The following is a 71,238-nucleotide window of genomic DNA, read 5'->3' on the forward strand; positions in this document are numbered from 1 at the left end:
CACATCTGGCATATTTTAGTCTTGATATGAAATTCTGTAATAACCTCAAAAATGCGTGATAACATCCAAGGGTCTTTGAACAATCAAGTCAAATCAAGTCAAGTGGGTTTTTATCATCATTCCTCTACTGTATATAGCTTGTATACATTGGATGAAATGTCATTTCTCCAGGACCATGGTGCAACACATAACAGTATGCAAGACTACAGTACATAAAGTGCAAATACACAATAGTGTGAGACGATTGCAGGACAAAAAATACACAGAACAATATGCACAGTCCTTCTTCCCAATACAGGTCAAATTTTCATGGTGCTTCTTGTATGTAAATGTAACTATTACTCAAGTAAGGACTAATGACCAAATAAAGATCCATGTTTGCACATTCTAATTCACATTTACAAATCACGTGTTGACACTAAGCTCCATTAGCCATGCTTAAGTACAAGCTTCCCATGTCTTCAATTGCAGCTATAAACATTATGTGATTTTATTGTTATTACCTATATTAGCTACTCTAATTACTATAACAGATATAATTTTTGACAATATTGATTCTGATTTAAATGTTATGCTCAAATTTCCTGTAAATGTACTCTAACCAGACCAGAGTTTGATCATACAGGACTGGGCAATATGATGATATAATATCGATATTGTGATAAATTATGTCACATTTCTGAGATACTGTAGGTATTGCAGTATTATACCCACAGTATCTGAGAAATGTGACATTTTTAAAAAAAAATAACAACAACAAACTCTGAGTGGAAGCAGCTGATTTAATGTTAAATGTTTAAAATGTTAAAATTTAATATTAAGGTCATCAAGCTTATTTTTTCATATGTATTTTTAAAAATATTACACTACTTTGATGATAAGCAAACTGTCAGTGGAATTTGTATATGCTTGTTTTACAATCAGATTTGACTGTATACAACTTTGTTTAATACAATGAACCTAAAAAGATTTTACAGCAAGAGACAGTTATATAGTTTGAATCACATAAACCAAGGACCAAGAAAACTAGTCTTATTACAAAACCTAAACTCCAAAATCATGACCAACATTGCCAAATATATAACATTCAGAAAGTGTCTTGTAAAACATTGATATGATTAATGAAATGTATGTAAAACTTGCAACCCCAACTGACACAGAGGCGCCAATATATTTGGTTGTAGCATCTTTTAGCAGTAGCATTTACAATTTCTGACCTCTTGACATGGCAACATGAGAGCTGCCCAACATGAATAAAACTCACCCAATGACACTGAAGAGTAAAAGATATGCAAAAGACTACTTCTAGCAGTGGTTACTTTTGCTTTGCACCAATTTCATCTGGAACTTTGACCTCTGGATTCACAAGCCTCTGTCTTGTGAGCTGATAGAAAACATGTGGGTGGCCATCTTGACTGCCTGTAATTGCCTGAGTCTGAATATCTCTGGCAAGATAAATTGGGTGATTTCATTAGTGAATGTGTTTATATCCCAGCCTTGCCAAGCCTGTGTTAGGCCCTTGATCAAGGCCTTTAACTCTCAACTGCTGAAGGGGTATCATGGCTGAACCTTGGTGTTAAATCATTTTGCCAATGAATCAACCTACAGTTCACTACATAGGGTGCATTCCTTCGTATATAGTGCAGTGGTATAGAAGTATGTTATAAAGGAATTACGGTAAACGACTGTAAAATAAAATTACAGTAAAGTATTGTAATATCTTACATAGTATAAAACACATTATCCAGTACATTTGCTCATTTGGCTGATGGGTGGCTTAAAAAAAAAACCTATAACTGAGCTAAAAGTTAAAGGGCTTAGCAGTGCTGGGATTTGAACACACCACCTTCTGAGCTGCAACTCAAAGCCTGGACCACTGAGCCACCACAACCACTGTGCATTGAGTCAGCCACTTCTTCCACTGAATTAGCTCACACTAAAAGACTGCCTTGAAGCTAGTCTAGTTTTGGGTTTTGAGCTGCAGATCAGAAGGTTGTGGGTTCAGATCCCAACACTGACAAACTGCCATGGTTGGATCCTCAAGCAAAAACCTTTAACCTTCGGCTCAGTTGTATCCTGCATCACTTGTAAATTGCTTTCTTCTTTAAAAAGCATCAGTCCAATGAGCAAATGTGCTTATGTGTAATGATTATGTGTAATTTTATATTGTGTGAGATTTTACTGTAAATATGTTTTACAGTTGTTTACTGCACATTTTGCAGCACTTTACTGCCAACCCTGCTGCCAGTAAATTACTGTACAATTTACAATTAAGTCTTTTTTTTTCAGGTGTCCAGCATTGTATACAAATGAAACTCACAGCTTTAAGTACAATATTAAAAATATTATTTCTATTTGGTTTAAGAAGGCTTATTTTTAGTGGACATATAGGCTGTATATGAAACTACTGAAGTGCACCAGTGCAGATTGGGCCTAAGCTGCACTCTATTGGTACTAAACAGAATGGGAATTAAATTATAATATATTAAAAATATAAAATTATTAAAACTGTATCGCTTGAATAAGACTTTAGTCACACGACGTGGTCACTATACTGCTGTCAATGGTGAAGTGAAACAGTCAAAGAACCGTGGCTTGACCATCTCATCTGAAAAAAAAAAAGGTTAACACATTCTTTGCACAATAGACCAACTTTACTGATGTACATTATCGCCTGTTCATGTGAGCAAGGCTGATGACCCAGTCCAAATTCTCACAAAATCACACAGCTTCTGGTTGACTAATGGAAACTCTGCTGTATGAATGATAGGGGATGCACTTTATTTTCATCATCTTGAACCGAGCAAAGGACCAAGTCTTTGCATTTTGCTGTTGCAATCCAATGGAGTGATACAGAGTTTAGAAATCCTAAAATTTTACAGACTAAATGTATATCATGCACAAAAACAAACAGTATTGTGTTCAGTAGCATGCTCAGAATTTTTTGTCAGAGTTTTGTAAACTCATAAAACAAAGCATAATATTTGGTCATGTTTTTCACAATCACACACAGATGAACACAATGTTAGTCGTTCTAATGACAATCTTTTTTCCATCACCCTGCCTGTGAGAACTCCAAGGAGAAGGGAGAGTTTTAAAAAGTTGACACTCACCTCACCTCACCCAGAACCTGATCAGAAATCCTTCAGGATATCCGGGAATAATTAGAAGATACAGTCTATCAAGCGTACATTCCGACAAAAAGTGGAGCTGGAAAAGGGCAGGAACTCTTAGCAGAAGAGAAGAGGACTCACTGTATGTGTGTGTGTGTGTGTGTGTGTTCGTGCGCGCCTCCTCCCTGAAACTCCCTCCTCCTTTCTGTGCACTGGTGGAGAACCTTGTGCACACATGGGGGAGCTGTGTGTCCACACAGCCGAACCCTTAGCCCTCTCCCATTTTACATTCCCTACTCTTTCATTGTGTGAAGAGTAGAGCTTGAGATGGCGGGACCCAGGCGGATTTGGAAATCATTTCATTAATAGTCCCCCCCTCACCCCCCACCCCCAGAGTATCACACCTCAGAGTATCACACCCTCACACCTTGAAAGGTCTGCCATACCCATGAGATATGTGTCTGTGCCACCTAACTCTGCTGCTGACACACCTCAGTTATGTTTTATTTTCAATATTGTCCGATTTGTGGAAGCAACAAAAATTTTGAACCACCAAAACCAACACATGCTTCATGCCACAGAGCTTCTGACTGTTTAGTTCATGTGAATGGTTGGTGTAGATGAAATACATGCATACACCACATACACTATATGGCCAAAAGATTGTAGACAACTGACCGTCACACCCATATATGGTTCTTCCCTGAATTGTTGCCACAATTTTATAAGCACACAATTGTATAGAATGTCTTTGTATGCTGTAGCCTTACAATTTCCCTTCACTGGAACTAAGAGGCTGAAACCTGTTCCAGCATGACAATGCCCCTGTGCACAAAGCGAGCTCCATGAAGACATGGTGTGTGAAGGTTGGAGTGGAAGAACTCGAGTGTCCTGCACAGAGCCCTGACCTCAACCCCACTGAACACCTTTGGGATGAACTGGAACACCGACTGAACCCCAGACCTCCTCACCAACATCAGCGCCTGATCTCACTAATGCTCTTGTAGCTGAATGATCACAAATCCCCACAGCCACGCTCCAACATCTAGTGGAAAGCCTTTCCAGAAGAGTGGAGGGTGTTATAGCAGCAAAGGAGGTACCAACACTACTATATTAATGCCCATAGTTTTGGAATGAATGAAAACAAGCACATGGAGTGTGATGGTCAGGTGTCTACATACTGTTGGCCATGTAGTGTATCTTATGGTGGTTCCAAAATTGCTTCATTTTTAAAGATGTTTAAGATTTGTGCTTACACTGTGTAAAACCATAGTATCCCTGATCATGTGTTTTCATCAGGAATGTGGAAGAGGAGGATGATCAAACTTATAGCATTATGTACAATTTTAAAAATATATCTGCTATTTCATTTAAGTAGGCTTAGTTTTAGTGGACTTATAGGCTGTACATTAAATGGCTAAAGTGCAAGAGTGCAGCCTTAGCTGCATTTCATTGATACTGAATGGGAATTAAATTGAAATATATTTTAAATACAAAACGCAAGTCACACTACTGGTGTCATGGGTGAAGTTAAATGATCAAAGGGCTGTGGCTTAACCATGTGCTAGACACATTGTACTGTTTAAACCAAGCAATCATAAAAGGGACAGAGGAGTGTAGGCACAGGTTTTGGATTGCTTCCTGTTACACAATCATGTTTGTCAGCTTTCATGCTTATAAAAAGAGATATGAAAAAAATATGGGCACAAATTCAAATTAGAAATTTAACGGAGTTAGAGAATTCCATTTATTAAAATACATTTTAAAACAAACACAATGTAAAGTATAATGTTTTCTGTCGGTCAGAAAGTGAACTAAAATTTCACCGAACAATTTAAAGGCCAAGATCAACATCTTGGTTTTGGAAGGGACAAAGCTGGAGAGCAGCCATTTAGGAGATGAAAGAGTTGGATATTAGTCAAGTCAAGTCAAGTGGGTTTTATTTGGATTGAGCACACAGACCTGGGGAGCGATTGGTGTTCAGTGTGGTGGTGCTGGAGGTGCTGCTAATCCTGACAGACTGATATCTTCCAGTCAGAAAGTCCAGGAAGGACAGGATTCATTACTGATGAGCTGAACTGACTGGTTCACAAAAATGAGCTGGAATTCCCCTTTAACTTCATGTGTGGCATACCATTATCTTCTGTAGGTACACCTAATTTTGTATTTCTGGTTACATTTTTGCTTTGACAGAGCATTAACCTGCATTTTCTCCCTATTTACATTTTACATTTTTTCACATCATATTTTAGCCTGGGAAGGTGGATTGTGTAAAGTTTATTAAAATTGACTGACTGATGGATACAGTTGAATTGAAAAAGAAGAATTTACCCATTAGAGCTTACTAATCATCTGGCAACAGCTACAGGTAACAGTTACTAACATTAGGAATATCAGTGGTCAGTTTTGAACAGAATGTTCTCTGGCTACGGCTGGTGCATGTTCAAAAAACTTCAAGCTTAATTAAATTATTTTATGAGAAGCACTGCTATGCCTTTAGTCTATGTATTGCAGTGCCCTTTTGCACACAGGCCCTTAAAAGTTATGTTCATGTGTAGATGTGAGATGTGACTATAAAATAAATCATATTTTACAGAGCTGTGTAAACACAAACATTTGATCTTTTTCAGTCAGATCCAGATTCCCAAAAGCATCATAAAGATCAGTTTAACTGGTAGAAAAAAATTTAATGTGATGCTCAAGCTAACATTTAACAGTGATCTTTGTGCTTCAATACTTTTAAGAAATTCATACCTAATCAGAATTTTTAATTCTGGAAATGTTGTTCTTTTTTACTTTAGGGCTTTATTTTAATTACATTTTTGTCCTTATTTCTTGCCATGAAGTTGCCAGTAATAGCTTGAAAAAACAGCAAAGGCTATACATCTGGATTCTTTTAGCCATTTCTCCCTAATCCTGAACAGATGAGTTGACAGCAAACATTCAGCTCAAATGATCTTTGGAATTAAGTCCTGTGCTCCTAGTTTGATCATTTTATGACTGCTACAATTATTTAAATATACAATTATTTAAAATTATTATTTTGGAAACCATGTACATGTAGGTTCTTTTAAAGAGCATGTCAAATCAGAGCAACAATATGGAGTTCAGTAAAAGGCATGTGATATAAATGTAGCCAAAGATAACCATTAATAAAGCTGCATTTCATTCTTGTGGTTTTGGAACAGAGAATTAAGTTCACACTGAAATATGCACAATCCTGCTGTTGGACAGCTTTGCTTTCCTTCAAGAGGCAACATGATTTCAGGAGAGCAAAGAGAAACTGGCATGAATGCACTAAGTAAAGACCCATTAATACCATACAGCAAAACCCCCAGTGTTGAATTAACCCTACAGTACCGCATTAACTCAGTGATCATTTACAGTATTAAATGAATTCCTAAGCAACTACAGTGTTCATATTTGTGACCAGCTGCAGTTATGGGAGCACTGTAAATGTCATATACATGCTGTATACAGTATATGAAAGATGTTAGGAAAAATTACTGGAAAAAAATGGTGTTTTGATATTATTTATTTATCTGTTTAGTTATTTATTTAGTTTGGCTGGCTATAAAACATGCACAATCAAACCAAAAACATTCTGCTGACCCATTATAGTGAGATAATGAGAAAACACAAAGTTACATGTGCAACCGTGGTTCTACAACTGAGTGTAGGTCCAGGGGAACGGGAAGCTCCACTCGTTTCAGAGGAAACTGCACTGGCCCTCCACTCAGTCATAGAGCCACAGTTACATTCATAATCTTCCTTTTTACTTCTTTTTTTTAATTGAACACCAGGGTGATTTTCTTCAGAACTTATGGAGGCCATGTATGAAATTCATCACAAGAGCTCGTAATACATCCTGATGGCGCACCTCACCAGAAAATAACAGACAGCATACATTAACGGTGCAAATCCCATACTTTACTGAGATTCAGAATCACTCAAATTGTTAATATAACTTCCTAATGAGGAAGAGAATCACTCAAGATGTTGACACTGTTCCTTCGACTATCGAGTATTAAATCTTTTTTGAGGATAAGAGTGCTAATTCTATTCTACTGATGGGGAGGATTACTCAAATTCACCACAAAGCACATGGGTTGTGATGAAGCAACATTCAGTCTGTAATATCTGGTGAAGGTAGATGGTGAACTTGGTGAACTCTTAGAACTTTTAGTACAACCTAGGAGGTATCCATAAAATGCATCAAATAGCATTTAATGGAAGGAGGCGTCTCTTGAACTGTGTTTAAGTATGTTTGTGCAGTCACTTCCTTCATCAGCAGAGCTGCCAATAAAGTACTTTTTGTAAATTTACAGTAAATAATTGTAGAACATATCTACAGTAAAGTACTGTAATATCTTTACAGAAAATTCCTGTTATTTTTTGTAATATTTGCAAGTAAAATACTTGTAAATACAATTACAGTATAAAATAAAACATAATCCAGTACTTTTGGCTGATTCAGGATACAGTTGAGCAGAAGGTTAAGGGTGTTGCACAAGGACCCAACCATGGCAGTGCTGGGATTTAAACACATGACCATCTGGACTGTAACTCAAAGCTTTAATCTATGAGACACCACAACTACCTCAGACTGCCTAAGAGACAACCGCCGCTACCACTGAATTAATAAATTACCAAAGTTTTACTAGTGTGAGAATTTTTACTATTTTACCAAAATGTTAGATATCCCACAATGCATGCAATGTTCTGGCATTTTATTTTTAACCAGTGCACTTCTCCAGTTGCCTGATTGTTTACAGTGCAATCCTGTAAAATAATAAAACAATATTTTGCTGTAAAATAAATGCTTTAGATTTTCAGCATTTTTTTTTACTATTTATATAGCAATACCTATATGTTCATCAGGGTTTCCATTAGCCTGCAAATACCAGTATTTGACCAGTAAAAATAGATTCAGATTCACAAACAGATTCACATAGTGTGCAGAAAAAATATTTACTTAAAGGACATACAAATTTCAAAAGTAAGCACAATTCTATTCTATAACCCCTTTTATTCAATAATGCATGTCTCTTTAAACGAATATACTGTAGATGATATGCTGGAGAACAAAACATTGCTGTTTAAAGTTTAAGCATGCTGCCACTGGGGGTTTAGTCTCTAGTTCATATAGTCACTGCTGTGGAATCACTGTTTTCTAGCAAATCACAGCTACAGTGGTCGTGTTCAAAAAATGAGAGAGGAATTAAAATGAGATTCGTGGGATTGTTCCCAATTCTTTCATATCAATTTTTATCTGGCAAATTCAGACGATAAATTAGATTATGTGCTTAGCTAGCAAAGTACATATCTTAGCTAAAAAATAACATTGCTCATCACAGGGGTTTGTTTGAGGGCTGGACGGTCTGGGTGGTCTTTCTGGGCAAAACGTTCTGCTGACATGTGCAGAAAATCCAGATACATTCAATTACAGAATTAAAAATTCCAAAGTTTCAATGTCCTCTTCCTTGCGGAAGACAAGGCAACTGACAGAGAGACCTACCAGCAAATGGTCAGTGTACAATCGTGTGGTTGAACAGACAATAGCCGAACTTTGCTAAAAGCAGACAACCAAGACAATCAAGACAGTGAGGAACATGTTGAGATCACAGACACATATGATCCTGGTCCAGCTGCAAAGAAGCAGAAGTGTTGCACATTTGAGAGTATGTGTTGCAAGGTAATTTTTGAGCTCTTCTTTAAATATTTTCATTTCAATCTAGTTAAAACAAAGATAAATAAAATGTTATTAGCAGCCATGTCATAAAGTGATATTATATAAGTAAGTCTCTCATAGAAAACAAGGATTACTAAGGATATTAAGTATTAATGACAGGCCAGTGTCAATCTTTGGCTTTTTTTTTTTTACATAACAAAATTGGCCATTTTCTGCTTTATTAGAATGTGGACCCATCTGATAGCTCAAATGGTATGGCAACAGAATTCCATTAATTTAGATAATAATGCATGCAAATGAATTGAGAAAAAAATAAAACTTCAACAAATCAATCACTATAACACAAGGGTCACAAAAAGGGTCTTTTAATCTTCTTTTTAGAAAATAAAACATATATTCACAGTGTGCTAATATATAAACCTTGAATTAAGTGAGTTAAAACATATAATTAGCAATAAAAGCTGTGCTGGAGTATTTTAGTCTATAATAACAACCTGATATAGACAGATATTTGTTTACATGGGTCAACAAACAGTAATCGGCAGCCTATTACAAAGCCTACTGAGTCTATAAATGCAGAACATTCATCTTGAGTGTATATCTCTTTGGTTATCCTGTCCATTAGTGCTTATTTGTTAGTTTTTTTCCATTGCATTTATTTATGGTCACTTATGAGAGTTATGTTTTATATATAGACAAGTTTGTTGTTCTGATTAGACAAGTTTGTTATTAACATGGGCATTTTTGAAAAAGCAGTTATTATAGATCACTCGTATAAATTATGAAAACATGAAGTCTAATTAGGCAGCACTGTTTAATGGAAAAATAGCAAATGTGCCTGCTTTCAGTGGGAGTCTTCTCCTAGAGTTGCAGTACTGCTGATACTGAGCTTCTCTCATCTGGGCAGCTGTTTTCACAGAACATCACAACTATGCCTTGTTTCAATTACAGTGACTCACGGAAACACTTCATTTTAAGAGCAGGCCCCTAGAGACACTGTTAAGTATTTGCCAAACATACAAAACTCTCCGAAGGAGCTGGGATTTTGTTGTGCTACAGGAAAAGCTGTACTGATGGCTTATCTGTTTCCATTGCTTTTGCAGTGGGAAAAAAAATCAAAGATGTGCCCCTTTGGCAAATAATGGCCAAAAAACTCCCCACAAACTACAAATGTAATAAGAAGTAGACATCATGGTAGTCACAGTAAAAAAAAAAATGCAGATAGGTGGCTTGATTACACTAAATTGCCCCTATGTGAATGAGTGTGCACATGAGGCCCTGCAAGAGACTGGCATCTCTTCCATGGTGAATTCTCCTGTATTACTCCTAGTGTTTCCAAGAAAGTCTCAGCGACCCTGACAAGGATAAAGCAGTAACTGAAGAAGAGTGAATGAAAAATAAAAAGTAATATAAAAAAGTAAAAGTTGGTGTTGAGTCTAACATTTTATTTGTACAATTTTAATTGTACAATTTTAGTCTAAGACATTTATATAATTCCTTTTGTCTAGGAGTGTATTTATTCAGTTTTGCTGTGCTCCGTATGTAGCTCAGGAGCTACTAAAAGTGCTAGACCCTGACATGTTAACTTTAAGTTTTAAAGACTCTGAGAATGAAGAAAGAATACCTCCTTTGCACTCCAGGACTCGGCTGGACCCCCTCTAATCTCATTTTACCTAAGAGCATGGAGGAGTCTGGCACTCACTACAATCTCATCCATGGGACTGGGGAGGCTACATGACATATTGTGCAGAACTAAGCTGGGGAATATGTGTATATAAACACATATGCACTGGTTTTTGTAGCTCTCCCGTATAGCATGTTTATTATACTGTGTAAATAACATTGCCTTATATGGTATACCACCAAGTCATGAGCTCTGCTGTTACGAATAAGGCATAAAGACCTAAATGGAGCTGCTGTACCTGCTTTGCTTGGTGGAACATACTGTGGTAATTAAGTGCACTCAGCTGAAGTTGTTTTAGTAGGCTTTAAATAAAATAGAGGTATGGATACCAAAATGGTGATAGGGTCAGTGGACAGTGCCTATAACTATGACATTTGTGAACAAATCAGAGCATAATCAGTACATAACATATACAACCATCATATCAAACACACAAAGCATGCCCCCCCATACCGACTTTCATACATTCACTCAGTTCCTCCTACTCGTCTATTCTCTCAAACAATTCTAATTACAAAGCAAAAAGTTAGAAACAACTTTCATGTGTGTTTAACCCTCCCTTTTCTTTCCTTACACCTTCAAACAGACTGTGTGTGGTAAAATACATGCAATGTGCAGAACAGAGTTATTGTTTACATGCAATCCTGTGTTTTCAAGGACAGCCCTCAGCAGTAGACTTTGTCTCAACAGTTGTGTGGCTGTGTTTGTCAAGACCATTGCGATGTGTGGTCAGATAATGGTTATAGTTAGCTTTTTGGTTCTCTGCGATGCTGCTATTTGACTGTGACTTTGAGTGCTATTTGACTTTAACTATGTCTTTTTCTTAATGCCTTTTAATATTATCCATCAAAACAGCAGCCTGAACTCTTTTTCCTCGGCACCGCAATACAAAAACCACTGTGCTAGTGTTCAAACCTCAGCCTTCCATTCATCTTCCAATTCAGTCTTCACTCTTTCACCAAAGAGACAGTTTTGCCAAGCATATTCAGATAATGGAATATCTTACAATATCTTACATATAGTAGATGATACCTTCTACTGTTCAGGTTCCTTAATAGTTAATGGAGAGGAAAAAGCATTTAAGATCAGTCTGTAGATGGAGCACTGCCAGGATTAGTAGGTTACAGTGTATTTATGCTTTTTCCTCTGTCTTGGCAAAGGGGATGAATTTTCTTAAAAAGGAGAGAGAGAGAGAGAAGGGGAAATGGAGAGAGTGAGAGATGGGGGGACTGTGTCTGTTCTGTCCCTAAGCCCTGGATGACTCATACCCAAGGTATGACTACACTTTCCCCATCCTTGCTAAAGACTAAAATCCCACGCAGAATGATGACCAACCTTGTATTTCCATACACGCATGGAGTATTACCATCGGTGAAAAATATTTGCTGAATACTGTGCAGTCTTTCCAGTGTTTAACAGAATAAATATAAACTAAAACCACTCAGAAGAATAATATACTTATAGTCCAGTGATTACTAAATTCATCTCCATACTGAATGCTAATTGACTATTGTATCACAAAGGACTGGATATCATATACAATGGCTTGCAATAGTATTCCACTCCTTGGGAATTGATCAGAGTTGTATAACAATAACAAATGATAAATGCTCACATCCTTCCTGTCGGTAGTTTTACAGCAAACTCATGTTCTCTTACAGTGAATATTCAAAGTCAAAATTGGTCAGCAAGTATTTCAAAGAAAATCAAAAAATGAAAAAAAAAAAAAAATGCTGCTTGCATAAGTATTTTTCGATTCTAATGTATCTGGACCCCCATTAAATAACTTAGGAACGGGGTGTAAAATTATATCTTAGAGATTGAACATCCCAGTAAGCATTGTTGGATCAGTAGTGAGGAAGTAGAAGCTGCATCACACCACTTAAGCACCCCCAAAGCAAGGCCCTCTCTCAAAACTCTGCAAAAACAAGATAGTGAGGAAAGACACAATGAGGCCAACAGTCACTCTGAAGGAGTTACAGAGTACAGTGGCTGAGAGTGGAGTGACGGTGCACCAGACAACCATTTCAAGAGCTCCTGAGGACTGTATGGGAGGTTGGCTAGAAGGAAATCATTTGACGAGCCATATGAAAGCATAAAAGTGAGCCAGTGAAGATGTTGTTTTTTTTTTTTTGGTGTGATGAGACCAAGAGTGAGAAACTGTATTTGGGCAAGTTTCAAAGCGCTGTGTGTGGTGCAAATCGAATGCAGGCCATACCTCAATTAACACCATCACTTCAGTGAAATATGGTGGTGGCAGCAACATGCTCTCGGGACACATTTCATCCTCAAAACCTGGGGTTCTTGTCAAAATTGAAGGGAGAATGGATAGAGCAAAATACGGGAGACATTTCATGAGACAACCTGCTTCAGTCTGCTAAAAAAGCAGTAAAGTTTGGGAGAAATGTCACCTTTCAGCAGGACAACATACAAGGTCCCACATACTAGGCCAAAGAAATGGAGGAGCAGTTAAAAATAAAAAGGTGAATGTTCTACAGTGGCCAAGTCAAAGTCCAGGTCTGAATCCCACTGAGAATCTGTAGCATTGTTTGAAAATTGCAGTCAACAAACAACATCCAACCAACCTGAAGAACCTGGAGCAAATCTGCCATGAAGAATGGATGAAGATCTCTTCCAAATGGTGTGCAGAGCTGTTAGGAACTTACCCCAACACCCTTAAAGGTATAGAGTGTACCATAGCGATTATCACACAAAAGTTACTTCTCATTTCCTGTTCTTCAGATATTTTATAATCAGTTATGTGGAGAATGAGCGGTAATACAGTAATATATTTTCCCAAAGGAAAATAATGTGACCATGTATTAACATCTATGTTCTGTATACACCACACAGGAGCCTTGTACACCAGCAAATAAATAGTGAAGACAGTGTAGACATGTCCAAGCTGCTTGTAAAAAAGTGTACCCATGTTTTCATGGTTTCATAGTTTAAATGTTAAAATAAAAGTTTAAATTAAAAAAAATCTATTTTTGTTAAAATATGTTACACAGCAACACATTTGTTTGCTCAGTAGTCTGTTTTCTTGAAACATACAGTATTTATATGTGACACATTATATTTTTACACGTCTTCACAACTTTATGTAATTAGTGATTAAAATTGGAATTAGTCAACCATACAGTATGTGGTATTTTTAGTCATTTTGAAGTCATTTTTCAGATCCAGATGAGTCAGTGGGTATGCCGAAAATGTTCAGCTTATGCAACTGTAAGGAATGTTTCCAGATGAAGTAATCAATTTCAGTTGAAAATATGTGCAGCATAATAATTTTGGATTTGAAAGTCTACATTTTCTTCATGAATCAAATATAGGTCACACATCTAGGTAACATAGATATTATTAGTCAACTAAAGCAATATGTTCCTTGTAAAGTTATGCTCCAATGCATTTGAACATGATTGTGGACAGGTAGTTGGCTGGTTATCTACAGTGGATATAAAAAGTTTACACACCCATGTTAAAATGGCAGGTTTTTGTGATGTAAAAAAAAAATGAAACCAAGATAAATCATGTCAGAACTTTTTCCACCCTCAATGTGAAATTACAATGTACAAAAATTAAGTGAAAAACAATCAGAAACATTTTAGGGAAAAAGAGAAAAAAGTAAAACTTACAATAACCTTGTTGAATAAATGTGCACAACCTTTTATAATTGGGGATGTGGCTGTGTTCAGAATTAATCAGTCACATTCAATCTCATGTTCAAAAGTAATTACCATACTTACTCACTGTCGTCAGTGAAATTATTCTGATTAACCCCAATAAAGACCAGCTGTTTCTGTAGGGTTTTCTTCACATCTTCTTGGCTTCATCTGACCTCTGAAGCCATGGTCTACAAAGAGCTGACAATGCCTCTACAGGGTCTCACTGTTGAAAAGTATTGATCAGGAGAGAGGTACAAAAGAATTTCCAAAAGATTAGATGTACCGTGGAACACCGTGAAGTCCATCATCAACAAGTGGAGAAAATGGAGCACCACAGTGACATCACCAAGAACAGGACGTCCCTCTAAAATTTATAAAAGGATGAGACAAAATCTAAGGAGCCGCAGGAATATATGACAAGTACTGATCACTCTCTACATGTGACGACAATCTCTTATATTCTTCACATATCTGGGCTATGGGGTAGGCGGCTATACGGAAGCTCTTTCTCACAAAAAAACATACAAGCTCAAATAAATCACCCCAAACCATGTGGAAAAATGTGTTGCAAAAAGGTCTGATGAGACCAATTCCAACAGGTATAATAATTTTATAATTCCAAAAGATATGTTTGTTGCCAAAAACAAGCACATCAGCAAAGCTTTTATCATGGATAGCTACGAATTCCAGTCGATTTAGCTGCCTGCTAGTAAGCTGAAGATGAAAAGGAATTTCACCTTTCAATATGACAATGACCCAGTGCATACATCCAAATCAACAAAGGAATGGCTTAACCAAAAGAAGATCAATGTTTTGAGTGACCGAGCCAGAGCCCAGACCTGAATCCAACTAAAAATCTGTGGTGTGACCTGAAACGAGCTGTGCACAGGAGACGCCCTTACAATTTGATGGATCTAGAACGTTTTTGCAAGAAACAGTTACCAAGTCAAGATGTGCCATGCTGATAGACTCTTACCCAAAAAGAGTGAGTGGCGTAATACAATCAAAAGGTGCTTCAACAGTGAATTAGTTTAGGGATGTGTAAACTTATGCAACCAGGTTATTTGTTTTCAAAAAAGTTTTTTATTTTTTCTATTTTTCCCTAAAATGTTTCTGATTGTTTTTCCACTTAATTTTTATATGTTGTGGTTTCACAACAAGGGTGGAAGAAGTTCTGACATGATTTATCTTGGTTTCATTTTTTTTTTACATCACAGAAACCTGCCATTTTAACAGGGATGTCTAGACTTTTTTCCACAGTGGATACTCTAGGTAGAAATACAATGTGTGTGTGTGTGTGTGTGTGTGTGTGTAAAATATGAATTAAAAATTTTTCTATTTCAAATCCCACATTTTATGTATTTTATTCATTTGTGCCCATTGTCATTAACACTAGTAATTTACATTTCTATATGCCACTAACTTTGTTTGTATTTTTTTTTTTATATTATTTTATTATTATATTATTGTATTTTTATATTATTTGTATTAACTATATTTTTATCTGTGTCTGTTTAGTTCTCAAAATATTTGTATCTATTTTTCTATTCGATTAAACCAGAAGTGGGTGTGGGCTATACTGGATTATTTGTTTGTTTGTTTGTCTGTTTAAAATAATGTGAACCCTACGACGGTGCTCTGGAGACACTGGAAAACAACGAAAAATAACAGAGCTGTGGGAAAAAGAAGTTTTATTTATTTATAAATATTTTAAATTATGTAACTTTATATTGAACCAGATGTCCTGTGGAACTTTCTGCCAAGCTTTCTCTCTTCTGTCTAATGTGACTGAGTAAACCAGCTAACTGTGTTTCAAAACAAACTTTCCCAAATAACCTGTTATTTACAATTGACAAAAATAGCCATCTAACATATTTTATATGATTTACCTTTTGGGCTTGTTCCACTGCAGAAATATCAGAAAAGTTTGCTGGACACGCTCTCAGAATCTTCTATAAAGCTGGATGCACTTGGAGTTCTTCTGGGGTCCATCAAACAGCATTTCATTATAATGCCTGTATGATTTTCCAGGAAGATTTTCATTTAATAATGATGGTGAATGATCATTCAAGAACAACTAACACCACACGCAATAAACATACAAGTTAATATTTTAAAATTAATTTTAAAAACAGTATACTGCCCTGTGCACAGCATGCTCTCATGGGATATTTGGAGCAGGGACTCTATAAATATAGTGAAAAGTGGATCTCTGAATCATATAATGTTTAGAAACTTGATCTTTGTTCCATGAGCAGGGTTACCAGTTTCTGTGTATAATGTCTGTGTATTTAATAGATAGACACTGCGAATCAGAAATGCACACCACTGTCAACTTGTTTCCCTTGCAAAGACTGAGAAAAGAAGAAACATGTGTCTACCTTTTCCTGTGGCTGAACAGTTTGGGGTAGTAACCCTGAAAACCTGGCAACTCTTTGCACAAGCTTCTTCGACAGCTGTTCTTTAAAACTGCACATTTAAGTAAAAACCTTGTGCTCCCTCAACCTTTTTTTAATTTTCATCCCGTACGATCCTGTTGCATACACCTAGAACGAAGGCTGGCAAGCTTTCTAAAAAAAAAACAAAACAAAAAAAACAAAATACTCCATCTAAAGTTCGGATCTGTATCCATAGTCGTTCAGGATGCATTATCTGCTCAATCTGAATAATGTATTCATATCCGGTTACACCCCTAAATGCCACATTATAAAGGACGGGCGCACTGACATAGCTAGTACCACACACTCCCAATGGCTCATCACTATAACAGTGTAACATTGCGGAAAAAAAGAATTCTGTCGTATCACATGAGAGTCGTATCCAGAAGATGTGTGCAGTGAAAAGGTGGCATTAGTTTGCATGTAACGGTACTACATTCAACATACAATGTAATTTACTATAATGGCATTCACGGTTACATAACCGTTTCCCTCTCTGCTTTCTGCTTTCTAATTTGAGACAACTACTTCTCTGAAGACTTATAAACAGTAGGTTTATTAAAAAAAATTGAGTCTTGTAGTCAGTGGGAAAGAATGTCTCAACTGAGTACAGTATTAATGGGTGACTGGGTACTTCCACTGAGTCACCCCTTGATGCAAACAATCTGTGGTTTCATGGTTTTTTTTAGTTGGTTGGTTGGGCGTCACTTGTTGTACTGGCCAGAGGAAATACAAGAGTTTCCTTAGTGTGACTTTGCTGACTGAGTGAAATAATATGCTATGTGACATGATGCAAAATCTGAAATTCGTAATCTTTTACTGGTTTTATTGGTTACATTCTTTGTCTGAAGTAAGTTAAGGACTTTTTTTTGCAGTCTTGATGTACACCAGTCATCTGACACACTTTTCAGAATGAATCAGAAAAACAGAATAAGAAGAATCATCTCATATATACAACTACAAAAAATACCAGCCATGTGAAGTTCTTCATCTTGCTTCTGTTTGCTGGTGGACAGCCAACTTTCAGTGGTTAGTACATGACTCACAGTTTCCACAGTACTGTTTATTGGGGATTTCATTTACCCTGATTTGTCTGTGGAACCCTGACCATCACTAGCTCTCCTAAGTTATAACTGATTAAGCAGATTTGGAGCACATTGTGGGGTTGTCTTCTATAAAAGTTCATCCCTCCTCTCTCCACCTCACTTCACCTTTTTTTGTGCTCCTGCATAGTACTCACTCCCACTTCAGGACATTAAAAAAATTAAACAAACAATAATTATATTATTATTATTATTATTTTTTTTTTTTGTAGAAATCTCTTTTGCAGCTTTCTGTTCTTCTGTGTCTGTTGTCCTTTTTTGCAGCGCAGCTCTTTTTTCTAGGCTACTTTCATCCATCATCCTTAAAGCCCTTCTGGAGGCGATTTCTTGCAGATGTTGAATCTTGTTGCTTGGAGACATGGCAGCTGGGAGTTGTTAGCCTAGTGTGTTCTGCCAAACATCCGCCCCTTCCTAAACCAGTCCCATATCAACAAAGCCCAATTTCCACAGAATAACCAGAGCCTACCTTCTATGGAATTGTGTGTGGGGGGGAGGGGTGTACAGTTATTTGGAAGTAGAATTGCATAATTTTTGCTCAGTCCATGTACAGAAAGGCACATCACAATTAAGTTACCAGTTTATATTCAACAAAATAGACAAATAATGAGACTTGCAAAATGAAGACAGAAGTACTCTGCGTTAGCATATTAATAAACAAAAAAAACATGTCTCTGGTCTGAGCTTTCCTTCTCCTTCCCCTTCAACTATTAAAGGCCCTTGATATCTTAACCTGGCCTGTTGCTTATGGAACCATAAGTACTGACTTTCTGCTGTAAAGCAGAAAATTTATAGTGAATTGGTTGGTCAGATTTAGACGTAAATATATTTAAATTAAAAGAAAACAGACATATATAACTGATAGATGGAATGAAACAAGCATACATGGTTCATACATAACATACAAAACCAAAATCTCTTCATACCCACCATATAGTAAAATGCATGCCCTTATACACTGTATGACCAAAAGTATGTGGACACTTCATGGCTCGTTTTGTGGACGGGGCATTGTGATTTTCCAGTGAAAGGAAACCAGTGCTAGAACATACAAAAACCTTGTAGACAGTTTTGTGCTTTAACTTTGTGGCAACAGTTTGGGAAAGAACCACATATGGGTTTAATGGTCAGGTGTCCACATACTTTTGGCCATATAATGTACATAGTTCACTCACTTCAGGGAACCACAAGTCATTGAATAAATTAATTACCTTCATAAAATTTTAGATTTAGGGCGACTGCAAATAATGATGCATGTATTTTTGAGTCATTTTGTTGGATCGAATTAGAATGCTGGATCCTACCGCTGCTGTGAGGAGTCACTTTATTAACAAAGACAAGTGCACCCATGAACTGGAAGGCGTACATGCTCAAGCCACCAGGTGCACTTAGTATGATTTAATTAATAAGCAGTTCAGTCAATTCACTTGGTATAGATAGTACTGAATAGCTCGCCTTGGCTGAAGACACATGCTGTATCTTCATGCCTTTGCCACTCTAAAATTTGACTTTGCCACAAATCTTTCAATTCAGCTGATCTGATCCATTGGCTAGAACAACAGCATCCTTACTTGGTGTGGCAGCTTTCTACAGAGCACTATTTTTGAAAGGTTTTACTAACATTTTCATGCTTGCTGTAGAAAGTCCCCAAATTAGCTGCTGTTTAGCTTCCTAATATTTTTCCGAGTAGTAGTCCAGCGTTACCTCAGAGATACTGGGCATTCGTCCCTGTACTTAGGGTTGTGGGTTTTCTCTGCATGAGAAAGATCACTATGATGCTTCCACAGTTTGTCTGGGGACAGTCCATCCTGGGAGAGCTCTGATGCAGCCTGATGTATGTGCCTAACTCAGCATGACCCTGAGTTCATCCCATTGTAGGCATTCCAGGCATCATCCCAACAACTTCACTGAGCTGCCAAGAGCATGCACATTGAGGCAGATAAATCCTTATTTGTGCTGTTTTGTTGTGTAGCTCAAAGGCTAGATTGGAGTGACCCAAGCTCAAAAAACCACAAGATTCAAGTCCTAATTACACTGAGACACTATCTAGTAATAGTTAAACTCATCCTGGAACAAACCTTTATAGACACACTACCATGCTGGGCCATGTACAATCCCTCAACCTGGATAGGGTCAAGTAGGCAGGGTTGCTAATTCCTCACCTGATTGATATTACTTGGACACCAAATCTCCAGATATCCTGTGTAGCTCATAGAGAGCTTCCCCTTCAGAGAGCTATCCTGTCCATTTTCCTCCTAAATGTTCTGCCAAAGCAACAGTCACTCAGGAGTTCTGCCTTCTTTTTCTGGAGCAAAGTGCCTAACCTGGCATCCAAAAAGGAAAGAATCCCAACTCTATACCTAACTTGAAGATCAACAGGAGAGAGGCACCCACAATCAGGAGGCATAACCGCTAAAAACCTTTAAAGGCATTACCTTTAAAAAAATGCTTGAAAACCATGGCCTTTTTATTTTGTCTATCCAGATGACCTGGAGATGGTTTTACTTTGTAAGAAGCATAGATGCAGGTGGCATTCATGCTGGCACATATTCAGGTGCTAAGGTGCTCTTGTGAATCTCAAGAAGAGTGTGCAGACCACATGTCAGAAATATGTTGTATTACCAATTGAGCACATCTATCAGAACACAGAACATGAGTCCATGATGACAGCAGTGGTTCTAGTGGGTTTATTTTTAATACACACTGTATGTTTCAGCAGTGGATGTTATCACATTGCCTGAACGCATAATATTATTTTGTATGGATCCATGGTTGTAGCATGTCTAGCAGTCCTCTTTCCATGCAGAAAGTCAAGCCTACTTTGTAGGGGGTGGCCCAATTGAAAGAAACATCGCACAGGGCACCAGCCAGATGTACCTGGCAAACCCAGGAGCACCTTCTGGGTTGTTTGAGAGTCTCTTGCAGTGGTTTCAGTGAGACATTTTCTCCCTTGTACCAAGTGAGGGTGGGGGCATTAAGTCTGAATCTGAGTCTGTCTTTTCTGAGTAATGTTCACTGAGAGTTGTCCTGATTCAACTTTGACATAAAGGAAGGGCTGCAGCAAAATCAGCTACAGAAGCAAAAGCTGAGGTATGGGAGAACGTTGTAAAGATTTTGAGGTTTCCTCAAAGATGTTCTGGCGAAGTGGAAAAGACAAGACCATGCAAAAACTCCGTTAAAGTGTGAGAAAGTTTTAACCTCTACTAGGTTCTGACTTCTACTCCATGGATGAAGTTACTTTGGCAGTTAGAAACCTTCATAGTGGCAAGGGTGGAGGTTGGATGAGATTTGGCCAGAGATTTGGAGCAGTGCCTTTGCAGTGAATAGTGGTCACTATTTGTTTTTTTAAAAAAAATGGGCCAGAGACTATGTTCCAATTGTAGGAGAATCACGCTTTACAGCCTCTAAGAAAAAGTCTATGCAAAGGTCCTATAGAGAACACTCCATCCAATAGTTAGGGTTCAGGAGAAACAATGTGTGATCCACCCAGCTGGGTGAAGTGGTATATTTATAAGTTGAAGTGCAGTGACATAAATAGAGAACATCCACAAAACTTTGTTGTAGGAAATGGGAATTGACGTTTAAAGCTCATAAAAACACGATTTTAAATGTTAAAAAACTTGACATATAATTCCCAGATCTGTCATTAAAAAAGCATTTACCAATGGTAGATTCAAGAAATATAAGCTCACTGGCCACTTTAATAGGAACACTTGCATACATGTCAAATGTCAGAATGGATTAAAAAAATGCCTGTGGAATGATTGGTAGTGCCAGATGGTTGTTTTGAGTATTTCAGAAACTGCCAATCTTCTGGAATTTTCAGACACAACAGCTTGTAGAGTTCACACAGAATGGTGCAAAAAATAAAAAACATCCAGTGTGTAGAAATGCCTTGTTGATGAGAGAGGCCAGAGGAGAATGGGCAGACTGGTTCTAGCTGACAGGAAGGCTACGGAAACTCAAATAATCAGTCTTTACAACTGTGGTGAGCAGAAAAGCATCTCAGAACTCACGCCTGCTGAAACTCGAGGCAGATGGGTTAAAATAGCAAAAGACCACATCAGGTACTACTCCTGGCAGCCAAGAACAAGAATCTGAACAAACAACACATTGAACCTTTGTGTAAAAGGCATCTTCTCCATGTGCTACAAAGCCATGACCCTTTTGTTTGAAAACTTCTGTTCACATAATGTGACTGCACATATCCCAGTGTCTGCAGCTGGGATCTGAACTTTAGCTTCATACTTACTAGGCATACATACCAGTTCCCTAATATAGTCTGCATATTTTATATATATAAAAATTTCCACCCACTTTCTTCTTCTCCTTCCCCCTATATATTTATATATATATATATATATACACACAGTATATAGCATATATATAGCCTCACAACAAGCATTTCAATGTACAACTGTCCCTAAAATTTGTGCACATGACAAAGAAACTTGAAACTTGAAATGGGGTGGGTGCAAAATTTCTTCACAAGGTAAAGAATGAGTAGGTGGGAATATATAGGGAATTAAGGTAGATGTAGGTGGGATTAGAGGCATGGTCTTTCACCCAAACCTCAGTTTTTACATATCTGAATTCTACTAATTCTTTTCCACAGGACATGACTGTTCATTAATAACTTCTCTTGCTCGATATCATAAATCAAAGCCGCAGCCTTGAATTTGAATGTAATCGCATTGAATGCCAAGGCACTCTAGAAACTGGGCCCATACAGTATAATTAAAAATACATGTGAATTTTCTTAATACTGGAACTTCATCACAAGATTTTTTTTAATAACAGAGAACTGACACTGACTTTAGGACATTTGGCTATCTGGTTATATTTACTGCTGCTCAGTAGGATGTTTGATGAGTGTTTCACAAAAGACACAGATTTATTGGGTGAAGCATTCTTTATTGAAAACCCCTCTGCAGAACCCCCGTGACTAATTTAAAATGCATTTATAACATATAAAATTGTACACATTCCCAGTGCTAAAATCTTTAATCTTTGGTTAAAGTCACTATGACAAATTTAAAATTTGCTTTTGCATTTAAATGAGCCTGAGCGTACAATGGTAGCACCAAATTTACATTCAAGTGATATTTTTCTGAAATACAAAAGAGGATAAAGATGGGAATTGATTTAATCAGGCTTCAGAAAGACAACCTAAGCATGTATATTTAGATGAGATGATGACGACGACGATGGTATGCATTATCTCAATAAAGAATATTTAACATTTTCTGTACTATAAACAAGTTATTCTGAAAAAAAAAAAAAAAATCCAATGTATATGAATGGTCCTAATATCTAGGAAATGCATATGCTGTTAAATGATGACTGTGAAATTGCCCTCTTTCTTAATCCCGTTACCTTTCAAAGGCATATAAATGACATACCTCTCATACATAACTCAAAGAAACCCTACATAATGTAAAATGAAATATGGATCACAATGAAAAAATGAAAATTTAATGAAAAAAAAAAGTTACTTGTGCTCTCTTGCCCCACCCCCTATATACTGGTTACTTTTCACCCTCCCACTGCCCAATCAGCTTCTGCTTATTCAGAAGACATGCCATGCCCTTCCTACTCAATCCAGTGAAATCTTCCGGGACACAGTTTGGTAAAAGACTCCCCTAAGCAAGGAGTGATAGTCAGGAGCCCTAATTAGATGGCGGGAGGCATAGATGTTGTCATTGCGCCGTCCACGACTTGCCATGATATGCAGGTTGTGTTGATTCAGCTGATTCTCAACAGCCAGAACAAAAAGCTCAATACCTTGTCTGTTAATTTCCCCTATTGCTTCTTCTAATTGCCTTTCGTTCATGCCTTGTGAGCGCCCATCTGAAAACAGCAGCACCTTCTTCTTCCGGTTCTGGCCTCCCCTGAATTGGTTAATGGCGAATCTGAGTGCCTCAGTCAACTGCGTGCCAGCATTCTGGAAACTGGCCTCTGCGAGCTGAGCAGCCACTACAGTATAATTGTCAGCAAAGTCAACATCTATGTTTGCGGTGTTGCTGTACTGCCCAACGGCAACACGGACCTGAACGTTTTCTCCTTTATCTGCGGACAAGAAGCGTCTTACCAGCTTCTCTGTGAAGTTTTTGGTCAACTCAAAGTTTTTGTAGCCCACGCTAGCTGAGCTATCCATCATAATCAGGATATCTGAGGGATTCCTAAAGTAAACTGAAACACACATATTCAGCATGTTAAAGGTCATGAAAATCAAGTCTCAAATACTTATAGTTTGAAGATTATGGTTTAATACATTGTTGGGATTTTTAGGATTAGGACTTAAGTTTAGGATTTAAGTTTTGTTAAAGAGCTTTCATAAATATGTCTATGTATTAAATATGAGGAAGTAATCCAATTTTCTGTTGCTGGTTCCATATTGAAAACACAGTGGCTGACAAGTAAGTTTGTATGTTTTTACTAGTTCTAAATGACAAAATCTCACTGGAAAAATGTAAAATAATGCATATACACTAAATAATGCATATACACTATACAAAAATATGTGCACACCTGATCAATTACATGCCCAATTACCGATAAATAAACATCACATTCCAGATTTAGTCCCCCTTTGCTGTTATAATAAGCTCCACTCTTCTGCGAAGGCTTTCCGCTAGATTTTGTAGCGTGGCTGTGGGGATTTGTGATCATTCAGCTACAAGAGCATTAGTGAGATCAGGCACTGATGTTGGTGAGGAGGTCTGGGGTTCAGTCGGTGTTCCAGTTCATCCCAAAGGTGTTCAGTGGGTTTGAGGTCAGGGCTCCGTGCAGGACACTCGAGTTCTTCCACTCCAACCTTCACACACCATGTCTTCATGGAGCTTGCTTTGTGCACAGGGGCATTGTCATGCTGGAACAGGTTTCAGCCTCTTAGTTCCAGTGAAGGGAAATTGTAGATTTTATAGCACACAAAGACATTCTATATAATTGTGAGTTTCCAACTTTATTTCAACAGTTTGGGGAAGAACCACATATGGGTGAGATGATCAGGTGTCCACACACTTTTGACCACTTTAGTGTCTTGGCTTAACCTATTTCTGTTTTAGCATGGGCAGACAGGGCAGAATATATTTTCAACTAAAATTATACAAATACTTACTTGGACAAGTGTAATTGGGGCACTTCTTGCCTGAAAAACACAAAACAAAAACAAATACATGTGACAAGTTATTTTCATGTCCCATATAGATCAGTTGCTCCCTAAAGAAACAAAACATTATGCATTGTCTGCATCTTACTTTCACACATTGTGTCAGTCAAGTTTTTGAGGAAAGTATCATCCAGGAGCATGCCGAAGTTGTTAAGGACAAAGGAGGCGCCTGGTTTAACCGGATCACTTGAACAGCTTACGTCTTCCACCTGATCACTGTTGGGCTGTTTACCTGAATAGTCTACAATACCTACACCAACAACCTAACACAAAAAAAGGCACTGTATCATACAAGACATTTTAAAAATGTTATGCAAGTATTACATTCTTAAAAAAGTAAGCTGTAGTTATCAATGCTGTAAAAGTCTATTGCTCTGCTATGTTCCTTATGCTTCTGTTTAGTCCAATGAAATATGTCTTCAAAGAAATAATCACCAATTTAAAAATGTACACTAAAGGACTAGAGACAAGCACCATACATTCCATTATTACTGAACATGTTTTAAGTAGATAAAATGTATTATTTTATGTTAGAAGAAGAAAAAAACCTTTAACCCCAAAGGTTCGAGTTGATAGAATGTAGTTAAAAAAATATAAATTGCATGGCCTTTCTTACCTGTAGGCCTCGACCACACAGTGTGTTTAGAGGCACTTTATCTCTTGTAGTATCTGAACGACCATCGGTCAGGACCAGCACGACACTGTTCACGTGGTCTGTGCCAAGCCGGTTGATCATGTTATTCCATGAAAACTCAAGGGCTTCTCCAGTGTAGGTGGCTTCAGCCAGCCAACGCAACTCTTTAATAGCCCTGAAAAAAAAAGAAGAAGAAAAAAAGACATGGGAGATAAGACAAGAGAAATCAAAGACATACAGGCAGACAAATGTATAAACCAAACATAATTGATATGGCCATGAAGTGTTTTATTGCGATGAATGTACTGTTTGAGCGCTGTTATGTTCCAGATGTCGGGGTCACCAAGCTTCACAACCTCTTGAGCATTTGCTCCACTGTACTGCACCACACCAACGTGAGAATCATTCACGCCGAACTGCACACAACATGGAAGAACATGGCATTTGACTACATGGAACACACATAGCCTTATTTTTTTTAAATTGCTATTTTGGTCTGTTTGTCCACATGTGACTGAAAAAATTCACTAAAGGAGCCTTACTTTCACTTGCTGATCTCTGACCAGTCTGTCAATGACAGCTATGATGAAGTCCTTAGCAATAGCAAAGTTGTTAGCCCCAATACTCTCAGAGCTGTCCACAATAAAGGTAATGTTCAGGGGTCCACACTTGCACTCTAAACAAATACAAAGCAGTAAAACTTTCTAAGAACAATTCTTTCTATTGTTTCCAAACACCATAAGTTCTAATTCAAACCAAATAGCATCAGAGCCATTTCCTCTTGCACACTTCAAAGTGAAAGAAGAGACATCTACTCACCACAACAAGCTGAAAGGAAAAAAAAAGAAAACCCTTGAGAATTAGACTTTCCATTGCATTGTGTGAAAGGAAGTAGCAAAAAAAGCAGAGATTAAATTTTAACTCAGCATGGACAAAGTAGCATATTCTATTGCCTGAAAAAAAAAAACTTTTTTGAAAACTCAGAACCCAGAACAATTTGAGAAAAGAAATGGTCTTCAAAAAAGCATCCTTCCCTTAGCATTAAGTCACAAATAACATGATAACATCGTATTCAATTATTAGTAAGCTCTCATTTCACACCTATCTGTTCATACAAAGCTTCTCTTCTTCACAACTATTGTATTTATATGTTTTCCCCAAACTAGTGTATATTACATTTTAATGGGAATTCACAAAATGGCTGTCTGTTAATGTCAGAGGCCTAAATGAACAGCTGGCCATAGTCTTGTTTTCCAGCATGCCTTGTCTTTCTTCACTTGAAAGTAACTTTCCCCAAGTCTGTCATAAGTTGATAGTGTGTGCTCAGTTTGAATTTATGGAGGAGGATTAGGAAAAATATTATGGGTCAAAAGAAAAATGGAAACAGTCACAGCTTACTCACAGCACATCCTCATGATGATATCCAGGATCTCACAGTCCTACAAAAAAAAAGCTTAACTTTTAGCTGCACAACAAATCTTGCCTTCCAACTCCATCTTACCAGAATCTCTGTAATACAGCATGCACTCAAGGTCCTCTAGTTACCGGGAGAAACCTGATTCTCATTTAAAAACATTTTATAATTTGTATATCTAGATGCAAATTATGCCACCTGGCCGTGATATAAATCTCACTTTTTGTTGTGCATTTTCCTTTTTTCCTTTCCTAATCTGGCACTGCAGTACTAACAAGAGCGCTGCATATTCGAAAATGTGCGGAAATTTTAAATGTACATAGCTTTTATGTAAGGCTGCTCACTACTGTGTAACTAATGATGTACTTAAAATATACTGCATAATACATATTCTCTAATGTCTAATGATGAGTTTACAGATTTAACTCTAGTATATAATATTTTCTGCATTAAATTAATCCTTTACAAGCTAGGGAGAATAAAAATCTTTGGAGACAATTTGGTCAGTTCCATATGATATGGTATGTTTCAGAGATCATCAGAGTCCAGACAGACATAAGGATTTAATTTCAAGTTTGATTTTGACCAAAAAGTCCCGTGAATATTCATACTAAGAGTGATAAACACTATCAATTAATGTGTTCAAACTGTTCAAATGCAATTAAAAACATACATAAAGAACATTTTTTGTGGTAATATTAAGAAAGGAACTCATTGTGATACTGAGACATTATTAAGAGTGACTTTAACAAAATTTTTTTTTTTTTAAATCTTCAAATGTCAGAATTTGGCTTACACAAATTTAATACCTGTCTGTCAGTAATAGTAATAAAATTAATCTATCAGCATAGACACTTCACTGGATTTTGCACCTTTACAGGTTTAAAGGTTGCTTCTAGATCCTCTCAGTTGAAACATTCAAACTGAATTATTATATAAAACAGAGATAAATTTTTCCTTTTTTTCATTTAAAAACCACGGGGTATTCAAAATGTGCACTCAAAAACAAGCAAGCAGATAGATAGCTAATCTTAACTAGATAATGTCAGCTATGTGAAACTATTCCCTTTTAAGCAGTTAAAAGGGAAATGCTTCAATGAGAACTGACTTAGGGTGAGTCAAACATTTATTTCCACTGCAAGAAAATGGTCCTGGCCCAGACTGCGAGCTCCTGGTCTGGAACCACTGTTTGGAAAGAATACTTCAAACTTTCTTTCAAAACACTTTTGACACTTTGGACACTTGATTAGTTCTCAACGAATCAGTTATGTTAAGAAAACTGATTCAATCCTCATTATCTCAGACTGGACTATACCACTGCTACTAAAACATAATGTTACCAATGTTAATGTTAAAGAGGCAGTTATGCTGATGTTTTAGTACAAACAATAATTTTGTACTCATTTGTACGTTTTTTCTCAGGAGTCAAAAGGGTGTGTGAACATTTTGGCACTCTTAAACTTGTTGTCTGAATAGATGAATCAGGATTATTATAGGAGATGCATACAACATACAGTGTATTTACTGGACAAATGATTGTTCAAGGCCAACTTACATCAACTCCAGGAGGCCCAGGAGGTCCAGGAGGTCCCTGGTCATTAGAAAAGAAAGATTGAAATACTAATACTATATAGTACTGTGCAAAAGTCTTAGCAAATAAATGCTGTAGAGCAAAGATGCTTTCAAAAATAATTTAAAAAATACTATGAACAATAAACTATAGCAATAAACAGTAATAAATGAACAAAGTCAATATTTGGTGTGATGAACCTTTGCTTTAAAAAAAAACTTAGTAGTCTCAGGTACAATTTGTGCAGTTTTATAAGGAAATCTGGTAAGTTTTACTGAGCATCTTGCAGAACCAGCCACAGTTCTACTGGAGACTTTGACTGTCTCACTTGCTTCTTGTTTCTGCAGCAAAACCCAGTAGCCTTCATATATATATATATATATATATATATATGCAGGCTGCTGGGTTTTGCTGCAAAAATAAGAAGCAAGTGCAACAGTCAAAGTCTCCGGAAGAACTGTGGCTGGTTCTGCAATATATATATATACAGAATACCCTTAACTTACTACTGATCACACAGAAAATGCTAATGTTACTTGCTCCTTCTATAGCACTAGCCTGGATAGTACCATGCAAGCCTTTCAGTCTTCTTACACAGAAGGATCTCTGCCAGGGAAAAGCTGATCCAAGCCTTTAGAGACATCAAGCTCCAAATAAGAGCATTTTTGAGGTAGAAGAGTCTCCTCCTTCATGGATGGTGTCCAGAGGGGAGCATGGTGGAATTTGTGCCTAAGAGCAAGCAGGCTACTCCCTCAGGCTTGTAACTCATGAGACAACATTGAGTACTGGTCCAATATATGTGTCCAATATATACACACACAGCACCAGCACAGAAAGGGGACTGCAATTGTTTTCTTATTACAGGATCTTACACACTTGACCCCACAGGTCAATAGTGGTCAAATTATTTGCATGATAAACCTACAGTACAAAAAAGCAGTTTTTGGCTTTTTATTTGACATTCAGGAAAAATATGAGAAAGATTAGTGGACTGAACACTGCGTTCTCAAACGTCTTCTTCTGTGTTCTCCTGTGTCTTTTGTGAACTGTGAAAAGGCTCTCGAGCTGCACAACTGAATAGTGTTCACCTCATCGTCTGGAGATTGGGAATTCAAAACCAGACAATGCCAGAGCCATCCATGAGAGCAAAACTGGCTATGCTCTCAGGGTGAGAGGGGTGGCAAACTCTCTTTCCCTGTCAATCATAGCAATACTAGCCAATCATGGGTGTCCGTGAGCTCATGTATGCAGAACAGGGCAAAGAGTCCTGCATAAATGGAGGAGTGTGTTACACTACCCTGTGATGCAGCATGAGCTGCAGTTTGGAAAGATGTGGAGGTTAGCGTCACATGTCTCCTAGTTGTCGTGTGATGGGGAGAGATAGCTAGTGAGTGGGAACTAACAAGACCAAATTGGGGAGAAAATGGAGGAAAAAACTAAATAGACATTAAAAATACATACAGCACTGTGTTCAGGACATACAATAAAATGTACAATGATGTATGCTGGGATATGTCAAGAGCAGTAAAATCGTTTTGAGGGAAAAATTAGTTTAGGTTTTTTTTTTGTTTTTTTTTTTACTCACAGATGATCCTTCACGCCCTCTATGTCCTTTTGGTCCTTTCGGCCCCGGTGGTCCTGGTCGTTGATCGTTCTATAAAATATAAGACGACACCCAAAGTCAATCAAAATTAATGAATTAAACCCATGTAGAAATACTGAATAATAACACAGAATAAACTTAATAATGTGTAATATAATCTATTTCTGTGGAACAACATTTTCTAATTTCAAGCTTTCAGCTACTATTTAGATTAACTTTCACAAACCAATTCATACAAATGCATCTAGGATAATACCAACCGGCTGCAGTTCTTTTACAGCTGCCTCACCCATGCTAGTTCTATTGCCCTCAAATTCCACACTTTATAGCCGACAAGTATCAGAGTCACAACATGAAGGATTGTTTTGCTTTGCTGTAATTACTTCCACAGACATCTGACAAAATCAAACCCCTTGGGTGTGGAAGATGCTGCACAAGCCCCAAGAAATAATTATAATCACACAATAACATTTCCAAATAGCCCTCCTGAGCAGAACATGGCACACCCCTTAAGAACAACTGCAGATTTACAGTAGAGGAAGACACAGGCATGATCCATATGGTTCAAATTTATAATATAGTCAGATAGAACATATCTCAAAGACACAGTACAGACCCCATGAGCAGCCCAAGGACAGGAAGATTAACAAAACTTTGAGACGTATGCACTATGTAATACTGTAGAACTAAACAAATATCTCACTATTGTCACTATTCTGAGTAATTCAGACAACTGAGTAATATATACCATATATTCAGTAATGACGAATTTGTAAACACGTGCACATGTGGTATGTCTCACGCAATACACTCTTTGAAAAGCCCATACTTACTACAATACTTTAAATAAAAGAGTCAGTTAGCAAAAAATCTTTTGATGTTCCAGCTCAACTTAGCTGACTAACAGACTTTGCTATGTTCTTCAAGGTAATCAGACATCCAGTACAAGAAAAATAAATGTCCCTCTTACTTTTCTTTGTGATACATCACATGAGTAATTGTTTACTGTGTTACTGAGCATGTTATTGAGCATTAACCTGCAGTCGTCATACGTTTCAGTGTGCAACAGTCCAGCATATGCAATGACAGCTGGTGGTGATATTAGATGGGAGGGATAAAATCGAATATCTATCAATAGCTCGACAATGAAACTATTAGAGTTGATTGATGATTAATAATAAGAATGACCTCTGTATTCACAGATGTATAAACAGATGTATTCAATCTGTTTCTCTTCCAAACAGATTTTAGGGAAAAAAGGATGATAGAATAAATAACCCACTTTGTTCATGTTCATTACACCTGCAACTGTATTTCACATTCTCCACCATTTCCGATGTTGTGTTCTAGTGCATCAGCAGCATGGACCAAAAAACATCAGCTCAAATGCACATGAAATCTAGGGCTTCACTCTGTGTAAACACCGGAGATGACTAACAGATCAGATCTACAGTCTGGGCTAGAAAGAAATCAGGCTGTTTTGCTTCGTCATACCATTCTGTGTATATTATTCTTACATGGTGGTGCTGTTACTCTTGATTACACAAAAATCCAAAATAATCTGCCTTAAGACATTTAGGAGACATTTATGTCATATTAGCAAATAATCTTATCTGGATGGCAAAAAAGGAAGTGTGTTTTTATCTTAGAAAGACAGGGGGTTTTGCTCTGCTAGCCCATTTATACCAGCCAACGCTGGGTCTAAGACTTAGTCATCCAAGGAGATGGCAGGTTTGGAAACTCTTCTGGAAGCTGTGGCTGTTCAAGGAAGACTCTGGGGCCAACATCAGCAACAATTTCCATCCTTGCAGCCTCAGCTGAGGGCCATACATAACAGCCATCGTCCCTCCGTCACAGACATACCGGAACATCAGTTCTTCTCTGAGCTCTAATGCCAAAACCCTCCCCTCGCCCTTTCGCATACCTCTCCCAGAGAAGTACAACAGCAACCCTTCACAATGCCAGTGTTTTTTGCTCACGTGCTCGCGTTTCCATCTCGTACTTTTTCCTTAGCGAGTTTGACTGTAATGCATAGGTTGCCTAGTTGCCAGTAGCAGCTTGAATGAGGCTGTGCTTTTGGTAGCTTATAGAAGGGGTTTCAGAGCTGTGTTTTTTTAATTTTTCCCTGATTTTCTCCCTAATTTAGTCTTGGCAGATTCCCACCCATCAGGCAGCTCTCTCCTATCACACAAAAGCTACAAACCATTGGGGGCAAAGGTTATCAAGTGCTGAATAACACACTCGAAGGACAGCTCTATCTGCCCACTTCCGCCTGCATGATCTCACAGATGCCCATGATTGGCTAGAGTCGCTTCATAAGAGCATGGCCAATTTTGCTCTCTTGCGCTCCCGGCCATGGATGGCTAGGGCATCATCGAGATCCAAATTCGTGATCTCTGGATGATAGGGTGAATGCTTTTCAGTCGCACCAGCCGAGCAGATTTTGACAGAGAACTTGCTTGCCACACTGAAGCAGTCAACTTAGACTCTCTAATCGACCTGTCTATCCAGCCTACTCTAGGAGCACTCTCATAGTAACAGGTAAAGTCAGCCCTGCCCAGACAACTCTCCACTATTACACACTGAACTACCAGAACCCATGGAGATGGTGGCATCAGATGTGACAGGCTTGTACTTCAGACAGCTACGACACATCATCAGAAACTTGTGAAGCCTGATTTCAACTTTGCAAGGTTCCCATTTCAAGAAAGTGTGTCAAGGTACAGTGAGTATGATTCCTGAGCGTTTCATGTCTCAACCACTGTGTTTGTCTGTAGCGCTGTACTGCAGAAAATCTCCCTATATCATGTCCGCTCTGACTCACTCTGGTGCTGCAGGAAACTTTAATGAACATTAACCTGTTAGACATTTCCATCTCACCAGTCTCACCCACTATATGTATTCAAGCACTGTATGGGAGACTCGCTGGATCTGGATCAGACTCAGACTCTAACTTACATCACACAACCTCTTACCCTCTCTGTCAGCATCAAACACCAAAAGGAACTTTCCCTCTTTTGTAATCAAGCCTACACAATGCCCCATTATTCTGGGACTTCTCTGGCTCCATAAAACATAAACCTCAGATTTCATGGGACCATTAAATATTGTTTCCTGGCCAGATTCTTGTTTGCAGTCATGTATATTAAAGCCCCAACTGATAGTCCATGTGTGTTAAAAGCCCTTCTGGTCTGACTCCTGTAGAGATATCTGTCCCCTATCATGTCCTCTTGGGAAGATTTTAGTTAGAAGAGGGCCACTGTGCTTCTCCTGTGCCATCTGTAGGACTGCTCTGTAGAGCTCTAGTGGGTTACTTACCTCCCGGGACTAGGCCCTATCCTCTGTCCCCAGTAGAAAGTAAGGCTATGGATGACTATATTTCAGAGGTGCTTGCTCCAAGGTATATAAGGCTCTCAAAGTCTCCAGCTGCTGCAGAACTCTTTTTTTATGTTGAAGGAAGGGGGGCTTCAGCCATGTATTGACTACAAGAGACTTAATAGTATTGCCATGAAATATCCCTATCCCCTCCCTTTAGTGTCTTCATCCCTTGAACAGCTTAGAGGAGCTAGCTATTTTGCTATGTTTGATTTTGGTAGCGTGTACAATCTTATCAGGCTTGATGAATGAAAAACAGCATTTATCATCATCCCTACTAGGCAGTGACCAAAAAAATAGAGGGAACATTGTGTGTCATGGCAGCAGGGAGATCAACCAAAGATATACCACATAGCCTTTTTCTCCTGCAAGCTTCCTTCTGCCAAGGAGAACTATGATACTGGTAACCCGGAGCTGCTGACCATAAAACTTGCACTCAGAGTGGCACCACTCACTCAAAGGGGCCAATCTCCTTGGTCACGTTACCTGCTGTGGGCCAAAATAGCATAAAACTCCCTAAGCCATTTCTTAACTGGTTTGACCCCATTCCAGTGCATGTTGGGATAATAACCTCCACTTGTCCCATGAGATCCTTCGCCTGTGATGCCATGGAGGCACCCCACTTAACTTCTATAGTTTTGTGTGGAACAAATTATGTTACTTATAGAATGCAACAGTACCATCTGGTGCAGTACCAACTTTTGCCTTTGTTTCATGTCTCCTTGTTAAAGCCCATTATTCAATATTCAGTTTGTAAGGGGGTTGATATGGAAGACACCATCCACCATTGGATATTGAGGTGGCACCAGCATATTCAGTGTGAAACCTGTTAGACTCGTGGAGGAGGACGAATTCAATACCTTGGTGACTGGTAAGCATACAGCTCGGAGGAGATGAACTGGGTCACGTACAGTTTTGACCAAGGACTCTTCATAAATTTTTGCCAGTCACATCCCAACAAGCCTGCTCCTAACCATTGTTGTACTTGCAGTTGTACATCAGTTGTACGTGAGGTACTTGAGGTTTTACATCACGTGCCCTAGAGAGAGAGAGAGCCCCCAGTCCCTCCAGATTTCAGTCATACTCACTTCACCAATCTGTCAGTCAGCCTCGTTCAGGTTTACTGGCTTACTAAGTACACTCACTTAGCTCACTAACTTCTGTATATTCACTCCATTCAGTCCATTTCTGTCTTGTTTGTGCCTTCTGCCTACAATTCTAAGCCTCCTTGTCTGCTGGATTTGTTTCGTCTGGTTTTAATCTCTGCTTTGTTTGTTCTGGTTTATTTTTCTGTTTTGCCCATTTGCTTAGACACTCTGGTTACTATATTAATTCTATGGTTTTTATGGGTTTTTTAATGGTATATGAATTTTCTGATATCATATGTTTTTACTCTGTCAAATACGGTTCAGCCCGTAAGCAATGGGGTGGTACAGATGTTGAGATAAGGGAACTGTGCAAAGCATTCTTGTCTAATATGCATGAATTTACTTCCTTTGATAGAGTCAAACAAACAAGACTGCTTTGTGTACTCTTTAAATTCAGTTGAATGTTGTGATACTGTGAGCCATTGACAGCACTTTTAATTATGTCTTACTATAAATAACCAATCCCACCAAGGCAATCAAAACAAGATCTCATTACAGGAATACAAACATGTGTTCAACAAATGTGTACTGAATTTATTTTTCGGACCCATTCATTTAACCAACTGTGAAGTCACCATCAAGCTTGCGTGAAATTACATTTTATTGCAAGGGAAAGTTGGCCCAATTCCTGGTCCTAGTGCCAGCCTATACCCTCCCTCTTTATTACCTTATTTGGATCTGAGAACACAAACTTTACCAAAATGCAAGTTATTACAATACATTTCTGCAAACACACACAAACTGGTAAAGGAGCCAAATATTTAATACCACATAATCTAGCATTTCCTTAGGCCATCTTGTCTAGACCAGACTCTCCAACTAGACTTCTCCAGCTTCCATAACTCATGAAGAATAAGTATGACCTTGCTAGGATGAACTCTTCACAGAACATTTTCAGCTATTTTTGTTATCAATCCAGAGGGACTGAACTGTTTATTCAGTTGGACTGGATTTCCAACATCGTGTAAACGCAGACAGAGTGAAAAATGCTCAAGACTTAATGCTGTTTAATTGAATGGTTACATGAAGCAATTATGACACTGTTATGTGTAAACACAACAGCTCCTAAAGAGCACAAAACACACTGCTTTAAAGAAGACTATATTTCAAACAGAAGTGTTTAAAACCATTCAGTTGTTTACAGTGTAATTGTGTTTTATTTAAATTAAGAAACAGTAATGATAGCACTTAAGAATGTGTGCTGTCTGTTCTTAGCATTCTGAGCTTCCAATATGATGCAACATTAATTTGAATGAATTTTCTTCTAATTTGAGATTTCTCTTCAAAAATACCTTGCTACTTTCATCATCACATTTTCTTCCACATTCCCTTTTGGTCAGTTATTTAGTCAACTTATCCCAGCATATTGGTAGTCAATAAGGGCAGCTTTCCCCACTGGCACTTACTTAAACTACTATTAACACTTTTTTTCCCAAACTACCCAATGCTATTCACACTGCTGTTCTATACTAACATGTAATACACCACACACGAGTTGTATTGAAACTAGAGAAGTTCTTTGATGTTGCCTGAACCAAAAACACTTGGAATCACATAGTGAAGCCAGAATAATATTGCCAGATGTTGCCAAAATATTAAAAAAACCCACTGCTGTGTCTGATCTTCAGATCCGACTGGCTATACACGTGATGTCTTCTGAGGGCTGAAGATTCGGATATGAAACATATGGTGGCTGAGGAGTTTGGCATCAATAAAGAGCATTCTTGGCTGAATCTGGACTTTCCAAAGACACACATTATGGAGAACAATCTAAGAGTTGCTACCAAAACTATTTATCTTCAAATAATACAAGGGCAGTTTATTCAAGATTTACGCATTAAGCTTAAGTTTCTACTCTCTGTTTATCATAGGATCCATCAATTCTTCTTCTTTTTTTTAGCTAAAAGAAGGGAAAAGCCTGGAAGCCTGTCCTCAAAATGTTTCTCATTTTACCAAATACTGTCCGGAAACATCCTTTTAAATCAAAGTCTAATTTATCTAACAAAATATGTTACCTGTCTACCAAAGGTTTTCCCTTGCACTGTTTTCTTGTGTCCATAACAAGATACACACGCCTGCCTACACTCAAATGTGGTGCCAGCAACCACACTGCCATCAAAGAGAAAAGCTGCGCAGGTCTCAATAAACACTTGATACACAAAAATACTGACACAAAAATACTGAGTTGGATAAAGGAAAGACTGATAGTTAAGGGAAGGGAAGGGAGAGAAGTGATAGACAGATAGAGGTCAGAAATAGGACAGCATGCGTGGGTGGAGAAAGGTATTTGCAATACGGTTTCCTGGTGGGAAAACAGCAATTGTACCAGTGCCACTAAACTAGTTTGACTCTTGTTAGGTACTCACATCTACACCAGGGTCACCAGGTTCGCCATCATCTCCTTTGGGCCCTGGTGGTCCTTTGCTTCCCTGAAGAGGACAAGAGAATGAATGAAGAATTAACCTTTGGAGCCTAGAGTCTTGCAAGAAACTTTTCATCATGTATAAACTCATCATTAGTATTATCTGATGTAAGCCAAAGCACTAGTAAAAGCTACGAGAAGTGAACAAAAGAGAAACGTTTTTGACTGCTTGATACTTACAGGCTCTCCAGGATCTCCCCTGGGACCATGATAACCCTAGGAAAGGGAAAAGACAAAGATACATCAACCTCTATGAAATAATAGAGCTTTTTTGAGTACATTTTCATGAGAGATATACCTGGAAACCATGGCAACCCTCTGTTCCATTTCCTGGTGATCCATCTTCTCCCTATGGATTAAACAGCATAATCACAGTGGCCAGTTTGTAGACTCCTGTTTGTTGAAATCTGCATTTTTGGTTATTTTACACAGAAAGTGTACAAGACTAACACACCCTCTCTCCCATAAAGCCTCTGTCTCCTGGGGCACCTTTGATTCCTCTGGGTCCTTTACCACCCTAAAACAAGAGAAAGGATGAACATAGTCAGTGTGTTTTTTGCGATCAATATGTAAGACAGCAGAAAATGCCATGTTTTAGTTTTGAAATCTCTTACCTCTTGTCCTGCAGAACCCTCGTCACCACGGTAACCTGGAGCCCCAGGCTTTCCTGCCTCACCCTGAGATTAAATGAAAATTAAATTGTTAACGAAAATAATTTATGAATTCATACTTTAATTCATATACTATGATAGTCAGTTATACACAGTGCATTCAGGATGTGGTCAGGGATTAATGGTTTTTTTTTCCTCACAAAACAAAAATACACCATAATAATAATAAAAAAGCATAAAGTTTTTGTCAATGTTTTTAAAAATGAAATATGAAATTTACATAAGTGTTCAGACTCTTTATTCTGTACTTTATTAAAGATGTTGAGTAAAATCTGGACTCTGGCTGGGCCATTTAAGGACAGAGACTTGAACCTAAACCCACTCCTGCATTGTCTGGGCTGTGTATTTCAGGTCATTGTTGTGTAGGAAGATAAACCTTGAGCTTCCTCAATGATATCTCTGTACTGTGCTCCATTCATCTTTCCCTCAATCCTGACAAGCTTCCCAGTCCCTGCTGCTGAACAACATCCCTAGAGCATGATACTGCCACTGCTGCGCAGTGCCTGGTTCCCCTTGAGATGTAACACTTGGCATTCAGGCCAATCAGACCACAGGGTTTTAACCACAGAATCTTGCCTTTTGGCAAACTCCTTGAGAAAGGTCATGTGAGAAGTAGCCTGTGTCTGGCGATAAATGCCTGATTGGTGTAGAGATAGTTGTCCTTCTGGCACAGTTTCTACCTCTAGAGTTCTGTCAGAGTGAAATTTGGGATCTTAAGTTCCCTCCGTAATTAAATTGTTTTTCCCCGTTTGCTGTTTGGCTGAGCGGTTGGTTATGAATATTCCGTGTAAAAATGCTGGAAGCCACTGTGTTCTTTGGAACCATTAAAACTTCAGAAAATTTCTGGTTCCCTTCTGCAGATCCCCTTTTAAGATCTTATCTTGGAAGTCATGGATAATTCGAATGTCCTTATGGATGTTTATTTGCACTGTCAGCTCTGGGGCTTTATATAGACAGGTGTGTGCCATTCCCGACCATATCCAATCAGCTGAATTTACCACATATTCACATTAATCACGCTGGAGAGACATCTCAAGGACAATCAACAGAAATTGGGTGCATCTTAGCTCAATTTCAAGTGTCATAGCAAAATATATGTGTTATATAGGTACACCATTGTAAACACATATATATGTTGTATTTTGTTTCCTCTCCAATGGGCATTTAGTACTTACTGTTACTTATTTGGTGGCAAACAATAATAATGGTAAAATGTACACTTTCAGTTAAATAGCCGTGCATAAATCACCTTTGTGTGAGATTTATGTACAATACAATAATGAAGGATAATGATGAGAAAATCTGTTTAACAGAAAATCACACAAAGGTCTTCAAAGCTTATTAGACAATCACTGTATTGTCTCTGTGGAACTGGAATTGAGTCTATAAATGCAATTTTCTTCCTTTTCACTTTTAGGGGTAATCAGAGGTTAAAATAAACATTATATCTGGTTGAGATTCATTCAAAAGGAAAACATATTATAGTTCAGGAAAGCCTGTAGTTTTCAGACAGATATATAGCAGAAAATGCCAAAATTTGACCATATGAAGGGTTTTCCCAGGCTTCCAAATATATATGAACACATAGATCAGATTCCTTTTGACATCAAAACCAGAGATTTTTAATCAAGTCCAAATCCCAGTGTATGTTTGCATGCCCTTTGAAACACATGGAACACCCATGAAAAATTTGGACAAAATAAATTCAAAAAAAGTTATACTTATCTTGTGTTCAACTTTCTACTGAATTTTTTTAGTCTTGAGTCATAAGCCAGAAATACACTTAAGACTCCATAGAAATTACATTATCGTTTATATGCAGCTTTTTATTTTTCCTGAGAAGGAATCTTGGAACATGAAAGAATGAACCAAATGGAGGATTTGGAAAAAGCAGTGGCTTTTACTCATATATTACAAAACACATCAAGATTTCCAACTTCATCTACTTCCTTACCCTCTCCAACTGGAAACAAAATGTTGTGCCAGTGTAAAAAAGTTTAAAAAGTAAAACCGTATTCAGTCAGTTTTTACTTAGGTTGCACAAAGAAAAAAAACTAAATTTAGTATGCCATATATTTAAATTTAAATACAGCATTTAAAAGCCAATAGTTTTGATGATCAGGAAACACTAAACACAAACAAACATTGTTCCTTAAAAAGGCATGTTGGAGAAGGGAGGTGTGATGAAAGACATCAGACACACTCTTTGGTGGATTCTTAATAAACTTTTACCTTAATTCAATTCAATTCAATTCAAATTCAAGTTTTGAATTTTATTAAAATTGTATTTTGACAAATAAACCTTTCAATATCACCTTGTGTTCCTAGTATGTTATTGCAGTATTTTATCTTTTCCCTGCACTTCAAATAATTACAATAATGTATGAAGTTATTCATCCATTGTCTTAACAAAATAATAGCTGAAAAGATTTAAACTTTGAATCTAATTTTGTAATGGTCATGAAATTCTGATTAGGTTTGCTAAATCATGATTTAGTCACACTGTAACACAACACAATGTGAAACCCTGCAGCTGGCCCCTGATCTTGAGAAGCTGGTCAAATTCAGGTTTTAAAGTGAAGACAGTAACTGAAAAATACAATCTTCTACTGCAATTAAAAAAAGATATGTACTATAAAAGTTTCCCCAGTAACTAAGGAGATTTTGAGATAACAGCAGCAGAAATAATCTATGACAGCAGGTATCTAAAGGTTCCCTTCAAATGAATCAGTTACTTAGGTTTGGATTGAGTTACTGTGTACATCTGGGAATCAATCAGGCTCAGGAAATTGTAAATCTTAAAACCTTTATTTTTGTTTTTACCACTTTCATATCATCTCATCACCTAAACCAGACGAACTCTTCCTCTGCTCTCTGGTGTGCCTCCTAACCAATATCCAACATCTGTGACTTGAGACAAATGGGGGGGAGCCTCACAAAATGCCTGAGCTCTGAGATCAGCTTCTAGCTTTCAGCCCTCTTCGAAGATTAGAAGACTCATATATCATATGGTCAACCAAGTCCTCAGTCCTGTGTGCAGTCCTCATATATTTCAGGTTTTTATTTATTCAACTATTTTTCTTTGTAATGAAAAAATATAAAAGCCATTGGTGATTTCTGAATCCATGACCACTCCATGATCACTGTAGAAAATTACATTTTGTTGGCTACTAATACAAGTGTTAAGGGTTAGGTCAGATTAGTTAAGGCATGCATGTCACTTACTGGGTCACCATTAGGTCCAGCTGATCCCTCACGTCCTGGCTCGCCCCGAGGACCTGGATCACCCTACAAAGGTCAAAGGTCACTTTAATCAAATTATTAATTCATTCATTTTTGGTGCATTATAGGCCTGGTCTGGTTGGTACAAAATTACATACTTGCATTAAATCAATCCAGTTATGGTATACGTGTTTCTTCCTAAAGGTCTCGTAATCTTTAATAGCAGCTGAAGACAGTCTTACATATTAAACAACACACACTACGGAGGGCCATGCCATATGAACCAATGGTCTAAACAGTCAAGGTTGCTATGGATAAGTATTTAGTCTTTATTAGAATGTAGTAGAACATCGTTTATAGATAACAACACCCTCCACCAAGCTTGACCTCTGAGATGGCATGTTCAAGGTGGTATGCAGCATTACTTTTTTCCAATAAAATGATTTTAAGAGTCTATTTATCAAAACATTCTACTTTATTGCAGTTTAACAAACATGTTTACCTTGACATGTTTTTTTTCTTCCCAGTGATTTCCTCCATAATTTCCTTCCACAGATGCACGGATTCAGTGTTTTCCACAGGCATTATTAAATGCATGAGATGCCTGTGTGTCTTTTCACTGACCAGTATAAAATCTACAATCTTGTTGAGGTTATTACTAACATTTCATCTGTTTATAAACTACCTGAACACTTTATACAAACTTCATCTTACTGCATTAAATGCAGTGCACATGTTATGATGTTATGTTACTATATTAATTTCCTCCATAATGTCAGCAGAGATGAATATCAATCATGACACTACTCCTCTGTTAGTATGTTCTGAATGCCATAACCAGCACTTTTAATTGCAATTAATTTGTATGTGAATCTAATGCTAGATTCCCTCAGAGTAGCATAAAAACTTACAGGGTCTCCTCTGGGTCCTCTGTTCCCACGGGCACCTTGTTCACCTTTCTCACCTGGTGCACCCTACAAAAGGATTAAAATACAAAACATTTTATTCAAGGAAATATCATTTCAATAGTACATGTCTACATCAACATATTTACCACTAAAAAAACAGGCCAATGAAAATATTATTGCAAATATTACTCTGTCGCCTCTTGGGCCATCTGGTCCTTGTGCTCCCTAAAAAAAACAGAAAACATATCACTATTATTTATCATTGGCCTATAATATGTAGAGCACACACCTACAAAAACATACAAATTTAAAACAACAGCACATGTGCACATTGACACACACAAACACATGACCAGTCATCAGCGTGCCAAGACTGGGCCATTCAGACCCTTTTCACCCAAACACACAATGCTCAGAACAACAGTAACATGCATGAACCGGCATTTTTGTCAGCCTACAACAAATCAATTCAATTGCTTGGTGAATATTATGAGTAAAAATCAAGTAAATTAGGAATCCATGTCCAGAAGATGCCATGCAGAATGCATTAAGCAGTGATATTATATATAAAACAGCCGAGAAGAAAAGAGAAGAAAACAAAAACACTTACTTCATCTCCTCTTTCTCCATTTTCCCCATCAGCACCTGGTGGTCCTCTCTCACCCTACAAAAAAACATCACAGATGAGATGATAGGACAGCATCCTAAAGAGTCATAAAAGAACAGAATCGTGGCACTTAAAAACAGCTGTGGCTCTCAAAGACTACAGTATATACTGTAAAGCCAGCTTGATGCCCCTTAAATGATCTTAGATGGATCTTACTACGAGTTTGTAAGCTTTGTACCTTATTTCCAATGTCTCCATAGTTACCAGGTCTCCCTGCGCCACCATCTGCGCCAGGCTCTCCCTAAGAGGAAGACACATTCAGCTTGAGATAGCAGAAAACTCTCAACCATGGTCTCTGGCTTCCACTGTTCTTTTAATTCATTTAGGACAAAGGTGAAAAAAGGATATATTTTACTAAACTAATGATACATTTTTTTCTTTTCAGTATCAAGAGGATAGCATTAATTTCTTTCCAATGTTGACAATGCAAAAAAAAAGATGATCATAGACACAAATCAGTTCCTTACTTTTGCTCCTTTTTGTCCATAAGAACCAGGGTCTCCTTTTGGGCCTGGTGGTCCGTTCGAACCCTTTAATAGAGGAAGAAAAATGTCCCATAGGACTGCTTAGAACTGTAGGTTTCTGTCACCAGATCTAGCCTGAAAAGCCACACTTGTCTATAATCAGACTCATTAAAGAATGTAAATAAAGTGCAAACAGACTAGTGCATGATCTCAGAGAGTGGCCAGGATGTCAGGTCTGGTAAATGTTTGGCTCTTTGTAAGGCAAACATCCTCAGTCCTGCACTCCAGATGCAAGCTGAGCATAAACAGCTGTTCAGTACATAGTGTCTGACTGACATATGAAAAATGCAATCATTTGGCTCGAGAGGCGGTACTTCCATAGATTTATCCAATCGGCTATGGATATGAAAAAATGTTGCATCTAAGCCAACCAGGGATTGCTGAAGCAGACGCTCTATAGCTACAATTTATACAGCAGCAGGTGTTTAACAGAGAAAAAAAACCCTGATATACACTGAATCCTCAGAGAGGGGTCTTATCCTTTTTAAATATTTATCATGCTACCATAGCAATACTGCAAGAGTATACATTAGCATTACAATGAATCAGTGGAGACTGTTTTTTTTTTAATTTCTGCAAGGTTGTGCCCCAATGAGGTCATGCCTACAAATCACCTACATACAAACACACACACACACACACACACACACAAACTTGTAAGAAGAAGCTTTCGCACTTTAAAATTCTGAAAAGTTTTAGACTTACATCCTCCCCAGGCGACCCTTTGCAACCTGATAGACCATCAAACCCTGGTTCACCCTGTAAGACAAAACATAAACACACTCCAATATAAATATTGATATTTATATTAAAATATTAATATAAAATATTGAGCTCGATATGGATAACGGTAAAGCACAAGCTGGAGGAAACGTGTAAAAAGACAGGGTCATCCTACAGCTTGAGTATTGAAAGAAGACTCGGGAGGAATCTGAAGCAGCTGCTGATTTGACAGATATTATACAGGGTATGACTGTAAAACACACAATAACGGAATGACGTGATATAATGGGGTTTACCGAATGTGTGCACTGCAGCACAGTCATCTTATTATATGACATATGATACTTACAGATTTCAATATTTTTCATTTTAGTGGTAGAACTTTTTGCTGACATTTTGTCATTATAGTTCATGTTGATATTTTAGTGGTAGTGTCACATGGAGACTTCGAAATAGGTACACACATTTTTTTGTTAAATACAAAGATTCTAAATTAAAAAATTCAAAAACGACTTTGAAATGGGGTTAAATGCAGTTATCATACTAATAGAGACGTTTTAATGATTCTGAAGCTCTGCAATGAATAACACACTAAACTGACAATATCTGATACATTATTCATGATACTGTTGAGCACTGCATGTATGTAGAGTTATGTATCAAAAGAAGCCATGCAAGAGAGAAAGTGAAAGTTACTGGATCCCACTTGGGAGAGGGATCAGACCTCATGGGAAAAATTGACCGAGAATGCTATTTATGGTTTGGATATTTTATGCCTATTTATTTCTTTCTTTTTGTAATAGTTACTTTAATAGTGTGCTTTTACTTTTTAGTTGTTTTACTCTTCACTTATGCACATATGTATGTTTTTTTTGTACAGTGCCCCTCCCAGCTACTTAAGGCCAACTCGTGGCTACTAAAGACCATTTCACGTAGAAAGCGTTTATGAATCTTTCAGTTGTGCTTCTATTTTAACAAGCATTTAAATTTACACCAGCTGTGGAACAAACACTGCCCAAATAACACCAGTCTGTTAAAATAACCCACTGATTGATATAATAATCAGCAGTGTCATGATAACAAAGGCATTTCCAGCCAATTTTGCACTTCATAGATTGATTCTCGTGGTTTATTGTGGATTTTCACTTTCCCTCTTGCATGACCTTTCATGTTTTATATTTAGGCCCACCCTCAAAAGGTGATTTCAAAATCACTGAAAGATCCAACACTTCTAAAAACTCCTACATAAGTAATACTGTCAGAGTACAAAAGAGTGATTTTATTTATTTTTTTTTTGCGTTTTTTTTATGGTTGTGGGCAGCAGATGTTACAGCACAGAGAGCAAAGCGTGTACACATATGAGGAACACCCAGAGAAGTAATAATGTTACTATTTCATTACATACACTCTACACAATTTACAAAAGTCAAAACTAGAAAACAAACAAACCAAAAAACCCTCACCTTACGCCCATCAATTCCATCTCTTCCAGGAAGTCCTTTGTCACCCTGTAAGGATAATTGAGCAATATTATAACTCGAGCAAAATAAGTGTACAAATTTACAGAAAATGAGTCCTTATCAGTGACTGTAGCCTTACCTTGAAGCCCTTGTGGCCTCTTTCACCCTGCATAAGAAAGGAGCTAGATTAGATTAGCATGTACTTCTCAAAAAAAAAATTAATTAAACTAAATTAACCAGATTTTCCCTTTGATAGTGTGACTTCTCACCTTATATCCTCTTTCTCCTTGGTCTCCCTAAAAGGAAGTCCAGAAGCAAATATATGAGCTACCATTTCAGTAAGAGAACAGTAACAGTACAGTAACAGAATATTAAGTGAGGTAAAATGTAAACATTTCCTTTTTTAGGATAGCTACAAACACAAACCTTCATGCCTTGATAACCAACTGGACCAGGATCACCAGGCTTTCCCTATCAGATGAGAAAAAAAAACAATACATGTCGCCACCACAGATATGCAATAAGAAAACCATGGCTCATTGTTCAACCATAACACAGATTTTAGTGAGCAATTTTCAAACCATTTTATTTATTTCCATGTTGATTACAAATTGATGCTCTTAGCAAAGTCAGTTCTACTAGAATTCTTGTACAATTCTCACGGAAACCCATGCTTACTTTTCACCCTGGTACTTACAGCTAATATAAAATATGGGTTTATAAGCTATAACTGTATTCTAATCATGAAACTGGCCATAGTTGTAGCATTGTCTGTAATATCTAATCCCTAGATTTTTGTAGGCTTACCCAAGATTGTGTGCATCTGTCTATTTATAATTGCTTTATTCTTTAAATTACGGTGAGTCGACACAGTTATAAACCACCAACTTAGAGTAATGGAATTGCTGGCTTAGTAAACATATACTGTTTAATGGGGAAGCTGGTCCTGTTCCAGAACAGTGTGGCCTTTTTTGTGTGTGTGTCAGTGAGATGGAGTACAAGGAGTGAACCTGTATACGCTTACTGTAACAGCTGTGGATGCTGCAAGATGTCAGAATTACAAGCCTTTGCTAGATTATTCCAGTGGAATTACACACCAGTTGGGCGAGCCAGAATGTGGGACATTTAACAACTACTGAAAATACGAGAGCTGGAAAACTACATGACTAAAGAAAAAAAAAAAACACCTTAGTAGTGCAATTACTGAAGAAATTCATAGGTCTCGTTTATCTGTCTACATAAGTGGGTGTGAATGTGAATGTGCTCTGAAAGCATAGTGAAGCTATGAGAGAGAAACACATGGTGGAATACAAGGCAATATGATGTAATCGGTGGGTTACCGGTAGTCCAGCTTCTCCTTTCTCTCCTGGCAGCCCTTGTCTACCAGGCTCCCCCTGTCAAGACATAACAAGAACATTAAAGATGGCATGTGTGCATGACTCCTGCTATATGTAACTGTTCAAGGACTGTAAAAATCTGTGTGCAGAAACAATAAATAAATGATGACAAAATGATAAAAAGGATCAAAGTTGAATGGATAAATGGAAGAAAAATTGCACTGATAGCTAATGATGGATTTACAGTGTACTAATGTCTACAATACATTAATGCTTACCCTGTACCCTTGTTCACCAGGTGGGCCAGGGAGGCCACTGGGTGCCTGTCAAAAAATCATATAAAACCATTAAAAGAATGTAGACTCTGCAGTGAAAGTAATCACATCTGTGCTATGGGGTATGATGAGGGGTCACGAGTAATACTCACAGTGCAGTCAAAGGAGCAACACTGCAATGAAAGAGGTGAGAAAAATAAGATTTACTCCATTAGAATTATGATAAAACACAAAAGGTGAATATATGCAAGGATGATTATTAAACAAATAGGTTAAATGAACATACCACATCCTTTGTTTCATTGGTCTGATCATCGGTTAGAGAACATAAACAACAAGAGAAACAGAGTTAGCAAAATCAAAACCAAGATATGCATCCATATAATCCATACAGTGATATCTAATTAGAATGCTGAAATGCTCAAACAGGATATTTCACTCTTTCACTGTTAAACCATGATGTCATGTAATAATAACCAACTGTTCATAATAATCCTATTATAAAGTTCAAGTAGACACAAATTCCGAGGAACATGGTGACATTCTCTGTAGGTGGACTCACGATCATTTCGATGATAGTGTGGATTGTGTTCATCTGTGTGGAACTGGTGTTGTCCACAGCAGTGAAGTTCTGCCTGTACCTCATGTCTGTGGCAATGATAGACAATCTGGACTCCTAAGAGAGGCATAACAGGAGTAAAGAAAGGTAAAGAACAGTCAAAATTAGACCTATTTATGAATCCATGTAAATGCATGCTGTTAAAATACAGAACATCTCCCGTCTCACACCTACACAGAGATTAAAACTCTTTCCTAATATACATCTAACTCTTCAATAACTATTCATTAACATAACTCTTTAACAAATATTAATTTTTATTTTCTCCAAATGCCAGATATGATGACTTGTTCAAAGAGCAGTACCTCCTGGTCTGGGGAGATGGCCACAGAAAACACTTTGATGCCATGCTGCCTGGCCTCGTTTGCTGCCTCTTGAATCCCTCCACAGGGCTCTTTATAACCACTGACTGGGTGACCGTCCGTCACAACCACAATGTACTTATTCTCATTATAGTAAGAGCCACTGGAAACAAAAACAGTGTCCGGAATTAGGAAATTACAGGAACACTGCACCCATTTCTTATCTAATCTCAACAATATCAGTAGGGTTTAGGTAACAGCTACAGTCAAGAATTTCACCATGTTTCCCTCTACTCAAACTCACTTATAATGGAAATCTAAGGACAGTTTTTGGGGCAGACAATAAAGATTTATGCAAAGCAGACGCTGATTTTCTAAACAATTTAATGTGTAAAAACACAAACAAATTAGAGAATATCAGGCTGCTAACAGTTTTACTAACAGAGCCTAAAACAGACTGCATCTTTCCAAGCAAATCAGTACTAATTAATATTAATTAATATTAATAAAATTAATATTAATAATACTTATCAGATTTGCGTGGTTACACCATCAATGTGATTTACCACAGAATGTTGTTCACTTTGGAAAAAATGACTGCATACTATAAATTAACTAAATGAAACATTGCAAAAATTGGTATCTTAGCTTTAATACTTGGAAGATTTATCCAGTATTTTTAATCATGACACCATTCTAAAACAAACTGAATATTGTTATTATCATTTTAATGTTGTTTCTTTTCCACATCTTTGGATGGGATGTCATTAAAAAAATTTTTTCATATTAAATCTCCCACAACACACTCAGTAATTGTACATGCAATTTATCATATAGCATAAGAAACTACTTGGCAAATTGGGCCCAAATTTGTATAATTTGTCTTTTCAGAGATGGCACTATGGGAGTTTTATGAAACTGATGTGCATAGACACCACAAAACCTCAGAGAAAGAATAAGTAACCAGACCTAGTTGTTACTAAACATTAAACATTAGAACAGCTTTGGTAAGGTGCTTTTTTCATATGTCTATTATAAGATACTTAACATTTCATAGTCACATATATTTAAGTTTAATTACATTGCGTTGTTCTGAGACTTATGTATGTTCATGTGTCAAACAAATATATGCACAATCATTGTTCTTGTATCTGAAATGTGTGCATGTCTTTACATACCCTATGAGCAGCTCTGCAATACCCTGCTTAATGGCACAGTCGGTGTATGTTCCCTTGCCGATATATTTAATGGACCTTATGGCTGTTTTAAGTGTACTGCGACCACCTGCAGTCATTTCCACCAGGCCTTTCACCAGCTCGACCTCATCACTGTAGTGCAAAGCCCCAGAATTCCACGATATATAGCGGTCACATGGCTGGCGACTGGCAAAAAAAAAAAAAAAGAAAACTTGTTTAACATGCCATGCGATCAAATCAGTGTCAGTACAATAATGTTGTCTATTTGAATATCCACTAAATAGTGTAGTCCTAATGAGTTAAATTAAAATTGCAATTTGTGAGTGTGACAATCCGCCAAGGAATGATTATCGAGAGTTCTGGAAATGATATTCACTTCCTTATATTATGACTCTTGTGGTATGATGTATGGAGGAAATTTTCGAGGCAACAAACTCATCAGCAATCAGATCACATCACAATTAGAGTTTGAATGAAGATATGGTACACTGTTTTTCATTCAGAGACCAAATGTAATTATACAAATGATTTTCATTTGTTGTAGTTAGGTGCTGTATGTGTATGTATATGAGTGCCGTATTCATCTATGTCACATACGTATCCTTCAGTTCATCGATGAAGCGCGTGGCGAAGTCTTTGATCTTGTTGACATAGTAGTGTGCGACTCCTCGGAGGGCCACACTCTCCGATGTGTCCAGCACAAAGAATAGGTCCACAGGGCATTCTATAGTGGGAAGAATAATTAGTTACAGTGTGAACTTAAGAAGTACCAGTCAACTCGTGAACTAGTTGTTTACAAATAGACCTAAACATTACTGTGTACATGCACTCACAGTCCACTTTATTAGGAACAGCTGTACATTCATGCAGTTATCTAATCAGCCAATCAGGTGGCAGCAGCACAATGCAAAAATCATGCAGATCCCGGTCAAGAGCTTCAGTTAATGTTCAGGTCAAACATCAGAATGAAGAAAAAGTGTGATCTCTGTGAGACCGTGGCATGGTTGTTGGTGCCAGGTGGGCTGTTTAGAGTATTTCAGAAACTGCTGATCTCCTGGGATTTTCACACACAACAGTCTCTAGAGTTTACACAGAATGGTGCAAAAAACAAAAAACATCCTGTGTGTGGAGGGTCTGCAGGCTGAAACACCTTGTTGATGAGAGAGATTAGAGGAGAATGACCAGACTGGTCTGAGCTTTACAGGAAGTCTATAGTAACTCAAATAAGCACTCATTACAACCGTGGTGAGCAGAAAAGCATCTCAGCATGCACAAAAATATAAGCTTGAAGTGGATGGGTTACAACAGCAGAAGATCAAATTCAAGGTGGTAGAAAAAGACCAGGTGATTTTTTTCTAATCTTTTTTTTTTTCTAATCAACTGTCCAGTTTGGGTGAGTCTGTGCCCATGATAGCCTCAGATTCCTGTTCTTGGCTGACAGGAGTGGAACCCAATGTGGTCTTCTGCTGTTGTAGCCCATCCACCTCAGGGTTTGATGTTTCGTGCATGCTGAGATGCTTTTCTGCTCACCACGGTTATAAAGAGTGATAATTTGAGTTATTATATCTTTCCTGGCAGCTTGAACAAATCTGCCCATTTTCCTCTGACCTCTCTTATCAACAAGGTGTTTCCACCCACAGAACTGTCACTCACTCAATGTTTTTTGTTTTTCGCTCCATTCTGCATAAACTCTAGAGACTGTTGTGTGTGAAAATCCCAGGAGACAAACAGTGTCTGAAATACTCAAACCTGCCCATCAGAGATCACACTTTTTCTTCATTCTGTTTGACGTGAACATTAACTGAAGCTTTTGACCTGTATCTGTATAATTTTATGCACTCTGCTGCTTCCACATGATTGGCTGATTGGATAACTGCATAAATGAGCAGATGTACACGTGTTCCTATTAAAGTGGACACGATTGTATGTTGTAGAGTTTACACTGTAGTGATAGATTAAGAAACCCTGAAGAGCTAATGGTGTGTGAACTAAAAAATGTAATTCCGAAACCTGATCCTTTGTTGGGGAGTGTAACGTAGCTGTGCTGCAGACTTACAAGTAAACATCGTATTTACATACAGCTGACTGAGCACAAATGTGTGTATCTGTACAACTGATACAGTACGTGTTTGATAAACCCAAAACAAACTCAATCCAAAACCATAAATCATGGCCCTAAGCCACCACCTTGCCCACTTAGTGATGGGTGTGCATCACATGATCTGGTCACATGACTCATAAGTGCTAGCACATGTTAAAAAAGCAATCATAGAAATCTTTACCAAATTACAATATAATATTTTTTTTCCTGCCACAGTTTGCCAAGATACATGGAGTAAAATGCACGAAAAGTCAGTTGGAGGCCTGTTGCACTTTGAGCACTTTTTAGACTTAATGTAAGGCAAAGTGTCAAAAACACAAATCAAAACACTATTAATAATGATCACAAACGCTCCATTCTATTCTATGTGCTATATTATATCATCTACATAAACTAAAACAAAACTCTTGCTTATCATCTTTACGTAGCATCAGTCGGGACTTGGGCATTACACTGCCGTTCCAATACCTCACCATCACACAGCCTTCAGAGCGCATCACCTTCATCACCTTCTCAAAGCATGACAAACTTTAATCCTATGTTGGCTTAATAATACCACTATGACAGAGAAAACAGTGAGATCTACTATATTTAATATCAAATGCCATATTTAACGGTCAGATGCTGACATGAATAAGTCACGCGCTTTCCACGAAGCGTTACGCACAGAAACGTGTCCAAACGCCCAAACGCCAAGAAGTAGAAATAGTGCAACTGTTCAAATGTCAAACTCTTGATACCAAACCAAACAAAGAGAAAATGAGAGACCATTACCTCTGAACCTATTTTTGTCCTGAGCCAACAGTCCTGCCCACGCCGAGCAAAAGAGAAGAGCCGTTAAAAGAAACCCATTTTGCGCCATGGCCCTTTTGCAAGCCCTTGCACGCTGACCGTGCAAAGCGGTGACAGGGGAAGGCAGTAAAAGGTCGTGATGATGGAGAGGATTTTGAAAAAAATTACTTTTGCTTGGATTTAATGGCTGCAGTAGGGGATAAGGACGGCGGGATGGCGCGTCCTCTCAGTACGCAGGTCCACAGGAGCGCCTTAAAGCCCAGCCCAGGATTTCAGGAGGAGGAGTTCACCATCAACCTCCCTCCATTCTCTACTATAGCTGCTATATTGCACTTATTCTCCCTGTCACTACAGCTATTTAAAAGAGACATAATGGCGAAACCTTTGATGCTATCCAAACCTTTGAAGTTATTCAGTGTGAAAATGGCGTTTTGGTGATTGCGCATGGTGCTTTGAATGGCAGGTAAAATCCAGCAGTGTGTAGTGGACCTCAGAGAGATGAATAGCCCTGTGGTCACTGCTGAAACTGCATGTTCCCTCTCTCTGCACTGTCCTGTCCTCAAACAAATCTGAAGTAACCTACAGAGCCTCGCATGCTGCACTGCACTTTACGCAGTTCATGAGCTTTATGTCAGTGTGTGAGATAAACTGCACCTAATATGCCCTGTGCAAGAGAAATACTAATGAAGTGATGCTAATTCTAGTTGGAATTCTGATATGAGATTAGGCAGAAATTGGACATAGGTGTCCATGAAAGAATAGCTGAGAAACTGAACTTAAGTGTGTCTGAAACATCTCAAATGAGTACTGAGGTGTCATAAGTTGCAGAGAGAAAAAGAGCCACAGACAGGACATGAGAGCGAGAGGAACAAGGCTGTTTGATGATGGATCTTGTTGCTGTGCAATGGAAGAGCTTTCCAAACATCTGCTTCTCTTCAACATTAGACCTGCAACCTGAACTCACTGAGTGCCAAAATGGGAGTGACTGGATGAGATTCAGAAACCAAGCCACCCCAGACTTATATTCCTGTTCCTGAAAGAGAAACAGCGCCACCAGTGTGTAGTCATGAGTATGAGTCATAATTCTGGAAACTGTCAACCGAATTACACATTTGGATGTTGATCTGTAAAAACCATAGCTAAATATACATTGTAAATCCATTCTGTCATTTGGAATGGATTTATGTATATGCCAGTGTAATTATAAAAGTGTACATCACAAAAAGTGTATATAATGAATGAATGAATAGCAAGTGAGGCTTGACACACTGTGCTCATTGTACATGCTGTTTTTTTAAATTAAAGAAAGCAGAAGGAAAAAATGAGCAAAATTTCCTGCAGGACAGGAATTTTCCCATGTTACTGGTGAGCTTGGACCGTACTGAGGACTATATGAGCTCTTGCTAAGGAAGATGAGGTAAAGGAGAAACTTAGTGGTGATGATGTTGCGTGAGTAAACAGCGAATACCAGTGGCTAGTAAGTAGGTGGTGTATATGCAGCCTGTGTCGGTTGGTGCATGCATCAGGTGCTGATTGTGCAAGTTTGTCAGGCTCTGCATGGATGAATGGATGTGTAATTGTCAGTGTGTGTGAGACTGTGAGTGTTTTTTGTTTTGGAGAAAAACAGTTGCCTGGTGGCAAATGCAGGAACATAGACTAACAATTCTCTCCCAAAGCAACACTTCTTTTCTGTCTCAAAATTCTACTACAGGAGAGAGCAGACTTTTTCCACTGATCTCATGCTTCTGCTGTTTTTTTCTCTCTTTTTTTTCAACCCATGAAAGCATTCTGAACTGAGAGAGAAGAACAGGAAAGAAAAAGCCATCTGGTACTAATCAGCATTTAATGCTGGAGGTTCAGTGTAAATCTGGAGAGATTCTGGCAGCTGCAGGCCCTCATTCGTTGGAACTGTCATGTGTATGTGTACGGGGGCGTGAAATATGGGGTCAGTACCATCAGTCAGTTGCCTTTTACTGTAATATTTGCCTTTTCATTTGCATTTATTTATTTATTTGAAGATGCTTTTATTAACATGACATAGAATCATTTAACATGAAGTAGAATCTTTTGTCCACATGTGAAGTACCCTAGGATGTTAGGTTGGATAAGACTGCTCTGTTTGCATTGAATAATGAGATGTTCAATAGTTTACCAAAACAAAGGGAGCACAGCCTTTTTATTAGTATTTGTAGTAAGGTAGATTAAAGTGAGTAGTCAAAGGGCCAGGAAAGAATATTCAGGGTCAAGCAGCAAGGTTAGAAATCAGGGCTCTTAAAAATGATTGCACTGACAGGCTTATATAAGAGAAGGGTCATGAAAGCATTGAAAAGTATGTGGAGATATGTCTCTGGTCCTTTTCAGGACAGTGGATAATTTAAATAGTTAGAGTTGTATTTCCAGTGCAGTGTAAAACAAACTATAAATTGTTTACTCCCCAAAGCCCAGTGTAAAAGTCTACATATGTGTTTATCCAGGACTGTGTACATTAGCAGTCATGGAATACATATACAAGTACATGGTAAGTATACATAACAAGTTTAGCACATGTAAACAGGGTGTAATTCATTCATCTTCAGTAACTGCTTCATCTGGGTCAGGACCATGGAGCCAATCCCAGGAATACTGGGAGTGAGGCTGGAATACACCTTAGCAACCTGTGAATACATGACAGTAGCATGGTTGAGTGGTCCTCACTCATTGTACCATGCTCTCCAACACTGAGCCTCCACTTAGTTACTCCAACACAATCTGTCCACTGAGTGGAGTCTCCCTCGGTTCTTTGGGTCAATCCCACAGCCCCCGTTGTTTCCTGACTAGCAAAGTTCAGGTAACATGGTTGAGTGGTCTACCTCAATATATCTCCTCCTGCCTGCTGTTACACTCCGTTGAGGTCTCTGCTCAATCTTCTCCACACCTTCTGTCTAGCCAACCAGTGGACCTGTGGCTAAGTGCTGCAAATACGTTGAGCATGTCATAGCTAACCTACAATGTTAGCTGGATTGCTAACAACACACTGGTGTTGGAGCTGAGTAGTCTCCATTAATTGGTCATTCTGAGTTTTTGTTCCCTGTACTTTGTGTTTCATTCCCCAGCTTTAACATACATGACTGTATGTGCTAGAGGCCTGTAGCTACATTCTGATAGTGAATTAGATAATTTGTGCTAGCTGGGTTCCACTATAAACAGCTTCGGCTCTGAATAACTAACCAGCCATGCTACAGGATTCATGGTCATGTAGCTAATGTCTAAGTTTCTTGGAAGCCACAGACATACACGAGCTGTGCCTGCTGCCTTGGCATTGACTATTTTAGAGAAGCAGTGTCCAGTTTAGACATGCCCTGCACTGGGAGGACATGTCCCGCCAGCCTAAGCAAACTGTTGGCCATAAACCAGCATTAAATATGGCACTGCTGAAATCATTCATTGGAAATCACTGGAACTGAAGTCACACAAAGTGGAAGCTTGCACCCTTAAGCGGAGACCTGCTTAACCAGAGAACTGATTCTCTGATTCCAAGGACCGCACGGTCATTATATCTGCTGAAACACGTGGAAGACATTTTAAGTCTGATGGTGTACTGACAGATGTTCAACTCTGGCTTCTAACAGCTCATACGCACCACTGGCAGGTTCCCGAACAGGCTCTTGCAACCACACTTGAATGGAGGTTTTAGAATATCTGCTATACCCATCTGACCTGTGGTGTGCATTTTAGCTATGACATGATGGATTATGAGTCAGCCTAGGCCACATCACTGATGATTTAATTGAAAGTTACCTGAATGTTTAATTGAAGTGCTACTTTCAGATGTATGTACATTGCATGTACACTGCTCTAATACCAAACAGTGATATTGGTCTTAGAACATTATGATAAAGTGTGCTAGAGTCACTTTTTGGGCCTACGGCCAAAGAATCCATGGAGAAAAGACTGCAGGTTTCAGAAAGAAAAAGTTCAGTGCCCTCAAATTCCATTGTTCTTTTGAGTCATGTTTTCAGGTTCCTCGCACTGGCTTTTGCAGAGGATGCAACGTTCACTAACTGCAGCTGTACCAGCTTGATGGAATTAAGGGAATTGTGGAAGTGGTTTATCAGCTTGCAAATAAACCCCAAACACAACAAACAGAAACTTAGCAAGAGGGAAACAAATTACATCTTGTTAGAGACAAGAGAGATAGTGACCATGCACATCTCACTGTCTGGGGTGCAGTGTGGAGCCATAGAGGCACAGGAGGTGTGAGAGAATAAAATACAAACAATCACATGGACCTGAGAGCTGTTTCTCTAGCCCACAAATTCTTCTAACCAAGAGACTTCAAAATACTGGTCCATTCAAACAAAGTCACGACGGTCAGATACAGCAATCACCATGGTGGCACAAGGTTGAATGATACGTTCTACCTTCCATGAAAGCTCCACTCATGGTCAGCCTCACTGAGAGCAACTGACTTTCTGGTATGGTAACTGGCTTCACTGATTACAACATACATTTCTTCCTCTACCACTGAACCTATCCATATTGCAGAATTCAGACCACAGCAATCTGATAGTCTTGTTTGTGGTCTGCAAGTTTCTACCTTGGTTTCTACTGTGGCTCACATTAGTAGTCAGAACACCTTGGCAGCTTTTTCCCAGAATCTGTCACAATTGGCCAGCTCGTCTGCACCTGTGGGTTGGCCCCATAGAGTAAAGTGAAGGTTGTGGAAATTTGATCCAGCAGTTCAAGAGAAACTTTTGAAAAAAGTGTCTCTTTTTGTGTGTGCACTCCAGCACCTGGATCTGGTGCACTGCTCCATACTAACTCATGGAAATTCCAGTTTATGTAAAAGGTGTGTGTGGTGGACATTGCAGAGCATCATGGAAAGGCACATTTCTGGGGGCTTATAACCTTTGTGACAGAGATTGGCCCACTGGCTGATGGACATCATCACCTTGGCCTACAGCTGGGTTGGACACCCTGCCTCTACCATGACATCCCTACCATGACGGAGAACCCCTCTGTCTAAGCAGAGCCTGGCTCCCTGGGTGGTGGATGTCATCACCTCGACATACAGGCAAGCCAGACACATGGCCCCTGCAGTGACATGCGACTCTACAAGGAGCATCTCCTTCTCATGGGCAGTAATTAACCATGTGCTTCGCCAGGAAGTTTACATAGTTATCACCATGCACCTTCTCTAGATTCGACAAGGTTAACATCACCCTTCCCAGTGGGATGAGTATGGCGATCACATCTCACTACTCTTGCAGTCAGTCCTAGGGTCAGTTTCTCAAGACATTATGCTACAAGACATCCGTGTGTTAAACACTGACCATGGTGGTTAGGAGGAGTAAAACAGAATGCTAGTTATGTAACGGCTTTTATCTCTGGAATATTACCAAAATAAGGAAGTTACTAGACATTATTATTATTTGTTTATATCTTCTAGATTAGGTTACTATAACAAATTTCCAGACTGTTGCCTGCCAAATCCAGTAAAAAGCTTGTGTTAATCCAAAATGCAGCGTTCTGGGGTATTTTTTTCAGTCTATGTAGTAAAGATGGCTCATATGCAGTTTTGGCCACTTGAGATATCTGTGTTGTCTTCACTTTACTCACATGAGTTCTCTTCACTTTTTTGAGGATTTCTTAAAAATTGAATTAAGGGGCTTTGGGGGGATGTTAAAATATTAACAAATATTCCGAGGAAATTCAGATGAAGGCCACCTGATTCTTCTGTTTCACTGGAATAAGCTATTCAAAAAAACACACATGCTCTTAGCAGAGTGTTGCAAAAGCACCCGAGTGGGACACAGGCCTACACTGGCTGAGAAAAATGAGTGCAAACGATTATTAAAATGCAAGCAAATATTTTGGACCTGAATTGAAAATAATAGCTATTTTATATTAAATATTAAATAAATTATTTTAAAATGTTAAATATACAGTAATGTTATGTAAGAGATTTGCAGTCAAGTTCACAGCGAACTGGAGGGACATTACAGTACAAGTATGGTGCTGGTAGGACTGGGAAAAGTCTGTAAATCTCATTATTGTAGTAAAACCTGCTGGAGAAGAAACTGGTCGAGCAGTTTTACCATAGACCAAAAGGAAAGAGTCTTTATGTGTCACAGCGACAGCCTACATGAGCCTAGATGAGTTTGTTTTTTAGGTTTGGTGCCTAGTGTGCTAAACTGAGGTATAATTACCGGCACATAATGGCAGAATGCTACCATAAAAGAATGCTACCATTTATGAGCATCTGAGTATGCAGTGGAAGTAGGACTGAGAATGAGCAGCTATGGTAGTGTGTGTGAGAGATAGCAGGTATGTGTGCATGACCAGAAGAGAGAGGAGCACATGGGTATACAGTGAAAGAGAAAACATAGACAGAAAAGTGACAGAAAAGACAGACAGAAATACAATTAAAGAGAATTTCTAACATTTCATTAGCAATAGACCTATGCAGTATTCATGTGTCTATAAGCATCATAATGGGTCTACTAATCTGTAGTTGCAATCTGCCAAACAGATGGGGAGAAGTAGGAATGAAAAGTCTCTTATTTCCCCCATTTGTCCACTACTATGTTCTTGGAACAAGCTTACAGTCCCTGGGTCTGGGCTGTGGAGCACTGGCAAATACACAAGTTCTACTCACAGGAGCACTGTGTCAGCACAGAGCTGGAAGAGAAAACACAACTGTAATAAGTAAAAAGGAGATCAATAGTTTGAAACATTATTATTTGTACTTTCCAGAGAAATTTCACAACATTGCCAATAGCAATAAGAATGAAACGAATGCAGTAAATAAGCTGTTTTTGTTGAATGTCATTCTCATAAGGTCCTCTTCCTCAGAAATGCCGTTTTGTTGTGTTTTATTTATTTATTTATTTTACTAAATCTGGGAGAAAAGAAGTTCCAGATGTATCTGTTAACACCATATTTGCTTTTTGAGTTGAAACTATTCTAGATAATACACAGATGCTATGACCCATCCTTAATCATATGCCCATAGAAAAGCAATAATAGACAGCAAATATAGTATATGGATAGATGCATTATGTCTGGTGGATAACAGCAATCATGTCATCACTGAATGAATCTACAAGGTGTGATTCGTGTACTCATCCTAATAGTCAATCTTGTTCAGTAGGGCTGGAAATGAATGCGGACTGCTTAGATAGGAGGAATTAAATGTGGTACCAGTACTAAGTTACAACAGGAGCAGTGACCTCAGCTCCCCACATTCATTTCACCTCTTATAACTTTGCACTCTTTGTAATCTCATTTTACTGTGTCAAAACACCCTTGGTATTTTCTTTTCCGCAGAAGTGTCACGGCATTGCCAATATCCACAAAAAAGCAAAATGAAAATAGTGAAACATGCAGTGTCTCACAATGATGAAGGCTTTCAGAAGAAACTGTTGGAAATCACTGTGGTCTGAAACATTGTTTTGGCAGAAAAATTTCCTCCTGTGTTGGATATTCTGGCTCTGCTACGCTTTTTATAGTCAGCTGCTCCCTTGTGTTGACTGGCCCTGATTTTGAGATAATAACAGGAAATACAAGTGGGAGGGTGGCAATCAGGTTTTAGATTAAAAGGACTAACGAGATGACTCTGGGGAGACAGACTTCCTCTAGATCGGGGCTCAGCCTGGAGAAAGTATGCTCCACATTCCCATTGCACATTAGCACACAACATACACATGAACACCTCTAATACAGATTCAATGCCTCCTAGTGGAAACAAGAAAAATTGCAAACATTGAATGTTTGGTTCACTTGCGTATCATGTTTTTCTTCATGTTTTATGTTCCACTCTGTCAGTGGCCCTTTTTTCGAGTTTTTAGTAGAGGTATTTTTTCCTTGCATTATTCCTTGGATTTTTGTGCAGCACCCCAACAGTGGAAGATGAACCAAAAATAATGGTTAACATAAAACTGTGGTGTATAACCTGGTGGTTGAAGAACAAAAGAATGTATCAGACAGCAAAAGCAATCTCAGAACACAGACATGATCTTTACTTTTGTACTTATACATACAAATTACAGATATACATAGAGTAAGACAGATATTCAAAGGGTTATGCATTTTTTAAATGTTGTATTAATTTAAATTATGTATTATAAGATGACTGTGATGGTATCAATATAGCCTAATCCCATTACTCTCAAAGTGGGGTCCAGAAAAACAAACAAACAAACAAACAAACAAAATACCAGCAAGAGTCCACGGCATAAAACCACAGCATCCACTATGTATTTATTTATACTTTTTGACAACATTATGATGGGCGAGATCATAAATAACTACTATCAGTTACTATTGTCATATTTATTATTACTTATATAGTCATTGTCTTTATAAGCCTATTGACTGTCACTTCAATTGAGTCATCAGAAAATTAGAAAATATCTACCCTGTTAGATCTTGTGAGATAGCCAGACATAGCAGTAACTTGAGGGACATGGAAGACCCCCCTTTTTCCATTGTTAAAACCAATGCAAACGTGGAAAACATTTGAAATTTAAAAAGAACTGCTTAATTATAATGTGTAAATGTGTAAAACCTAAACTTCATCTTGTTGCATTAATTGTTTTGAATTTATATTGCACAATATTTTACACAAGAAATTTTACATTAGAAACATCAGCTTTACTGTGGACACAAAATGCATCATACTGTACGTGGAACTGTGTGTGGCACAGACTACGGGTCAGTGGTGAGAGTTGGCTCCTCTTTAGCTGAACAACAAACTGACTTCTACACGCGTTACGAGCAGCGTAGCCATAGGGAGCAGTGCTGTCGATGAGGAACTTGTGCTACCCTTCTAAGAGCACGACTGAGGGTTATGAAGCTGGTAAATAGCAGGAAGGCTGCCGGCCCTGACAGCGTCTCTGGCCGCATCATTAAATCCTGTGCTGACCAGCTAGCAATGGTGTTTACCTCCATCTATCCAGTCACACCCAACCTGTAGACCCTACATGCTTAAAGGGTCCACCATTTTCCCTGTGAGTAAGAACAACAAATCGTCATGGCTGAACAACTACTGTCTTGTAGACCTGACATCTGTAGAGCTCAATTGCTTCAAAAGGCTAGTAAATGACTACATCTGCTCCTCCTTTCCAAGTTTTTCCACCCTCTCCAGTTTACCTACAGACCCAACAGAAGTACAAACCCTGCTATCTCCCACCACATACACTCCACCTTATCCCACCTAGACAAGGGAAGGGAGAACTATGCACAAATGCTGTTCATGATCAATACCAATGTTCAATATCAATGTTTAAATACCAGTGTTCCTCACCAGCCAATAACAAGTGGTTAAGGTGGGTGGCTATACCTTCTGCTCACTCACCCTCATCATCAGCCCCCCCGAGCCCCTGACTGTTCTTCATCTACACCCATGACTGTATGGATGGAGCGAGTGGATGATCAAGCTCAGTGGTGCCTGGCCAATAACCTTGCACTGAGCGTCTGTAAAACCAAGGAAATTAATTGAAATTAATTAATTGTGCACGTCAGGAGACAGCAGGTAGGCAACTCCACCCCTCTTAAGATCTGGATGACCAGCTTCAAACATCACAGAAGACCTCTCCTGTCCACTTCACATCCCTAACCCAATCAGCAAAGCAAGGCAACGGCTTTACCACCACAGGCAAGTCCGGAACTTCAGGGTCTCTGCTCACATTCAAAGGACATTCAATACCAGTGCTGTTGAGAGCGTTCTGACAGGTAACGTCACTACCTGGTATGGAAACTGCTCCATCCAAGACTACAAAACCCTTGAGAGAGTGGTATGCTTAGCAAAACAACAGCATTACAACAGGATTTCCTTCTCTGCTGGACATTTACAGTACTGTGCAAAAGTCTTAGGCACCCTTTTTTTTTAGTAGAACTTTGTTATAGATTTTTATTTTATGACTTCTTATTGACTTTTTATTGATTCAGTACAAAACCATTTTAGATTTCCAAACATTAGTTTTCCAGCACAAAATTAAATGTTACAGAAAAATGTTTGTATGTCAGCAAAGAAAGCCGCAGATTCCATAAGAGACACTTTTCAGAAAAAAACAGAATGAAGGCTGCTGGGTTTCGCTGCAGAAATAAGAAGCGAGTCGACAGTAAAAGTCTCCAGAAGAACTGTGGCTGCTTCTGCAAAATGCTCAGTAACACTTACAGCTCATTTCCTTATAAAACTGCACACACTGCACCTGAGACTATTTTTTTTTAAAGGCAAAGGATCGTCACACCAAATATTGACTTTGTTTCATTTATTACTGTTTACTGCTCTTTATAGTATTTTTTAAATGTAGAAACATTTAGTTTCATTATTTTTGAAGGCATCTTTGCTCTACAGCATTTCTTTGCATGTGCCTAAGACTTTTACACAGTGCTGTACATCAGGTGGGTCATAGGTTTTGGGCCCAGAAAATGATCAAGGACACTTCCCCCTCAAGCACAGTCTGTTCAGACTGCTGAGGTCAGGCAAACACCTCAGGCAAACACTATACACTCAGTGTTCATTTTAATAGGAACACCTGTACACGTGCTCATTTATGCAGTTATCCAACCCTAACCCTAACCCAATAAACTGTGCACAATTATTAGCTTCTATCAAGAGTCATGGTAGAACCGTATGGCGTGGAACTACAGCCCCTGCATGAGCTTGTCACACCTTCACTGGTCACTCACACCTGTTCACTGCTTACTCACACCTGAGCAGTGTCATTATTTAAATTCCAGATTCTGTGTCACATGGTCAAGCTCATGTTGCTATGATCAATTATCACTTGTTGTTGCATGTGTGCTGTTATTACTTATAGTCTATATGTTTCTTGCCTGATCTGCATAGTTCATGTTGGTGGTTCTTGTTTTCACGATTTTGGTTCTTTTGTTTGTACTTTATACAATAAATTTCCTGCACTTACACACTTACATCTACCTTGCATACCAATACCTGACACCAGGTTACATGGGTTACATGGCTATGTATGACCATGAGCAAGGCTTGTCAGTATTACATAATCTTATTTGATAAAGAGGATCACACAGTATTGCACAATTCTGATAGAGACAAAACGTCATGAACACTGTTTACGTTATTCAGTGTCAGTGCTTTCAGGATAAACACATTTTCAGAGGAAGGTTATGGTTATTTAGGAAAAGGCCAAATAAGAAGGTGCATAATAAGGGGAATAAAAAGGATTTTGAGGGGAAAATGTGCATTAGATAGTGTTATTTGCAGAATAGTTGTGTAAAAGATAAAAGATCAAGTTCAATGACACTGGTAGAGACAGCACTTCTGTGTGCTAAACGTTAAGCAAATGTACAACGGCATGAAAGATCCTGCAGGGACAGGGTCAGTACTAGATGGATATGTGCAGGTTTTCCACAAAAAACTTTGACCTTTGATCTATTTCCACAAATATTTTTAAATAATGCAATGTCTGAATGTTATATAACTGCTTGTAGAGTCTATGATGCTGCTAATGTGGCGGAGCAGTTTTGCATTTGACTTGAGGCTTCACTTTTTGCCTGTGATGATTATTGCCAGAGATGATGAATACTTTGCATGTGCACATGCATGCCAAGACCTTCAAGGCCTTTGACAAAGTCACAAAGTTACAACATGACATAGTATTTGACTATTTCCCTTGTACATGTCAGACTTCATGTACACCTTGGAGCTAGCTGCATAATAGCTTGTGATTATGGCCTGCGCTACCGGTAACCTGTCTTTCAAAGCTAGCAATAGACTCCTATAAACTCAGATCATCTTTCTTCTCTCCTCGGCTGTGGAGAGCGTATAGTTTTAAGGCCAGTCCCACTCTGCTAGCCTTATTTTCATTTACACCTGTAAGCTACAAACTGTTCTGTTGCTCAGTATGGTGCTCACCTCTCAGCCCCTCACTGGGTACATTATTCTGAATTTTTCACATTGCCTGCTGTCTGATGATCTGTGGGCCAGTGAATACACACTGCTTCATGGATGGCTGTGGGTTTGGCTTCTCAGGCTGTAGTCCAGGTTGAGGGCTGTGACCCAGCAGTCCAGGAGACAGTCCTGAATGCAAGAGCCCATAGCACACTGCGAATGGTATGTATCCCATCTGGATCCAGTCCACTGTCTGATTCCCAGAGTATTAATGTTCCTGCAAGAACTGTTTGATTGTGATATGTATCTATCATCACTAAATGTGTTTTACATCATTCCCTCTTTTTGTGACTTTGTTGAAAGTCTCAGCATGCGTTCGCACATGCACAAGAATATATGCAAGTAAAATTCACATCCAGTTATTCAGTGGTGGTTATCCAGGATTCACAGAGTGACATACAGTATGCAACTTACATTAGTGGTCTTTAAACATTGACAGCAAAAAGAGGAATCTTTATAATAACCTATGTATAATATTTAGATGAATGTGATCATAGACAACTGGGCTGTATAGCAGGAACAGCTTTAATCAGTGGCACTGCTGCTTCTGAACATCCTCCCTGCTCTGGCTCATGCACTTGTTGTTTGTCCTTTATATTGATATTTATATTTGCTCATTTGGCTGATGATTTTAATTAAAGTGACTTACAATTGAGACAGGATACAATTGCACAGGGTTGAGGGTTAAGGGTCTTGCTCAAGGACCCAAAAGGAGCAGCATGGCAGTGCCAGAATTTGAACTCACAACCATCAGGAGCCAATCGATAGCCCAAAGCCTTAACCACTAAGCTATAACCACTTCATTCAATTGGGTGCCTTTGGGTTGTGGCTTAGGGTTAGCTCTCAGTAGGTTTGTTAGCTTTAGTGGCTAAAAAACATCTACACAAAATCTCTTGAGAAACAGAATAGATTACATTTATCAGCTTGGCAAACAAAGTATCTCTGAAGTTTTAAAACATGATCAAGGACATATTCAATATTTAATATCCAAGTGACTTTGAAGATTAAACATGAATGAATGAATTCCAAGTGTTTACAAGAATTTTTTTAACCTTGTATAAATAGCAACATTAACATTAACCATTAGTTAATGTTAACTAATAGCAACATTAACCATTACCACTATGCCATATACTGATTTATTCTCAAGAAGGTTTACGTGGAATGTAATTTTAAATAAAGCAAACTGCAATGACTGCCTAAAGCTTCTACATGTTTTTCAGCGTATGTTCTTGGTACTTGATCAGCACTGACAGCTAGACGAATTTACATTTATGGTATTTGGCAGACGCCCTTATCCAGAGCAACTTACAATTATCTCATTTATTCAACTGAGCAGTTGAGGGTTAAGGGCCTTGCTCAAGGGCCCAGCAGTGGCAGCTTGGTAGTGCTGGGATGTCAACTCTCAACCTTCTGAGCAGAAGTCCAACATCTTAAGCACTGAGCTACCACTCAGAGGTAAGTGGTAAGTCTTAGCCCGAGCTACCACTTAGCACTAGGGGAAGGTCAGTAAACTCTACTGTGCACACATTTGCTTAGTCAGAGCATCTATTGGCGACACTGTATTGATTTTCAGGCCAGACACAACACAGTGCAATTTTAAAACACCTGCACAGTAGAATAGCAAAGGTTTATTATGGTATCATATTGTACACCAATGTGTATTGAAAATCAGTATTTCTACTAAAATACATAATACACAATTTTTACATTGCTCTCTCTTTAATTACAATATGCTACAGTGTCTTAAAATACATATTTACAAAATTAGAATATATTTCATTTAAAATGACAACCAGGCACTATAGGGGTGAATGTTACTGTGTACACGAACTAATAAATAATATATACAAATCTAACTACCAGATTGCGAAATTATGACATAATTAATAAATAAACTCTGACTTACTATGAACGATGAATTCTATGAATTACAAATTAGTTATTCTGATGAAATATTAACAACCTGCACAAATCAGCAAACAAAAATACAGGCAGCAATCGTTTTCATTAGTGTGTCTGAACGTTGCCGTCATGCCAGCGCAGTGTGTTTGTTTAGTCCTCCTCACTGCTGCAGGAGCCGCTGGAGCTGTATGAGCTGTCATTGCACTCAGCTATGTAAGGAAACTTGTACATGTCGGGGTTCAGTTTGGGCACCCAGTCCCGTGGGACCAGGTACGTAGCCAGGTTGAACAAATCCACAAACACTTTGTAACGGTCACTATCGAAGAAGAAAAGCATGCAATCACAAAGACGCTAGGATTGAATCTGCTGAAAAATCATCACCTTGCTTAAAAAAATAAAATAAAATAAATAAATAAAGAGCTGACAGTTTCATTTCCTAATTGCAATTAGCCTAATATATTACATAACAACAGAACCTAATAGTTTTAAAAGTTTCCATTACGAGTTAATTTATTAGGTTCTAAAGGATCTAGATCTTTCCCATTAGGATCTACAGATTTCTTTATTATTATTATTAATATCCCATGTTTTTAAATGTTAAGATTTGCCTTTCCACTCAGTAATCTTTCATTAGTGGTTCACCACAGTTTATCAGTAAAGACCCTGTAAGGACCCTTTACACTGTAATTCAACCCATATGGGGAAAAAATCCATTACCAAACTAGCAGGGGGGAAAAAAAGTAATGGTTTTAATATGTTTTTATTTTTGGCAGTACTTCATTCATAATATAAGATATACTGCTCTATTTGGATTTGTATTATGAAGTGGATTATATGACATATTATATTATCAGTGGATCATATTCACCTGACAGTAGAGCGCAGGTAATGGTAACCTGAAGAGCCGCCTGTTCCTGCTTTATTGCCGATCATTCTGTGCGCCATGCAAACATGATTATCTGATGGCAAAGGTTGGTGCTTGTTAACTGTCTGACAGCTAACATGAATGATAAACGAAGAGATGGTCCAAACTACATACTACACATTAGGAACTTACATCTCCATTTGGTCATAAGTGTATCAACCTCCATCAGGTATGTCAGAAGCTGGAAAGGCACCTGAAACCGAGGCTCCTCTCTGCAAGGGGAACCAAGAGAACTACCTCTAACATCTGTGGAACATCATCTGTCTACTAATCTCCATGCATAGCCACAGTATCTATGAAATCACCAGCAGTGATTACGGGAATATTTCTGGCATGTGAATCTCTGACCTGTAAAAGTAAATCATTAGGGCTCCCTGAAGAGCTCTGTAGGACAGCCGGCGCTCTCCTGGAAAGAAAGAATGAGTATGTTTACGTATGATGTAGACACGCAGATGCTCCAGATGTATGTCAGGTTCTCAAAGACTCAAGGTTAGTGTCAGTTGTCCTGGATGGGATATGTACTTAAAATATTCTTTTTTATTTTAAAAAAGATGGGAACAACCAATAGTGTGTCGGTGTGCACCTTTGCTTAAAAGATGTTCGTGGTGATTGGAGTCGAACAGATAAGTGAACATTTCCATCTGCTTAGTGAGATCCTCCAGCATGTCTTGCTTTTTCTCGCAGTTTGGCATTTTCTGTGAACAGCAAAATAGTGCACGGATTTGGTTAAGTTGTGTAAAATGTGACATTAAGATACATAAAAACCGTAATTACCTCAAGCTTCTGCTTCTCCTTCCTGTAACCTTCCTCAATGTTTGCTTGCAGCTTTCCCCAAAAGTTGAAGCCGTCCCTTTCAAGGCCAGGTGTTCTCTCCAGCCATTTCTAAAAAAAAAAAAAAACAATTATACAGTTATGGACTGACTAATTAAACATAGCTGTTTTACAGATGTACATTAAGCATAATTATGGTCTAAAAATCAACTGTAATTCCTATGAACCTATAATCAACTATAATTTCCATGCTGTTGTTTAGGCATGTATACAGAAGCTAAGTGTTACATTTTACCTCTACAAGCTGCAGGAGTGTAGGCTCTTGCTCCGCTCTGAACAATGCCTCACTATCCTGCCCATGGAACTTGTCCCTGTAGTGACGACGGTTGTAGGGAACTCTCAATTTCTCCGAAACTCCAAACTTATTCTCAAGAAGACGAAACTGAAGACTTTGGAACCCTGAAGCTGAGGACAAGTAATTCCTGTAGCACAGATGCACACAAACACATAAATGTTTTACACTGAGCAAACCAATCAGTGTGTCTAATCTAGTAGTCTAGTACTCTTTTAGTTCATGCTACATTGAAAGAAGTGTGCAATTTAACCACCTATAGGTCTCTACCCTATATTGAGAAATTTACTTTTGTTTTTAGAACTATAATGGCATCAGTGCCACTATTTCCCCAGCAGTCGATTCATTATACACAATAACTTTAAAAAAAAATTATGGCCATATACAGTGCAGTCAAAAAGTCAGAGACCAGGTTGAAAATCTGGTCTCTGACTTTTTTTTTTTTTTTTGGAAATAAACAGAAGATTTTAGAATTTTTAAATATCTCAAACAAAGTAAGTAAACATTTAATATCCTGAATGTTTAATATTTCAGATTCTGCACTATTTCTAGGTCTCTATTTAAATGTAAGCAGATGTGTGTAATGTCCATGTTATCTGCTTTGTACAAAAGGTCAGATTTTCCTCATGTCTAATCTCTTCTACTGAAGCACGTGTTCGGATGAAACTCCGATGGATTTGATAAAAAAAAATTGATCATAAGGTTTTACACAAATTTGTGGAGTCTGTTCCAGATCGAGTCACTGAAGCACTGTAATTAAAGCAAAAAGGAGACGTACCAAATACTAAGAAACTCTGAAATTCATGTATATAGTCATGTGTACATTTCAAATATTCTACTTTTCACTCAGTGTGTGGTCAACAATATAATTTGTAATGAAAATTATTGTACTAAATTAGAAAAGAATGCAAAAATAGAAGCATTATCACTTCTCAGACTTTTGGACCCCACTGTAAATACTTGAATCTCTCATGAAGCCTCTATGAGGTGTAGTTGTGCTTGTTCTTTACCTGAAATCGAAGAAGTCCAAAGCAGTCATGGTCTCCAGCACAGCAAACTGGTCCACCAGCAGCCTGAAGATCATAGTGATCCTGTGGATGCGGCTCACCACCTTCAGCATGTTCCGCTCATCACGAACCTGACAACAAATCATTCTTCTTTACTCCAGGACTGACGATAATTCACACTTAATGTGATGTTTAAATTGTGTCACTGGTTGAAATGTTTGACTCACATGATTGTGAATGAACAGTTCTCGAACCGAATCAAGCTCCCACATGATCTGCTTAAACCATAACTCATAAGCTGAAACAAGGAATGAAATTTAAACATGATGATCCTTATCAATGACAAATAAATATAAAACATGAATGAGATACAGGAAATCAGAATTAAAAAAAAATAAGCAAAGTATCAGTTACATTGGTGGGTGACTATGAACAGATGCTCATCATGGATTCTGTTGCCTTTCAGTTCACTCTGCAGTTTCTGAGCATTAATAATCTTCTCCAGCTAAAAGAAAGGTGAAATATCTATTTATTTCTCTCACCAATATAGAGAACAACTTTTTTTAATCACAGTGAACAGTGTATATCATTTTAAAAACTGAATTTAATTTACCTGGAGGTAGTCTCCATAAACAATTTCGCTGTTGGTGGCTTTGTTGGTGCCTTTTTGGGAATCATCTTCCTCCTCAGTGGGGTTGGTTTTAAAACTAATTTTGAGAAAATAACAAAGGTGGTTATGAAAAATACTACATGAAAACACTTGTGATTTTCCTCCATTTTAAATAATGGGTTAGCCAAAAAAAAAGAAAGAAAGAATGTATACGCACTGATGAGTTTTTGCTAGAAATGGACATCCACTCATTTTTTTTTTGCACTAAAATGCTCCACAGAAATTTTTCCACAGAAAGTGTTCACGAAGTTTTGGAGCTTGGACAAGGAGCTCCAATATTTAAAGGGTTCATATGTCCAATCACCAGCCTGCCATCAACCCCTGCCCATCGAGAAAATCTCAGCATGACAAATACGATGTCACGATATATGTATACACGACCTTTTCCAGTGAATTGCCTTTGGCTGTTTTATCTAAGGGAAAAAAAAGCAATTCGGGGAGCAATCGATGTACCTTTAACATGCTTTATTTGGCTATCTTACTCAGTTTTAACAGCTCACATGAGCAGTGGCACTTTCAAGTCAAGGTCACATAGCAGCGTTTAACAAGGCTGTAAATGTGCAAGTGCTTCCACAGATTTCATATACAGCAATCAGGTAAGGTCAAGAAAGAGTTACAAAGCAATCAGTATCAGCACGAACATTTAGTTCTTCAATCCCTAAAATGTAGATGTGCTGAATGTCCTAGCATTAAGGTTAGGTAAATATTAATATTTAAACAGCAAATCTAAACAGAACCATCCAGGTTTGCCAATGGAGTTGTTAGACAAGGATGTCAGGTCTCTACATAATCGTCGCATCATTCCCAATAGTCCCTCAAATTCGATGAAGACATACTCTCATTATATCATACTCTCCATAGACACTGTAGAACTGACAGACCAATGAAACGATTAAAGCATGTAATCAGTAATATTTCATATAAAAGTGAATTCCTCACATATTCGCAGAGTCCAGTGCTGTTTTTGAAGAAACTTGACACAGTTCCTAGAATTTCGGACTCTAGAAAAGCCTCTACAGCTTGGGCCTCAGATCAAAGGTTGTAGAAACCTGAATGTTTTGTAGCTGGTGCTTGGGTTAATGTGTACTTTGTGCAAATTTATGAGGGGCAAAAACAAGCAAAAAAAAAAAAAAAAATGTTAGCAGGGGTCACATTAAGCTTGGTCACAACCAGGGTGTGCTGACTGATTGTAGCAGGGTGACAACTTTACACATAAACACGAGAGATGGTTCATAGCATTCCACACAAATGGTTAGGAGTGCAACGGTATGAAAATTAAGCTGTGTGTGATAAGGGATGTTAATTTAGTTAATAGCAGGTGTTGGTTAATAGATGACATTTAACAGCGTGTTGAATGAGGTGTTTAGCCTCATGGCAATTTCAGAAATGAAGAAAATGGTGAGGAAACAAGATCTATATTTTAATTTTTAAGATAATTCCTCTTCACAGATGCAGCTGTTTAAGAGCGTATTCTAGAATAATATGAAAGAAACGAGTTAAGTAAAAAGCCGAATCAGACTTTGAGAGCGTGCTGGTGGTACGCTGAGACAAAATAGCATCACTGATTACTTAGCTTCATGTTTTCAAAGGATGATTTTTAAACATTTTAAGATTGCAGCACCATTTTTTTTTTTTAAAAAAGTGATAGTTTAGCTGAAAGTGAAATTTACAATGCTTCTTGTAGCTGATCAAACAAGTCATGAGTTATGCCCAAAACTTTCTTATTTGTTATTGCACTGCTTGGCTAATATTGCTAATGTTGCAAGTAAGGAAAGCTTATAGCTTATACAGGTTTAGTGCTGTGCAATAATCACACCTTTGTCTGAAAAACATTGTTTAGCTACGTAGTACCAATCATACACGAGAGC

At 38.2% G+C, this 71,238-nt stretch overlaps 3 protein-coding genes across 5 annotated transcripts in view; all 3 read right to left on the bottom strand.

Annotated features, from left to right (window-relative positions):
• Positions 1 to 3,274, bottom strand: part of col6a2 (collagen, type VI, alpha 2) — a 22,361-nt gene extending 19,087 nt beyond the window's left edge. For 2 of the 3 annotated variants that reach the window (XM_026940368.3, XM_026940443.3), the window contains exon 1: positions 3,114 to 3,273. The gene's annotated coding sequence lies outside the window, so the exon portion shown is untranslated. Of the gene's footprint in view, positions 1 to 3,113 lie in introns of all 3 variants that reach the window. The other variant, XM_053237978.1, reaches the window with a different exon arrangement.
• Positions 3,275 to 22,585: 19,311 nt separating this feature from the next.
• col6a1 (collagen, type VI, alpha 1) lies at positions 22,586 to 52,078 on the bottom strand. The gene is made up of 35 exons (XM_026914146.3): positions 51,809 to 52,078; positions 49,531 to 49,657; positions 48,916 to 49,119; positions 47,741 to 47,900; positions 47,379 to 47,492; positions 47,103 to 47,123; positions 46,969 to 46,989; positions 46,820 to 46,864; positions 46,545 to 46,598; positions 45,631 to 45,675; positions 45,474 to 45,500; positions 45,344 to 45,370; positions 45,208 to 45,252; positions 43,727 to 43,780; positions 42,965 to 43,027; positions 42,676 to 42,738; positions 42,441 to 42,494; positions 42,020 to 42,055; positions 41,834 to 41,896; positions 40,926 to 40,988; positions 37,644 to 37,706; positions 37,484 to 37,546; positions 37,328 to 37,378; positions 37,210 to 37,245; positions 36,974 to 37,036; positions 30,067 to 30,135; positions 28,467 to 28,502; positions 26,900 to 26,936; positions 26,317 to 26,325; positions 26,040 to 26,173; positions 25,804 to 25,913; positions 25,480 to 25,672; positions 24,952 to 25,126; positions 24,813 to 24,842; positions 22,586 to 23,884 (listed from the first exon to the last, which is right to left on the bottom strand). The coding sequence occupies exons 1-35, from the start codon at positions 51,894 to 51,896 to the stop codon at positions 23,289 to 23,291; spliced, it is 3,039 nt and encodes a 1,012-aa protein (XP_026769947.2). The 5' UTR covers positions 51,897 to 52,078; the 3' UTR covers positions 22,586 to 23,288.
• A 13,273-nt stretch (positions 52,079 to 65,351) lies between these two features.
• On the bottom strand, positions 65,352 to 69,686 carry tdo2b (tryptophan 2,3-dioxygenase b). Its single transcript, XM_026923850.3, has 12 exons — positions 69,528 to 69,686; positions 69,314 to 69,407; positions 69,115 to 69,205; positions 68,928 to 68,998; positions 68,704 to 68,831; positions 67,637 to 67,823; positions 67,345 to 67,452; positions 67,154 to 67,265; positions 66,919 to 66,976; positions 66,703 to 66,782; positions 66,514 to 66,604; positions 65,352 to 65,961 (listed from the first exon to the last, which is right to left on the bottom strand). Exons 1-12 carry the CDS (start codon positions 69,560 to 69,562, stop codon positions 65,796 to 65,798), a joined length of 1,221 nt encoding a protein of 406 aa, XP_026779651.1. The 5' UTR covers positions 69,563 to 69,686; the 3' UTR covers positions 65,352 to 65,795.
• Positions 69,687 to 71,238: the final 1,552 nt, after the last annotated feature.

Source organism: Pangasianodon hypophthalmus, chromosome 11 (genome assembly GCF_027358585.1).
Source record: "Pangasianodon hypophthalmus isolate fPanHyp1 chromosome 11, fPanHyp1.pri, whole genome shotgun sequence".
NCBI classification, from domain to species: domain Eukaryota; kingdom Metazoa; phylum Chordata; class Actinopteri; order Siluriformes; family Pangasiidae; genus Pangasianodon; species Pangasianodon hypophthalmus.

Coding starts and splice junctions, on each gene's coding strand:
- tdo2b (XM_026923850.3), bottom strand. CDS start 69,562: ATGAGTGGATGTCCATTTCTAGCAAAAACTCATCA. Junction 68,999..69,114: donor GTTCATAGTCACCCACCAAT/GTAACTGATACT, acceptor TCCTTGTTTCAG/CTTATGAGTTATGGTTTAAG. Junction 66,605..66,702: donor ACTTATGACCAAATGGAGAT/GTAAGTTCCTAA, acceptor CTTTGCCATCAG/ATAATCATGTTTGCATGGCG.
- col6a1 (XM_026914146.3), bottom strand. CDS start 51,896: ATGGCGCAAAATGGGTTTCTTTTAACGGCTCTTCTCTTTTGCTCGGCG. Junction 49,658..51,808: donor GGACAAAAATAGGTTCAGAG/GTAATGGTCTCT, acceptor TTCCCACTATAG/AATGCCCTGTGGACCTATTC. Junction 37,707..40,925: donor CTGGACCTAATGGTGACCCA/GTAAGTGACATG, acceptor ATTTAATCTCAG/GGTGAGGCAGGAAAGCCTGG.